Source organism: Prenolepis imparis, unplaced genomic scaffold (assembly GCF_030444845.1).
Source record: "Prenolepis imparis isolate NDT839.2.m4 unplaced genomic scaffold, iyPreImpa1.0 SCAF_11, whole genome shotgun sequence".
Lineage (NCBI taxonomy): Eukaryota > Metazoa > Arthropoda > Insecta > Hymenoptera > Formicidae > Prenolepis > Prenolepis imparis.
In genome coordinates this window covers 15,922,322-15,994,410 of record NW_028141169.1, presented here as the reverse complement: position 1 = coordinate 15,994,410, position 72,089 = coordinate 15,922,322, and the positions used below count along the sequence as shown (strand labels likewise).

Genomic DNA, 72,089 nt, shown 5'->3' with positions numbered 1-72,089 from the left:
TTGATAATATGAATTATTATTCGATGTTCCAAGTGATAATCCAAATTTATTAATCGACATTTCGATACCACTGATTTCGAGTATACGTACACGTTCTCGAAGCAAACACCGTGCGGGCTTTCAATCAAACTAACTAATCAACGCGTTAGTTTTACCACAATTCGAAGGACCGCAAATGATTCCGCGTATAGTATTCGGTAGTATGTTTCCATGTCTGCGTATTTCTTTATCCGACATCAACCGTGTTTTATCATCGAAATTTGTAACTTTGATTATCGTCGATTGCTGAACGAACCGCATGTTTTCTCTCGAATGAATGAATGAGTTATGGAGAGCCTATTTATAGCTGTGCGGAACCATGAATCACTCAGTATTGAAAAAATGTTTGTTCTGCTAACAAGTGCTTCCGATATTCACGGTTTAAGCGCCGAACAGCTGCAATTTGTACCAAAAGCATTTTTATTGCGATATGAAAATCACATCCACTACGTGTGGGACAAGCTTCCGGAACACATAAAGGCGGATCCAGAGATTCAGACCTGTCGTCGATGTTTCAAACATTACAATCGACCGTGGCAGCAAACGCACATCGACGGTCCAGCGCCGATGATAAAGGATTGCAGCGAATGTCAACGAAAATAGGTAGTGGTCTCTTTAATCGCGCGATAAACGCACTTCCGATCGAATTACATATCCCCGGCTATCAGTTTTGCGGTCCGGGGACTCATTTAGAAAAGCGATTGGCTAGAGGTGATCGAGGCATTAATCCATTGGATGCTGCGTGTCGCGAGCACGATATTGCATATTCTCAAAGCAACGCCCTCAGAGACCGACACGTTGCTGATAATATACTCGCTGCGAAAGCGCGAAAACGTATTACTGCGAGAGATTCGACTCTTGGTGAAAGAGCAGCCGCTACGACTGTTTGGGCAGCTATGAAAGCAAAGACAAAATTCGGTATGGGGATGAAGACGAAATAATCTTTGAAAAAGAAGAAGAAACGAATACTGTCTGTGGCGAAGCGTGGTGGTATCTTGCCAATTTTACCATTGTTGGGTGTTCTCGGTTCGTTGGCCGGTGGATCAGCGGGAGTCGCAAAGGCTGTGAATGATAGCAAGGCTGCGCAACGTCAGCTTGAAGAAATGCAACGTCATAATCGCGCTATGGAAGGTCGTGGAGTTTATCTCGCTCCATACAAGCGTGGACAGGGATTCTCAACTAAGAAAAAAAAAAACGTCAAAAAAAAAACGCTAAAAATGCCTGTGGGTGTAACAACTAATGTACAATTAGAACAACTGGCAAGACGTATGCGTATACCATTCTTTAGAGGTGTTTTCATGCGCAATAATTTACCAATAAACGGTGTGCGACAAAATGAGAGCGGTATTGTAAATTTGGATGACGTTGATGGTTCCGGTACCCATTGGGTAGCATATGTAAAGAGGGGAAATCGATCAATATATTTCGATAGTTTTGGTAATCTACGACCACCCAAAGAGTTGGTGCAATATTTAAATGTTACGAAAATAGAATACAATCACACATCCTATCAAAATTATAATCAGAATAATTGTGGACAATTGTGTTTACGATTTCTTCAAACGGTTGATATAAAACCTGTCAATCCATCATCACGATTCAGTTTGACAACATGCCGCTAACACTAACGTTGACTGGCAAAAGTAGCGTTCTCGCTGTAAGCTACTTTCCAGCTATAGATTTATCGAATGGTGATTATGAGCTCGGTTTAACAGATTTTGAAACTTATCATACGATTCCGAATGTAAATTCTAAGAATAATAAATTTTACTTTGATAACGATGACAAGGAAATTACAATACCCGAAGGATCATACGAAATACATGCTATAGATGAGTATCTGAGACGTGCAATTTCACAATATCCTTCCAATAAAGAGCAGAATGAAGATGCAATAGCGCTTCGCGCCAATCATAATACTCTAAAGAGCGAAATCAAATGCATCTATAGAATAAACTTTAATAAACCACACAATATAGGATCGTTGTTGGGATTCTCATCGAATCGTATATTGCAACCTCACAAATGGCATGATTCGGATTTACCTATAAATATTATTAGCGTGAATATTATCCGTATAGAATGTAGCGTCACCACTGGTGCGTACAGTAATGACAAGCGCGTACACACGATACATGAATTTTCACCGAGCGTGCCGCCAGGATATAAGATATCGGAAACGCCTGCACAGATCATTTATCTCCCGATCGTCGTACGGAGCATTACTGATCTAACGATACGCATTGTTGATCAAGAAGGACGATTGTTGGATTTTCGAGGAGAGGAAGTTACTGTAAGATTGCACGTACGGCGTCGACAAAATTAGCGTGTGATGCTCGTGCTAAATGATACGGAGCACGTGAGAGATAATAATTTTACGAGGAACATTACGAGGGACAATACTTTTGCGAGAGCAACTGCGGCAGTGAGCGACAATAATCAGAGATCTCGTTACACTAAAAAGAAACTCAGCGCATTGAATCGCGAATTTTTAAAATCATTGGGATTCATCGTACGAAAAGATGATTGATATTTTGAATATTGGTGGTGAACCAGTCTTTGATGATCGTATCGTCAAGGTTGAGACACATACATACAATCCATATGCTAACACATCGCTTGGACATAGCGACGAGATACGGATACCTATACACCACCAGGATTTGTACACGTTGCCGTGCGAAAGCTTTTTGTATGTCGAGGGAAAGTTGATAACATCTAAAATAGATGCAAATGAAACGATGATATTAACAAATAATTGTGTTGCGTTCATGTTTGATGAAATTCGATATGAACTCAATGGTGTGGAGATTGATCGCAACAGAAACGTTGGAATAACTTCAACGATGAAAAATTATGTTTCTTTAACAACCGAGAGAAGTAAAATCTTGAAGAATGCTGGATGGGATATGACACATAATGGGTCATGTAATGAAATTTGTATGTTCAACTTTTGCGTGCCGCTCAACGTGCTATTGGGATTTTGCGAAGATTATAAACGTGTTGTGATTAATGCTCGCCATGAATTAATTTTGATACGTTCGCGCAACGACAACAACTGTCTGTATGGACCTGCTGAAGCTGCTATTGAATTACTCAAGATACAATGGCGTATGCCTCATGTACTATTGAATGAGGTTAATAAACTGTCCTTGCTACGAGCATTGGAAAGCGGGCAATTCTTAAACATGAGTTTTCGCGCTTGGGATCTATACGAATTTCCTCTGCTACATAGTACAACCAAGCATTCATGGACTGTGAAAACTGCTTCTCAGCTGGAAAAGCCGCGATATGTGATCTTTGCACTGCAGACTGGTAGAAAAAATATTATGACAAAAGATGTTACTGTATTCGATCATTGTAAATTAGCCAACGTAAAGCTGTATCTAAACTCTGAATCTTATCCCTATGATGATTTAAATTTAGATTTTGAAAAAAATAGATTCGCACTCTTGTTTGATATGTACTCTCGTTTTCGCAAATCTTATTACGGGTGTGATATTGAGAATGTACTAACTATCGCGAAATTTCTACATTGCGGTCCTCTCGCAGTTATTGATTGTTCGCGACAAAATGATTCTGTCAAAAATTCTACCGTGGACGTGAGAATAGAGTTTGAATGTAAGGAAGATGTACCGGCAAATACTACAGCATATTGTCTCATCTTGCATGATCGTGTTGTCGAATATTGTCCTTTGTCCAACGTAGTTCGTAAAATTACATAATCAGCAATTATCCCCTCCTCCGATGTAATATAAATGATTGAGATTTTTAACAATCTGCATCAGTCGTCCAACATTCTTGCAACAAAATGGTTGTACCGACGTTTGTGGATCTGCAAGGATTTATTCTCAATAAACGATTTATCGTGAAGGAAGCGGCGATTCTGAGAAGAGGATTCGTTGTTTCACATTATTTTTTCGCATGCCCCGTACCATGGGGTGTGCTCATAAAATCGGAGAGGCGTCAAGCTTCATGGTTGACTCGAAATCATCATGGATTGCAATGGGAAGATGGAAGCGTTCCATACTGCATGGCTCAGCGTTTGATTACAACAGCTATCGCTGGTATGATACAAGAAGAAGAAGAGACATCCTCTCTTGTGTACGTAAAAGGCCATGAAAAGCGAGAATGGTTGACCAATATAATGGACGATGCGAGAAACGGTTTCATTATTGAGACCTTGGATGCAAACTATGAAGATATTCCTGCATTAAACAACTTAGATACTACCTATAGCCTACGTTGCGATAAACATGTAAAAAATTGTGCTTTAGAAAATGTATTTAAAATATTTAATTGGTGGTCAAATCATCACAATGATTCGCCACACCCTTTTTTGAATAAATTAATATTGAAATAATATTATCTTTGTTCGCTCATTTTCCTCATACGCATACAAGTATTATATGTCCACACGTGCTCGTATTAATTTCAGCATGTGACAGCATTCTTATGTTATAATTTTTAAATATAGTCGATTGAGGTTTGAATGTGGTTGATTGATGTTCGATCGAGGTATGAACATGGTTCGAAAGTGGTTCGAAGGTGGTTGATCGATGTATGTACGTGGTTCGATTGATGTTCGATCGAGGTTGATTGATGTTTGATCGAGGTTCGAAGGTGGTTCGATCGAGGTTGATTGATGTTTGATCGAGGTTCGAAGGTGGTTCGATCGATGTTCGAACGTGGTTGATTGACGTTCAATCGATGTTCGAACGTGGTTGATCGAGGTACGAACGTGGTTCGATTGATGTTCGATCGAGGTTGATTGATGATTGATCGAGGTTCGAAGGTGGTTCGATCGAGGTTGATTGATGTTTGATCGAGGTTCGAAGGTGGTTCGATCGATGTTCGAACGTGGTTGATTGACGTTCAATCGATGTTCGAACGTGGTTGATCGAGGTACGAACGTGGTTCGAAAGTGGTTGATTGACGTTCGATCGATGTTTGAACGTGGTTGATCGAGGTACGAACGTGGTTGATTGACGTTCGATCGATGTTTGAACATGGTTCGAAAGTGGTTCGAAGGTGGTTCGAACGTGGTTCTATTGACGTTCGAAGGTGGTTTCAATTTTAAATATTATTCATATGCTTATTCTCATCATGGAATCTTTGTCTCGGACCATCTGTTTTCTTATCTCATGTGCCGAGTAAGCGTTCAAGCTATTATGTCATACATCCCCTACTTTTCCTACCGAGAGCGGGTCTGTCTCCGCGATGTTCGTCATAAAGTTTCTAGCGTTTGACGTGTTAATATCGTAAAAGTTTTAAAATGAATTTTGAAGAAATAGTGGGCCATGACGATCGACCCAGGTGGGTCGATATGATATTTCGTGACGATCGACCCATGTATCATGACTTATGGTACGAGTCGGTGCGTGAGGTTGTGGCTGCGAGGTGGGTGCGGATAAGTCGGGAGTATGATCGATACTTTAACGATCTGCTGTGGGGTGACATAGAGGAAGAGGTCCCTAATGGCGAATGGGATGATGTGTGGTGCCTTCGACAGTTGTTCGGGGAGGAACCTTATCCTCCCGAACATGTTCTGGAGCCATTATGGGCCTAGTAAGTATTTCTTTTCATTTAAAATTATTAAAATAATAAATTGTTTAATAAATAAATATATTTAATAAAAATTTCTGTCATGTAGGAGTTCCGCCCTGCCGCCTCACAGCCACCGCCCCACCGCCACCTCGCAACCACCACCTCACGCACCGCCTCGTACCACAAGTGGTGATACATGGGTCGATCGTCATGGAATATCGACCCATGTGTTTCGATCATCATGGCGCTGCTTTATATATTTTATGTATAAGTATATGTATAAGTATATGTATATAATATTTTAAATTTTAAATTCACACATACACACACACACAAACATTTTTGTAAAATACACACACACACACACACACATACACATACACACAAACATTTTGTAAAATATACACACACACACACATAGTTATATAATAAAAATTATTTTAAATATTTAAAAAATTGTATTTATTTTAGAATAGGTCCTCTCCCCTTCCTCATCCTAAAAATATTAATTTAAAAAAAATATTTAAAAAATTCTCTCTCGCGTCCGCCTCTCGCGCTCTCCTTCGCTGCATCAGCTCTCGCGCTCTCCATCGCCGCATCGTCTCGCAACATCTCTCTCTCGCTCTTGTAATATCTCTCTCGCGTGCACCTCGCGCTCTCCTTCGCTGCATCAGCTCTCGCGCTCTCCTTCGCGTCATCTCGCTACCTCTCGTCATCTCGCGCTATCTCTCTCGCTCTTGCATATACGCCTCGCTGCAACACCTCGCGCTCTCAATCGCCGCATCATCTCGCTACCTAACCATCTCGCACTATCTCTCTCGCTCTTGCATATACGCCTCGCTTGCGTCATCTCTCTCGCGTGCGCCTCGCGCTCTCCTTCGCGTTCCTCTCTCCCCGCAGACCCCTCACCCAAAAAGTTTCATGCGGTCTTTCGCGGATTCCCCTCTCCCCGCAGACTCCTCGCGGACCCTGCACCTAAATCGCGGACGCTTCCCCCTCCCCGCGGACCCTTCGCGGACCCGGCACCAAAATCGCGGACGCTCCCCCCTCCCCGCGGACCCCTCGCGGACCCGGCACCTAAATCGCAGACGCTCCCCCCTCCCCGCGGACCCCTCGCGGACCCGGCACCTAAATCGCGGACGCTCCCCCCTCCCCGCGGACCCCTCGCGGACCCGGTACCAAAATCGCGGACGCCTTCCCCTCCCCGCGTGACGTCATTCCCCCTCCCCGCGTGACGTCATTCCTCCTCCCCACGTGACGTCATTCCCCCTCCCCGCGTGACGTCATTCCCCCGCGCCATGGGTTCCCCTCGCCCCTCACTCCCCCTCATTGCCCCTGAGTTAGAACTCTCATAGTATTACTACTACAAGATATTTACGCAATACGCAACAATTAACTATAGTTACTACCCAACCTTGCTATTGTTAAAAAATCAAATGAGAAAGTCTTCTACGCTCGTGTAATGTTCAAAACGAATTCATATATTTAAGAGGCCAACTTTTCGAGCCATTATTAGGGTGTTATATTAAACTCAAGTTTATTCAATTTATTATACAAAACATAATAAAATATAAATGGAAAGTATAAACGTTTCAACTGCACGCAGTCTTCTTCAGTATTATAAAAATTCTTACAAACAACTTAATCCTAAACATTGGCAGTAATAAAATTACTATGAAACGAGCAATTTAGTGAAAATTTATGCGTATTATAATGATCTCGCTCTTATTGAACTATAATTCGCATCTAACCATTGTTTAAAATAATCTGCGGTTATCTCACCAAATGCTCTATGAATATAATTAAAATTAAAGTGATAATCGTATTTAGTGTAAAGCCTAGTCTACAATGGCAGTAAGCAGTATAGAGTAAGCAGTAAGCAGTAAGCAGTATGAAATGGGAATTGCCCATTTCGTTACTCCCGGTCTTTACATCCACTAAAAACAGTATACTCTCTATTCCCAGCCTTGTTATTGCCATTGTATACTGTTTTTAGTGGATGTAAAGACCGGGAGTAACGAAATGGGCAATTCCCATTTCATACTGCTTACTCTATACTGCTTACTGCCATTGTAGACTAGGCTTTAGATTGACGCATTGTAAATATATGAATTCGTTTTGAACATTACACGAGCGTAGAAGACTTTCTCATTTGATTTTTTAATATACGCTGGCCTTACAATGCGTCAATCTAACACTAAATACGATTATCACTTTAATTTTAATTATATTCATAGAGCATTTGGTGAGATAACCGCAGATTATTTTAAACAATGGTTAGATGCGAATTATAGTTCAATAAGAGCGAGATCATTATAATACGCATAAATTTTCACTAAATTGCTCGTTTCATAGTAATTTTATTACTGCCAATGTTTAGGATTAAGTTGTTTGTAAGAATTTTTATAATACTGAAGAAGACTGCGTGCAGTTGAAACGTTTATACTTTCCATTTATATTTTATTATGTTTTGTATAATAAATTGAATAAACTTGAGTTTAATATAACACCCTAATAATGGCTCGAAAAGTTGGCCTCTTAAATATATGAATTCGTTTTGAACATTACACGAGCGTAGAAGACTTTCTCATTTGATTTTTTAATATACGCTGGCCTTACAATGCGTCAATCTAACACTAAATACGATAATCACTTTAATTTTAATTATATTCATAGAGCATTTGGTGAGATAACCGCAGATTATTTTAAACAATGGTTAGATGCGAATTATAGTTCAATAAGAGCGAGATCATTATAATCAGGGACCCGGACCGAACCGGAACCAAAACCGATAACCGTTCCATAACCGTTTTTTAGTAGAACCGAAACTGTAAACCGTATTGAAATTCTATTAAATTTATAACACCGCAACCATAACCGGACCGTTAAATTATTTTCGGTTTACGGTTCTTTTCGGTATTTTTTTCTGTTTTTGCGCAAATGACGGAAATGTCATGATAACTGTCTCCTCGAAGTGCAATTATAATTATTTTCTAAATATTCTGAAACGTGTATATATTATCGCAATAGTGATAGCAGTGAGGATATTATATTTTCCGTTTTATATATATATATATATATATATATATATACATATATAAAGTATATATAAATTATATTACTTTAAAAAATTATTAATTTTTATGACATGTGAAAATATATTTATATATGTACCTATCTATATTATATATACCTATATCTAAATATATTTTCATGTATAATATAAAGTGTTGTTTATTTATATGTCATAAAAATTAATAATAATTTTTTAAAGTAATATAATTTAAAAATTAATTAGAAAAACGAAAAGTAAAAATTTTTAAAAACCGGAACCGTAACCGAAAAAATCATAATTTAAACGGTTTCGGTTTTTTTATTTATCAAAACTGGAACCGGAACAGTTATTAAATATTTTATTAAACCGTAACCGAAACCGAACCCTAATTTTGTTTCGGTCCGGATCTCTGATTATAATACGCATAAATTTTCACTAAATTGCTCGTTTCATAGTAATTTTATTACTGCCAATGTTTAGGATTAAGTTGTTTGTAAGAATTTTTATAATACTGAAGAAGACTGCGTGCAGTTGAAACGTTTATACTTTCCATTTATATTTTATTATGTTTTGTATAATAAATTGAATAAACTTGAGTTTAATATAACACCCTAATAATGGCTCGAAAACTTGGCCTCTTAAATATATGAATTTGTCTTGCTATTGTTATTATTATTTGTCACTGTTCTTTTGACATCAAATGATTATTGCATATACAATGACCGGCAAAAATAAAGAATCACCTCATCTATAAGCCTGGTTGGTTTATAAAGGTGAAAAAAATATGTTATAGGTTTTTTATAACTAAAATTTTGAAAATTTATTAATTAATTTAGTGTTTTTAATTAAAAAGAAGTCATTTTTTATTACTATATTTTTTTCTAAACAATCGTATATTTAAGAGTGACAAAATAAAGAATCTGGATTCATAACATTTCAAAAATTTAATTGAAAGCATACTAAGAGGACTTGAAAAAGTTATTGAGGCTAAAGAAAATCATATTAACTATTAACTAAAATAATATTGTTATTTTTTTAAATTAAAATATGTTATATTTAAAATTATTATAATTATAATAAATTATAAATATAGATAGATAGATAGATATTTATTCAGAGGCCCCTAAGGGATTTCGGGGCGTTTTCAGGGGACCGCCAAACCCCTCACAGCCACCCTATCATCGTCCTCTATTTACAAAACTTCGTGTAGAACAACATAACATACATGTCAGATCTTCCATTTTCCCTTTTTGCCGTCATCCTCCTCTCCTTTCGTGTCATCCTTCCTTCCTTCCTTCCTGTCTCCCCGGCCTCTGTTTCCTCCTCCTTCTCCCATCCTCCTCTCCTCTCTCCCTCACCCTTTTACAACTAATTTCTCATCCCTCTAACCTGGCCATTTGGAGACCTCACAATAATCTAACCTAACCTCCCTCTCCCTTTCCCCTTCACCACTCCTTTTTTTTTTGCCTGGTGCGGGAGGAGAAAATCCATTTTCGGATACCCAGGGCCGGCCACTGGGTTATGTGGGACTCGGGGGTCACAAAGACCCCCACTACCGCACTAAAAATTCCCCCCGTGTACACAAGGTTGTTCCCCGTGTCTGTTTAGGTTGGGTCCACAAGAACTGTTTGCACATTACGTTTGTGAACCCAACTCAGTGCGCGCATAGTTCCGCGCTCATCCTTACGCCGTTCCTGCCTGTGTGTACTTGTCGTACCCCTCCTTTACATTAGGTGTTCACTTCTCTAATAAGCATGTACCCGCATATATCCCCGAGAAGAGGGTGTCACATCCCCCCCAAAGGTACCATGGGCCCACTCCCCTTTCTTTTTATACGTATACCCCGATATTAGCCCACTCACGAACCGGCTAGCGCCCGTTGGTTGGCTACCCGAGTATACCCCACCCCTTTTTTTTATGCGCTAGGGAAATCCTTTATGAATACCCACGCCTCCGGGATGAGGCCGTGGGTTATGTGGGAGTCCTTGTTCCCCTTGACCGAGCCTCGAAAGGTTCGGCCAGGGGGCCCAAGTGTATACCTCACTAAAACCCCAGCGGGTGTCCTGTCTCGGGCGATGCTCGCGAGGGATGCTGGTGTCCCATGCCGTCCTCGCGCCCCCTCGCCTAGCCTTCCCCGAGGAGTCACCTTGATCCTGAGATCAAGGCGAGTCCCCGGAGTATACCCCCCTTAAGCATTTAGCTTGGATCTCTGCTTATAGCTCCCTCGGGGAGAGAGGCTGTAGCCGTTCCCCGCAGAAGAGCTATCGGAGTTCCCCCCCCTACTTGTCAATCCCTTGGTTGGCTACTCCCTACTTTCTCTGTCCTTAGCTATCAGAGCTATGGCGAGGATCTTCTTCCTCCTCGCTGTCGAGGATTGGGTTTGCTTACGCCTCGCGCGCCTGCCTTTGCCTCTCCTTGTCCTCCTTGACACGCATGACGGTGTTTGAGAACCGCATGAGTGCCGTCCAGGCCTCCTCCGTAGCGGAGATGGCTCGCATCACTGTTCCCAGCGACAAGTCAGCGCCGATCGCTTCTGTCAGGGCTTCTCGTTCCTCCGACCAACTCGTGCATATTTGCAGTGTGTGATCGGCAGTGTCCTTTTCCCCGCTAGTGCAATGTTCGCAGCTTGGAGAATCTACCTTTCCAATTCGGTGTAGGTATGACCCAAAACAGCCATGGCCTGTTATAATCTGGATCATGTGAAACTCCAATCCTCCGTGCTGCCTGTCAAGCCAGCTTTTAAAAACTGGCGACAAAGCCTCCCTAACGCGCGTGCCCGACAGGTTGGGTCTATCGATGTGTATGGCCTGCGCATGATCAACTCCTCTGCCTCTCTGATCTCCTTCGTGCATTCCGACCATTGTCCCGCGTTTCTGAGATCCATAGTTCTCAGATAGGTCCTCTTTCTCAGTGCCGCTAGCAGGTGTAGCGGTGGTATCCTCACCAGCACCGAAGCCGCCTCCAGCGACACCGTGCGATATGCCGCCGCAACGCGTAGGTTGATTACTCTGACCAGTCTATTTAGTCTGGCCTGATTCTTACGAGTGGTCAGACAGTCGCACCAAATGGGCGCCGCATAAGTAATCACAGATAGTATGACGTTTGCGTACAGTCTGCGTTTCACCTCTCTTGGGCTCCTAAGGTTGGGCATGAGCCTTCTCAGGGCCCTCGTGACTTTTGCCACTTTGGTTTCGACATATTCCAGGTGTGGCTGGAATGTCATTCTATTGTCGAGTATGACTCCGAGGTATTTCATAGACGGCCGGGATTGGATCGTTTCCCCCCCGACCATCAATGTCGGCAGAGTCTTGGGTTTCTGACGTCCGTGAAACAGGATTACTTCAGTCTTGTTCGCCGAGACCGAGAGTCCTAGTCTCGTGATGTGGTTGATTATTAGGGCAGTTTGTGAACTAGCCCGTGTTTTAGCCAGTTGTACCGTGTCCGCAGTGGCCAGGACGAGGGTATCGTCGGCGTAGCACACGACCCGGCATCCAAACTCGCATCCCTCTTGCAGCACGCTATCATAGCCGATGTTCCACAGGGTGGGCCCGAGGATGGATCCCTGCGGAACACCGGCCAACATCGGTATGGATGTTATCCTCCCTCTGCTGTCCACATATTCGATAGACCTCTGGGATAGGTAGTGGTCTATCACCCTGCGCAAATAATCGGGAACCTTTTTGCGCACAAGTGCCTCTCTAATTGTGGACCATGGTAGCGAGTTGAACACATTCTTAATATCAATGCTGACTGCGACTGCCACCCCGCCCTGTTCAATTGATTCGTTCACTATCTGCTGTACCCTCATTAGCGCATCGCATGTTGACTAGCCCTCTCGGAAGCCGTATTGGCTCTCGGAGAGCTGGTAGAGCGGGTTTGCATTGAGCCAGCCGTCCAGCCTGTCGACGATGATCTTCTCGAAGATCTTTCCCACTTCATTAAGCAGACATATAGGTCTGACCTAGGGAATTTCATCCTCGGAAGGTCCTCCCTTGGGTATCAGGACCAGCATTGCCCTTTTCCACTGGACTGGGAACGTGCCCTTTTTCATGCACGCGCTGTAGCACCCGGCGATCATGGGGAGCATCTCCGGTGGTATTTTGCCCAGGATGTTCATTTTAATTCCATTCGGGCCTGGTGCGGTGTTGCTTCCCGCCTTTCTCTTAATTGTCTCAAATACTTCGCGGGAGGTTACCAGGTATCGGTCGTCATCTTTCTCCCAACGCCAGCCCTCCCATATGGTTGAGGGACTGTATGTCCTTCCCTCCGGGAAGAGTGAGTTGAGGAGTTGCTCCGTGATGTTTTCCTCCAACGTCTCCATCAGGCTCGCCGACGAGTGGCATAGTTTGCTGAGCATGATCTTATACGGCATGCCCCATGGGTCTCTGTCGATTGTCCCTATCAGCTCTTGCCACGCCGATGTTTTAGCTCGGCCTATGGCTTGTCGCAGTGTTCGCCTAGCTACTCTGTAAGAGTTTAGAAGTGACTCGATCCTATCACGCCGTCGACCAGGTGAGGTCGATAAAGGAGGATCCTTGTGGTCTCACGCAGGTCGGGTACAGTCCTGTATTAATAATTCTTAGGTCGTTCTCTGCAGCCCATTCCTTGGCAAGTTCTCCCTTGAGGTTCGTGTATGGGGAACCCCACAGCGTTGACTTACAATTGAAGTCTCCGCATATTATTGTACGTCCGCCCAGACCTCTGATGGATATTCCCAAGTCATCGAGGAAGTCTAAAAACTCCCCCCGAGTAGAGTTGGGCGATTTGTAGCACGATATGATATGTGTGCTTCCACATTTTACCACTACAAAGTCCCTTGCTCTGTGAACTAATGTACAGGACTGTGGGACACCCTCGACTCTCCAATGTATGGCCGCAAGTCCATTCGTGCTACAGCACCAGAATGGGCTGTCGAGGATGTATCGGGCACCGCGCACACTTCCGCGTTCAGCTCAATTATGTGTTGCTCGAACAGGTTTTGGGTTCGCCAGCTGTTGAATAGGTTGCACTAAAGTAGTTTAAACATCTTCGACAACCATTTCTTCGAGCCCCCGTCTCGGATCCGTCTCTATTCGCTTGAAGTCTGCCTTACATTGCGCAGAGCCCACTCGGTGCGTTGCGTCCTTCCCCTGCTCCGCGCACAGTGCGCAGCGAACAGGGTTGGTGCAAGATAGTGCCGGGTGACCGTCCTGTGCACATCTGAAGCATGTGTTGCTCCTATCTATGGCGGACGGGCACTTGCTACGCAGGTGTCCGCGGCTCCAGCACTTAAAGCATTGTGTTGGTCGCGCCTTGAGTAGTTCCACACGTACGACGAACCATCCAATCTTGATCTTACCAGTCTCGCTGGCTTTGATCGCTGCACCGAGCGGGCACTGAGCCCACACGGTGTACAGCCCATTGGTCATGGGACGGATGATACCGACCTTGACCTCCGCGGGTTTACATCCGCCAGTCGCCGCGATAACGTCCGCCACCTCTTCGGTTACCACGGAGTCGTCCATCCCGATCAACCTCACTTCGCCCTTGACCACGGGTCTGGAGACCTTGGCTGTCTCGCCGAGTACTTCAGCTGCCCTTTCTCTCAACGCGTCAGCCTTCTTTCCTCTATCCTTTCCGGGGATTTCAATTATGATTCCGCCGTTGGTGGAGTGTCTCACACTCGACTTGTCGATCTCCAATATCTTCGGGCGTATAGCCCTACCGCCCGTCACCTCCCGTTGGTGGACCCCGACCCCGGATTACGTCCGGGCGGCTCCACCAACTCGCGTCGGGACGCTGGGACGAGGGCAAGCCCTCCCACCAGCACCCGCGCGGGGAGACAGTCACGGGACGCTGGGACGAGGGTAACCCCTCCAACCAGCACCCGCGCTGCTTTCCCCAGAGATGGGACGCTGGGACGAGGGCAAGCCCTCCAACCAGTACCCACTCCGGGGTGCGGCAATGAGACGCTGGAACGAGGATAACTCCTCCCGCCAGGACTCATGCCGCCCACGCGGCCATGGGACACTGGGACGAGGGCAAGCCCTCCACCAGCACCCATGCCGCGTCACCGCCCTCCCGACCCCGCCTCGGAAACGTCCGAGCGGCTCGGGAAAGGCCCGGACCGGCAGTCCGGAGATTTCCGGATGCCCGTATATCTACGGGCATATCAACTGCCGATCCCTCTTCCTCCTTGTGGAACGCCGGACCGCAACCCCATGCCAGGCCGCGAGAGACGAAGCGGAAAATTCCGCTCCGCCTCACCGGCCCCAGACACGAGGGCGACCGGCACCCACGTCCCCCCCGCGGCAGAGCCGCAAGACACCCCGCCGAACTGCACACACTGAAGAATACCCCAGCTGCACAGACGAGTGACCGCCCGCAAACACCACCGAAGAAATAGGAACCCTCCCGTGCGAGCAAGCCCGCGAACCCCCAAGTCACGGGCAGGGAACAGACCTCCCCCTGTCGGTGCCGTGCCACCGAGCGTTTGTATTCAGGGTCGCCGTCCCCTACCACATACGAGCCGAGGCTCTACGGGAAAGTGGGCCCCGTTCCCCCGGACTGAGAAACTTCTCAGCCCAGCGAGAGCTCCCCATAGATTGAGGAGCGGCTGTACTCATTAAACATGGATACGGATCACTCTTAGCACCCATCCCTCCTGCGGGATGGGTGAGCCCTCCCACCACGACAAGGTGGTGATCCACGGGAGGGTCCCCTCCTCACCTGGCCCCCTTCCTCCTTATCTTCCCTCACCCCTCCTACCTAAATCTACCCCTCCATCCTCCTCTACCTCCCCCCCTATCAACTCCCTTCCTTTACCTTTTGACCCATTCTTCCCCCTCGTTGTCCCACCCCCATTCCTCCCCGTCTATCTCTATCCTCCTATTCCACATCCTTATCGCCTTTCCTTTCCTTTCCTCCTCTCTCGCCCATTCTAACATTTTCCACCTTATTTTCCTCTCCTCCATCGTCAAATCCTCATCTATGCCTACTCTCCACATTCTTCTAAAATCCCACTTTATTTCTAACAGCCTTTCCCTATCCTCCTCCTCTTCCAATTCCGCTATAAGCACTTTCTTCCCCCTTTCTCCCGTCCTTTCTCTAACTTCCCTCACCTTCACCTCTTTCCCTAGTGCCCATGTCATTAACCATTCCATCGTCGTTCTTCTTTCCTCCGCATCCTCCCCCTCTACCCTCTCCAAACTATATTCTTTCTCCTTAGTCTTCTCCTCTCCCTCTCCTCTCTCTTCTCTCTCTCCCCTCTTTCTTTCTCACCCCTCTAGCCTCTTCTTTCTTTCTGACGCCCTCTCCTCCCATTTTCCCCCTATCCATTCCTCCTTTCCACCCTCTTCCATCCTCCCTTTTCCTTCTTTCTTCCCTTTACCCTCCCTCTTTACCTCGTTCACCCTTTTCTCCCCCTCTCCCCTTCTCCTAACCTCCTCTTCTTCAGTCATCTTCCACCACCATTCCATCTTACTTCCCTCCGAATCCCCCTCCTCCCCTCTTTCTACACTTACTTCCCTCCCTTTCCCATCCCTGGCTCTTTCCACCTCACTACTTTCCCCTTCTGTCTCTCTCCTTTTATCCCCCTGCCCCCTTTCTCCTTTTCTCCATTTTTCCTTCTCTCTTCTCTTTCCTCCCTCTCTCAACCCTTCTCTCATTTTCGCCCGACGTCTTCTCTCCTCCTTCTTCCTTGTCCTCTTCTCTCTTCTTTTCTCTCTTCTCCCCGTCTACGCCTCCTTTCTTTTCTCTTCCTCCGCTCCCCCCTTTCTCCGTCTCTTCTCTTCCACTCCGCCTTTTGCTCTCTCTCCCCTCTTCTTCCACTCTCCTCTTCCCTCCGCTGCACTGGTTCATCCCGGTCATCTTCCGTCCGCTCTCTTCCAATTCTTCCTCTGTCTTCTTCTTCCCTCCCCCCTTCCGTCCTCTTCTCTCAGTTCTCTTCTTTTATCCGTTCTCCTCTTACCACCTCCCTCCACCTCCTGTCCTCTCCGCTCTCCGACTCAATCTTTTTACACTCCTTCCTCTCTTTCTTCCTTTCCTCTTCCATTCTCTCATCCCCTTCCACGTTCTTCCTCCATAACCTCTTCATCATCTCCAGTCTCTCTAGCCTTTTCTCCACTCTTCTTCTCCTCTCCTCCTCCACAGTCTCTCTCTCCGACTTCCTCTCCATCACCTTCAGCATCTTTTCCATTGTCACTCTCATCTCCTTTATCTCTCTCACTCCCTCTTTCATCCATTCCATCTTCCGACTTTCACTCTCTCCAACACCGAATCAGTAAAATAATACACCAAACTGAGCCACACTCTCTCTTGTGCGTACATTCCGCTCCTTCTACACGTGTGCAATCACTTCCGTAACCACCTGTTTCCGCTTTCTCTGCCGCTGCCACAGCGCCATCGATCCTGCATGTGTCGATCTTCGCTCATTCCAGCGCCCTCTCTATCACCGCCCTTTCTCCGTACTGCTGCTCTCTGCCTTATCCTCCTTTTACCGACGCTTCTTCTTTTTCTCCACGTCATCATTCTTTATCCCGTGCTTATCCTTCCTTCTCTTTCCATACTCCAATTTTCCATCCGCCAGTGCACCTCCACCATTCCATCCTCCTCTACCACTTCGCGGCCACTTAATTATCTGCTCCCAAGCCGTCTCCTCCTCTCATTTTTTCCACCGCACTCACTTTATTCCGCCTCCATTTCTCACTAAAACTCGGAGCACAGACCGTCTCCTCCTCTCATTTTTTCCACCGCACTCACTTTATTCCGCCTCCATTTCTCACTAAAACTCGGAGCACAGACCGTCACCTGTCACTACTCCGACGGCCATCGCCAATTACCTATAATAAATTATAAATATAATAATATAAATATTACAATTAAATTTAAAAAAATATATTACCTTAACTTTCTTTTTTATTTTGTCATTCTTAAATATACGATTGTTTAGAAATAAATATAGTATTAAATAAAAAATGATTCCTTTTTAATGAAAAACAATTAAATTATAAATTTTCAATTTCAATTATAAAAAACCCATAACATATTTTTTCTTACCTTTATAAAGCAAACCAGTCTTATAGACGAAGTGGTTTTTTATTTTTTTCCGGTCACTGTATTTTAGATCCTTCCAACAAACACAGATATATAACTGCTATGTAACATGTAACTAACATATATATGTTACATGTAACGTACACGTTAGTTGTAATTTTTCACTCATAAATGTAAAATTTGTAATATAATGTTATATTGTAGTTATATTGTAATTATATTCCAGATAGCACAGTGACTTATCGATATTATAGGATGCTGAGAAAATTTGGTTAGCTTCCTACCATATCAATGAGTTACTATGCTATCTAGGATATAATTACAATATAACTACAATATAACATATGTTATATTACAAATGTTACATCTATGAGTGGGAAGTTACAACTAATGTGTACGTTACATGTAATATATAGCAGTTATATATCTGTGTTTGCTGGGAAGATTAACAACATATTCTGTGTTATAGATGCATGCCGTACAACACAAGAAACATTGATAAGAAAATTGGATACAATAATAAATTTACTCACCAATGCAGAAACGCAGTCTCAAGTTGCCATTGTAGATAAAACGCATCTATTGCCAAGTTTGCCATTGTCGACTCTTGAAGATTTTCAGAAATTTGAAGCGGATCTGAAAATTGACAAGGAAATTAGAAAACAATTTGTAAGTATTTTATACATCTTTATAGTGACTTTTATTATATACATATATCTTTACATATCTTTTATATCAAACTTGTGAAGATATGTGGGGTGTACTTCCGAAAAGCCCATACCTCCGATTTTTTTGAAACTACGTATACTTACGTATTTTGACGTGCTGATTACAAATATGATAGTAAAAATTGGCGCAACTTTCATTTTCATGGTGAAAACTATAAAAAAATCGTTATAAAATGGACGTTTTTTGGATTTATTTTATCAAATACTGGAAAATTCAAAAAATGTTTCAAACAAAAGTTGTAGATTTCTTTGAAATATGCATTTTATGTCATATTCATTTTTGCCGTACGAGTGATAGTTTTCGAGAAAAACGATGGACTCTAAATCTTATATCTGTCCTCCCATCTAGCATGTACTTTGCAGACATATACGATTCCATATGGGTTTTTTGCAACTTTCCACGCAAAGCGAGGCCATATATTGGGACTTCTACGCAGTACTGCGGACATGGGTTGGGTCTTGTGTTTGTACATACTTTTGAATTTTCCAGTATTTGATAAAATAAATCCAAAAAACGTCAATTTTTGACGATTTTTTATGGTTTTCACCATGAAAATGAAAGTTGCGCCAATTTTCAGTATCATATTCGTAATCAGCACGTCAAAATACATAAGTATACGTAGTTTCAAAAAAATCGGAGATATGGGCTTTTCGGAAGTTTATCCATTGATTCTGAACAAGACGTCTCACGGCTATCGACAGGTGAACAAAAAATTTTGTTTATCTCTATCTAAAGCGGTATCTACAATAAGAATTTAAGATGTAAGGAATTAACCAATCATAGTTAAATGTGAGAAGAATAATCGAATATATTGACTAATTTCTTATGTCTTAAATTTTCTTATTATAGACACCGCTTAACATAATCTTCATAATTTCACACACTTATTAAACTTCACACACTTCGACTAAATTCCTTCTTCTTCTTCTTCCTACAATATTATAAATGAAATTATATTTCAATTTACTGTAAATTAATTTCAATTTTAAAAAACATGATGCGAAGCTTGAGAACTTAAGTTTATTAAGTAATTCGATTCGTACCTCGTCTCCGCGTTGTCTATTCGCGTTGTCTATTCGATGTCTCCAGCCACAGAATGTACTCGTTTCTCGCCATCAGCTTCCCCTCCGAACTCGCTCTTCCTCTTGTTAACTTCCTTCTCGATGTGCTTGTACTTCTTGCTGCGTACGAGTTAGTCGTGGCTGTCCGCGCTTGCTACTTCAAACTTGTTGCGTTGTTGCTTCGTCTTCGCTTGAACTCAGCCTGGTAAGCCTGGTAGGTCTTCATCATCGTGTGGAGCTCGTACAGCACTCGAAATATTTCACCGAAAAGAATAAAATATAAATCATACAAAATATAAATAATATAAAGATAAATATATGATACACTAAAATATTATTATTGTTTTATTTTTAAATTTTAGAAGTATTGCAAGAATAAAGAAAATAATAAAGGAATTTCCAGGAATAAAGTAGACTATAAAAATTACAAGAACATAAAACAGAAAAATTGCAAAAATTTAATAACGGATATAAAAACGCGAGGAGAAAAATGTTTACAAGGGAATGATAAACGCGTTGCGATATATCGAGACGTGTGTATGACACTCGTACGCTTGTAAATTCGCTATACATCTTCCATCACCTTTTTTTAGACCTCGGACAGGGCGGCGTGGTTTCTTCTAAGAGATTTGGTCTCATTGACGAGCTGCTGGCAGCATGCGTAGTTGAAGAACAGAGGTCATTGTTCCCGCTTTCATTCCTGCTCCTCATGCCTCAACTTTATGCTCCTAGCCATCTTATCGAGGGACTTGTGTTGTGTAGTCCAGCTCCAGCGTCGTTTTCCTGCGAAAGAAGTCTTGGAGCTCGGCCACGTCGAGGCATCTCGACGTGAGGATGGAGGCGCAAATCGCCCTCGTGGCCGAGCTCCAAGACTTCTTCTGTATATATGTATATATGTATGTATATTTCACAATCCTGTAATCCTATGTATTGCCCTTATCAATCACAGTCTCAGTTATCGCAGTTTTCCCTGTATTATGTCCTTTCTCCATTCGTTCTTTAGCATGGGCCAACCATATTTTAATTGGAGCAGATATTTGCTCGTCTGTTGCGTCAGCATGTGACTTTCGTATCACACCTGAAAAAGTAACATACTTTCTTTACTTCATTATTTCTACATAAATTAGAACAAATCTGTCTATGATGTAATTTAAATTAAGTAACAGATGATTATATGCTATGTTATTATATTATATGCTTTATTTCTAATATATATAAAAGATAGTTGAAAAATATTAATATTTTTAAAGATGTTTTTATTAATTAATAACTACTACAAATATTTACAAACATGTCTTTCAATTGGTAGAGGAATTATAGCATTTTTATTAATAAAAAAATAAAGATTGCTTTCAAATATTTTACTTACTCATAATTATTTTGCATAGGTGCAATTTTGAAAAATTTTGCTTCTTTTTCGCTCCGTATCAACTGTATTTGGTTGCAAGTTCATTAGACAGGATTAGTCTCATTAGTCGTAAACATGAAATTTTCATATTTTGACACGTTGCATGTGCCAATTGTTTAATCTAAAATTATTTTAAATTAACATTAATAGTTATTTTCGAAATACATATGTATGATCCAAATTACATATATAGTTTTATTTTTAAACAACTACTCTTTGTATAAATTGAGAGATCTCGAAATAAAAAGAGTATATAAACTTAAGATCTGCAATTCTAAATAAAAATATTCCAGTAAATGTTTGTAAATATTTATAGAGAGATTCGACTTACCATTTGGTTTCGATAAGATACATCATTTTGTAATTTTGTTTCCATATCGTCTAAATTTTGTTGCTCTTTCAACAGAAAATCTGGAAAAATATCAATTTCTTCTTCTCTTTCCTTTGTTTCGAAAGCACCTCGACAGTTTGATAATTTTTCTAAAATGAGCTTTTGGTTCTCATAAATCATTTTAAGCTTTCGAATATTGCTGTTCATTTTTAATTCCAAATCGATAAATTTTCGTACAACAAATCGTTGAAAATTTTCTGATCCTATAAAACATTCAAAAAAGTTTATTTACATATATGTGAAAAAACAAAAGATAAAATTCTTGAAAAATTCGACAGATTAAAAATATAAAAAGAATAAAAAATAAAGATAATAAAAAAATATAACGTACAAATAAATAAAACAAATGTGTTCTAGAATAAATAACATTATGAAATTATAGTGTAATCGTCTGTAAAATAAAAACTACTCGCATACTAACTTATTGGATTATTATTTCGACTTGGTACTGCCGTATTGTTTACTGACATTGGAACGCTAACATCATCAATCTTATTATCGCATTGTTCAACGTTCAGTAAAATTGTTTTAAATTGTGGATCTAAAAAAAACTCTCATTATAAAAAACATATTTAAGTGTATACAGAATATATATAATTTTAAAAAAATTCTAGAAGTTAAAAATATGATAAAAGATGTAAGAGATATATCACATAAAATTGTTTCAGACTAAATAACATATATATTAACTCTAAACAATATCATACATAATCATAAGTAAACTAGAAATTATTTGCATACTAACTTTGTTTATAATTCAAGTTCGAACCTGACGTGTTTGATAATGAAGTTGAGTTAACATCAGCCTCATCATTATGGCACTCTTCTGAATTGGACAAATTTTCAGTACATTGGGCATCTAAAAGTAATAAAATAAATGTTACCATTATATATATATTTTTACAATTTTTACAGATTTATCTAAATATACAATATTTATTTCAATTGTCATAAACACAAGATTATAAAAAATAAAATATAATGGAATCAAATATTTGTTACTAATTGTTCTGCATATATACATACGGAGTGTAACATAATGCGCGTCCACGAATTACGTAGTATTATTTCTTAATGAAAAATGAATCGAAAAGTTCTGAACCATTTCTTCTGCGATACTTAACGATAAAAGAATTATTAATTAAATGTCATCCAATCAGTGCCGTTTTTTAGGCGGGCCGCACATCGAGTAGTGTGCATGGCTACATTTTACTCGACGCGCGGTTCACAGACGTATGTCTGTCTAAAAAACGACGCAAATAAGGTGACATTTATTTAATAATACTTCTACATATATATAGTATATATACATATATATACATATATATACATATATATAGTTATACTTATTTATATATATATACCTGGTAGTATATTATCACAGTCATTTAACACAGTTATTAAATTAAAATCCTCATCTAAGATTTCAATATTTTTATCATTTTGTAATTCTGAAACAAAAAAAGAGTTCAATATTTTTATACTTCATTTACTCGTCATTCATGAATTTTTGATGCATTAAGTCTGTTCTTTATAGCTTAACTGGCTGCACTAGTTCAGGGTTTATCTTTTTTACTCCACATTGGAAGGAAAAAGATAAACTCTGAACTAGTGCAGCCAGTTGAGCTATAAAGAATAAACCTTTTATTCCAATATTTTTCCTTGTAGGTGTGTAATTTTTTTATCTTTTTTTAATATTACATATCTTCATTACTCTGCTTTACATTCAAATTCCATGAAAGTATTAAATAGAAATTAAAGAATATGATTTTATTATGTATTTATACTATATAGTAAAGCTTATTTAATAAAACAGCCTATTTTTAACTGTTAATAACACTACAATTATTTACTCTGTACAGAAAAAATCGAATCAAAAAAATGTATCAAGAATGTATACCAAAAATTAATTATTCGTGCAATAATACCGGGAAGCTCTGTGTACATAATTGCGTGCGTGCGTGCAAATTTGTGTGTGTGTGCGCGCGCGCATGTGTGTGTGTGTGTGTGTGTGTGTGTGTGTGTGTGTGTGTGTGTGTGTGTGTGTGATATCAGAAGCATATATAATATATTTTACAGTATATAAATCTCTTGTACAAATTTATTTCAACACAAATTATACTTACAAGAATCAGCTTTTTCCCCTTTTTGTACAATGCAGCGACTGTACGGTGACACTCTTTTTTCAACCTTATTCTGTTTCTTTGTCATTTTCCACTCACATTTCTGTTATTAAAATCTGAAATTCATACAATAATGTTATTGAAACATTTTATTCTTTTTTAATCTATTAATGCTTTTTAGTGCTCTTACCATTTTGTGCATTTTTTACTATTTTTGGTTTATCGATATGAGTAATGTTAGGAATTTTTGGAAGCTCGAGTAAAATTTCTTCAGATAATTCATCTGATGATTCATCGTTGCTGCTCATTGTATCCATGAGTTTAGCGGCTCTAATTTTTCTTGATTTTTTAAGATATTCCTCTTTTCCCGTGTTCGAGGTAAGATCTGACTCTTCTTCGGCCAGTTTCAATTTCTGTCTTGCCACTTCATAATTTACTGCAACAAAATAATATAATCGTAATTAAAACCTATCATTTTCCTACAATTATTAAAAAACATCAATATTATATGCGCAAAACTAATAATAATACATTCCAGAAAAGAATATTACTTACAATATTTTCCATATACTTTTCGGATAGCATACACTTTTCGGATAGCATGTGTACACCATGTAGGTTCCGGTTCCTCCATTAATTTCACCGCTTTGTCGTACCTTTTATTATTGGTAAAATTAGGCCAAACGGCTTGCTGTAAACTTTCATTCAACCAATTGTTTGGAATAATTTGAAGGCCATCCTCAAACTCCACAATTGCATAAAACTTTGCGTCAGTCATTCTGTTATTGGCAAAAATATAATTTTGTATTACATTTTACTATGTATCAATGGAAAGACTGCATATTTGTCATCTCCATATGGCAACTTTACATATTTTCTAGTTACATTTTTTAATGGTCACGATTTCAAATCTGAGTACGAGTGTACAATATAAATTCCAAGTAATGAAGATGGACAAGGCGTATTAAATAAATCTTCTTTTTCCAAAAATTCGTGGCCTATAATTACAGGAATATTTCGTTTTGTGCAGTATGCTATATTTTTTATAAATACAATGCCACCACAATTTAAGCCACAACAACTATCCGCAAGTGTGTCAGCTTTCAATGTAATTCCGTTGTATTTAACAATTTTATATTGTGGATTGTTGCAATTGGATATAAGTGGACCATCATAATGCAATAATATTAAATTTGGATGTACCAGAACAGAATGTGATAAAATAGTTGATGAATCTGAGTTAATTTCTTTTTCAATATATCTCCGTATAACTTGTTGTAAAGGTCTCTCCGCTTTTCTAATGTATTTCTTCATTATTTGCATATAATTTTCAAATTTGAATGCACTGAAATTATCAAGCAGCCCAAATTTTTTTACGTCATCAATAAGATGAATAAGATTGTGAATATTATGTGACATATTCTTAACTCCATAAATTTTCATAAATATTTTGATAAAGAAAAGTATCAAATCTTGCGCATAAGTTATATATTCGTTTAAATCTTGTGAAGACAGAATTCTGATAATCACATGTAATGTTAGAAAGTGTATATACACATTCTTGTTTAATATAGATTTAAAAGCCACTGGACCTGTGTATAATAAGATTAATCTATATTCCGTAGCTTTCCATAACTTTACACAATTCATTGATCGTGAGTAGTGATACAAGGAGAGTTCTAAACCAGGTCCTCAGAGGGGGGTGCGGGGCGCGGGAGGTTTTCCGGGGCGAGGGGTATGACGTCACGCGGGGCGGGGGTATCTCCGGGTGCGGGTGCTGACGTCACGCGGGGTGGAGGGGATGTTTCGGCAAAGGAGGGGGAGTTTTCTGAGTTCAATATTTGTAGATGGTATCTTTACGACTTTTTTATGAGGGATCTTAGACATTTTCCCAAAAAGGTATAGAACAAGCGCCGATGTCCGGCTGCTCAAACTTGTCAACGGAGCGTTCTAGAGTCCATTAAAACTATGTTTTTTTTTCAATTTATGTCCATAAAATTATTAGGATATTATGGAAAGGAATGAGGATTTTAGGGTCAACGCTGCGATGAACATGTCGAAACGTTATTTATAGGTGCAAATGTAAAAGCGTTGATATTCGGCAGCTTTGTACCCTCGCAGAAAATCTCCCATAAACGAGAGCGAAACATCTTCCTTAATATTTTTTAAGAAAGAATGCACCGTATCAGCGCCAACGTTCGGCTGCTTGTAACCGGAGCACTCTAGAAACCATAAAACTATGTTTCTCATTTTATGGACATTTTATTATTAAGATATTCTTTTGTGGAAATTTGGGAAATTTTGAGTGGGATGAGGCTGCGACGAACATGTCGAAACGTTATTTATATAGGTGCAAATGTAAAAGCGTTGACGTTCGGCAGCTTTGTATCCTCGCGGAAAATCGGTCGTAAACGAGAGCGAAACATCTTCCTTAATATTTTTAAGGAAGAATTGCGATAATTTTGAGAGGGATGGGGGTTGAAACTTATGGAGAGAGAGTCTCCGCGTCAAAAAGTCTTTAGCAGTCGCCGAGCTAAGTGTCCTATGCGAAGTGTCAGTGGCATAGTGTAGTGAGTTAAAAAGAAATGGAAAATAATAATTTCGAGAGAATATTAGACGAGTCATCTGATGAAGATGTGATTATAGTTGAAGACAGTGATGAAGACATTGAAATAAATGTTGAAGACATGGATATAAATATGTTTTTTATTTTTATATCGCTAGTAAATTAATCAACAGGGTAGTTAAATTAATCGACCACACTAGCCAATGAATTTTGTCTAAGTTATGACTTTATCGACCATATGGTTGTGGTCTTTATAAAGTATAACTTGAAATTATTAATTACAAATTTTTCTTAAGTGAGAAAAATATTGGTCCGAAAGTCGCTGAATCGGGAATCGAACCCGAGTCTTTCGCTTGCCGGGCGACTGCTCTTACCTCTAAGCTATTCAGACCCTTCGAAACAATTCTCTTTTGCTTTTATATAGTTATTTGTAAATAACGCCTTGTATATCCGCCGGTATACACTAAACAGTTGGAAAATCATCTATACGGGTGGGCTCCATGATTAGGTCCAGGAGCAAATTTAAATATGTTTTTTATTTTTATATCGCTAGTAAATTAATCAACAGGGTAGTTATACCGGCGGATATACAAGGCGTTATTTACAAATAACTATATAAAAGCAAAAGAGAAAAGTATTGTTTCGAAGGGTCTGAATAGCTTAGAGGTAAGAGCAGTCGCCCGGCAAGCGAAAGACTCGGGTTCGATTCCCGATTCAGCGACTTTCGGACCAATATTTTTCTCACTTAAGAAAAATTTGTAATTAATAATATCAAGTTATACTTTATAAAGACCACAACCATATGGTCGATAAAGTCATAACTTAGACAAAATTCATTGGCTAGTGTGGTCGATTAATTTAACTAACATGGATATAAATATCGAAGTTAATAATGAAGAGGAAGAATTATCCGATGACGATGAAATACGTGTTTTACAAGACTCAGATTATGATAGTGAGTGTAGTGAGGGCAATATTGAGAAAAAAGTGCAGAATTTAAAACTGGCCGACGTTAGAGACATTGATGAATTGCAAAAAAATGTGTGGTATCTATTTTTATTATGAAACTGATTATAGTACCAAATTTTGCACAGCGTGTTTCCTGCGAGTAAACGACTTGTTCACACATGCTTGTGCTGTGCGTAAACACGAGAGTAAAAGATACGTTTATCTTTTGGGGGAAACTTGCAGTGAGTGTAGAAGTTCAGTGTACCAAATAGTATCGTGCAATCTGTGCCCTATTTGCAAACAATAAACTGTTTAAAAATTGGAACACTTAAAGTGAAAATTCTAATAGACAATGAACATGTGGGACTGCGATGCAATGTTACCAATAAACGACCTTGGGGAATGGTATCCACATCTCAGAGACAATGATGATGATGATGTGAATGCGGAGCCAGTTTTTATTCCTTGTGAAAAATCGAAGAACATTCCAATGTCTTCGGTGGTGCAATTTTTAAGAGATCGAGAACTAGGTATACAAAAACGTGCGGATAATGTGCGAAATTTTCTACGAGATCGTAAATGTTGGCTGAGAGAAATACACATGTGTGGTGGAAATAATTGCAAGCGTTCAGATTGGCCTGGACATAATCGAGCGACATGTTTTGAGAATCGATTGCACACCGATCTTGATTTAATGTATTCCATTTATAAAAGTTATGGTGAAAGGTGTTATAGATATAAATCTACGAGATCAATAGAATGTAATACACCATCATCATCCGAATCGGAGGAGTCGCATGGAGGACACGCAGGAGAACATAATATTCCGGATTCGGACCTCGAAAACGATGAGTCGGATGTGAAGGGACCGAGATTATATTGTAAGTACTCATTTTAAATAAATTAAAAATATAAATAAAAATATATAATTATTAATTAAAAATATAAAAAAAATTTTTTGTTATGCAGAAACCGCATCCACCTCGCCATGCCGCAGCCGTCGCACCTCCGCTTGCCACCCCACCGCCCGGCCTCAACACCGCCGTTATCGCATCCATTGCCGGGGGGTCTATTTCTTATTATTAATTTTATCATTTATAATATTAATTCATTTTATTATCTATTATCTTTTTATATTTTATATCATATTATTAATAATTATATTTTTTTTTATTATATTTGAAATTCTATATTCTATACTCTTTTTTTTTAATTTTATATTCTTATATTATTCCCCTTTTATATTATATTTACATATTATTAATTTTAATATCAATTATTTTTATATATATTATTTTTATATATTCAATTTTTCTTTCTTATATTATCTTATATTCAGACACACATGTATTACACACATATATGATTAAAAATTATTAATATTAAAAGAAAAAAAGATATTTATTCTAGAATAAGATATCCTTTTCCTCTCCCCCATCGCGACATTATTTAAATTATTAAAAATTATTATTAAATATTATTAATAGAAAACATTCTCTCTTGCGAACACCTCACGCTCTCCTAAGCGCTACCTCTTTCGCAGTCCCTAACCTCGCGCTATCTTATTCTTTCCTAAGCGTTTGCTCTCTCACAGTCCCTAGCGTCGCGCTATCTCTCTCCCTTTCGCGTGCGCCTCGCGCTATCTCTTTCTTCTCTCGCGCTACCTCTCTCGCGGTCCCTAGCATCATGTTCCCCTTCTCCGCATGACGTTATCCCCCGCAAGGACCGCTACAAGCTTCGTATGAGAGCTGGGACTGCTTACGGGTGGGAGAAAAATGGAGAATGGAAATGCGTGTGAAGAAATTATGTCATGATTAACTTAAAATCTCTTTATTCTTCTCTCTTTTACATTTTTTTTTTCATGCATATTATGGAGTAAAAACTAAAGCTACCAGCTCGCAATCGATGAGCTGATGCTTAGTGAAGGCGTCGCTAGCGCGTATTATATTTGATACTTTTTTATTATCCGTTACATTAGACGCGATATTTGAAAATTGTGTAAATTTAACATCGACTGTCTCGGTAATTTTAACCAATCGATCAAAAGATACATCAATGCATGGATCGAGATCGAACATACGGTGTAACGTCGATTCGATCATCATCATGCATACATTTGAAGATTCGAGACTTATGAGTTTGACGTTGTTAATCGTATGAACTCGCATTGTTAGCGGTCCAACGCTTATAAAACTGTGGACATCATTAGAGTCATTCCGAAGAAAATTTTAAAGTATCATCGAATATGAAATTCTTATGCTTTTATTCTATATATTCCTACAATTTTTGAAGATCTTACATTCAAAATTATTGTACGGAATTCACAAATTTGACATAATAACTTTATAAAAGCGTATTTATTTCGTTCTTAAATCGGATTTTTTTTTATGCAAAGAATAATATTATAAAATCGTAAATCCCCTTACTAATCTTGATCATTGAATAAATCGCACCATTTATCTACATTTCCCTTCAATCAGAAATTTATATAAATTTAAAATCATACTATATTATCGTATGCAATTAATTACAACTGCGATTTAGTGCGATTATATATATTTATAATAAAAATGGAAAAATGTTTATATTTGTTTTATTTGAATATAAATGCACATCGAGAAGACTAGAGGAGACCGGGGCTAGTAGGCTCAGTTCAAAGATATTATAAAATACCTCTTTTGTTATAAAATATATATTTTTTTGTTTTGAACACGCGTTTTAGATTGGTCATCACTAACACTGGTCAACAAAATATGATCAATTTCAATTTGTTTTTAAGGAATGAGTATTTTTTACTAAATTTGGTTGCGCTGAACAAGAATCTGGCCTTAAAAATACAAAATTGGCTCTAGTTTTTAAGCAAAACGGGTTTAAAGGTGCAAAAAAACGTGTTTTTGGTCATTTTTGAACACTTGTAGAAAAACAACGGGAGCTCGTAGAACCTTCTGCTTGGGATGAAATAAAAGCTTAAATCTTGCCCTTTTAGGCTACGGATCGAAATATTAAGTGCCATTAACTTGAACTACGCACTACTCATATTTATACAAATTAAATTAAATCGTATTTCAGAAACGGCTTTGAACGGGTCAAAAACGACTACGAACGGCTCAAGAACGGCAACGAACGGGTCAAGAACGGCTCATGAACGGCTCAAGAACGGCTTTGAACGGGTCAGAAACGACTACGAACGGGTCAGAAACGGCTTTGAACGGGTCAGAAACGACTATGAACGGCTTTGAACGGGTCAGAAACAACTACGAACGGGTCAGAAATGGCTTTGAACGGATCAGAAACGACTACGAACGGCTCAGAAACGGCTTTGAACCTGCATTCTTGAGCCGTTCATGAGCCGTTCTTGAGCCGTTCGTAGTCGTTTCTGACCCGTTCAAAGCCGTTTCTGAGCCTTCAAAGCCGTTTCTGAGTTAGCGTTACAGACTGCGATAAACGAGCGATAAACGTTAAAAATATTAAAGATACTTTTATTAATGATAATGATATAATGATATCTTTAGATGTTAGTTCATTATTCACAAATATTCCTAAAGAGTTGGTTTTAAATGCCATTAAAAAACGTTGAACTGACATTGCTAAGAACACAAATTTCAATTTAGCTCAATTTTTACATGCAATAGAATTGATTTTAGATTCAACTAGTTTCAGCTTCAATGGTCAGTTTTATGAACAAATATTTGGCAGCCCGATGGGTTCTCTTTTATCACCTATCCTAGCAGATATTGTGATGGATGATTTGGAGACACAATGTTTAAGTTCGTTAAGTTTCACTGTCCCCATATATTATAGATATGTAGACGACGTTTTTGCTATATTGCCACGTACAAAAATAGATGAGATAATAATGACTTTTAATAATTACCACTAACGCTTGAATTTCAAATATAAAATTGAAGTCAGTTCTTCCAATATAAAATCTTCAAATATAAAATTGAAGTCAGTTCTTCCATTAATTTCCTAAATACAACGATCATTCGTTCTGACAATAGACTCATTACTAATTGGTACAGGAAACCTACATGTTCTGGAAGATATATAAACTTTTTTTTTCTAACCACCCTTTAAAATATAAAATTAATTTATAATCTGGTTGATGATGTCATTCTACTATGCAATGACATTTTCCATCATAAAAACATTGAGATGGTGAATGATATCTTACTTAATAATTGTTTCCCTAAACACATCATCAAATGACATATACAAAAAAAGAATTAATGTATTAAAAAATTGTAATCACAATAATGATTGTGATATGAATCGTGGACAATCTGACAGAACATCTTTTATTTCATTGCCACATGCTAAAGATGTGAGTTATGATCTATGTCGTGTTATGCGTGGCATGGGCTTCAACGTCTATAAAATAACAAAAAAAAACTAATTACATTGATTAAACGTGGTAAAGATAGTTTACATAATGAGAACTAATGTGGTATATAAATTAGATTGCAAAAACTGTAATGCGTCATATATCGGCCAAACAAAAAGGCGCTTACGTACTCGAGTGAAAGAGCATTTTAACAATATAAAATTGCATGAAACCAATCATTCCGTTATAAGTAAACATAAGTTGGAATTCGGACATGAATTTGATTTGGACAAAACCTAATATATTACATAATGAGAAATATGTGAAAAAGAGAGAAATCGCGGAAATGTATATTAAAAAATTCAATAATACAATCAACCTACAAAGGACACAGATAGCTTAAATAAAATCTATGACAAAATAATAAAGGTCGTTTAGCTTGGTTTCCTATTTTTATATTTCACTCACTGACAAAGTTTCATACTGATACAATGTTTCTCTCTCTTTAAAATTCAACAAGATGTTAATGATTTGTTTTAACTCAAATTTGTGAAGTGTTTCAATAAGAACATATGTACTCAAAATTTTATAGCAAATCCATTTATGTATATTACTGCTTTTTGAATTCAAACCGTTTTTTTTTTTAATTAATTATTATTTCAGTTTATACTTGAAAAGGACCACAACCATATGATCGAAGCGTTGTAACTTCTATTAAATAAACAAATTTTGGCTAGTTTGGTCGATTAATTTACAACTACCCCTTTGATTATTGTACTAGCGATATAAAAACAACTTAAAAAATTTAAAATTTTTATTAATTATTTTATTATTTTAATAATATTTAAAATTAAAAAGAGATACTCACTAGACCCATAATTCCTCCCTGACAGGTTCGGGAGGATATGATTCCTCGCCGAACAATTTTCTGAGGCAGAAGACGTCATGTCATCTCACTAGTAATCCTGTGCCCATTCCACGATCCCCTCCGCGTCGTCCCATAGCTCGGCCAATTCCCGCCGATCGCACCACCGATAATTTCGTACTTGTTCTATATGCCGATGATTAAGGTATCCACCGATTTGGATGGATTCCTCGGTTATTTTCTGAAAATCGACAAATTTGATAGATAATATTAATAAACAAATTTATTATATAATAATAAAAACTTACTGGCATTGTGAATATAAGGAACAGAGTCCTCAATAAATTTTCTAGCAGGTGGGTCTTCCAAGATATTATGTCTATTATTTCATGAAGTTCTAAGGACATTCTTGTTAAAAAAAATTGGGCCCAAAATGTCTCCCGATCCAAAAGGCATTTTGCACTGCACTTAATAACTTAGCTCGATGACACTTAGCGATACTTAGCTCGGCGACTGCTTTAAACTTTGTGATGAACATCGCAGAGACAGACCCTCTCTCCATAAGCTTCAGCCCTATCCCCTCAGATAAATCGTAGTAATAAATATCTGTTTATAAATTCGAGCGGTTGGGCATCAGCGCTCACCGTAATGCTATACGCCATACGCTGTTTTGTTTATACCTGCGGAAAGGACCATGAGAACGCTTAGAAGAGAGCGTGAGGCGTTTACGAGAGATAGCGCGAGAGAGATGTCGCACAGTGGTGCCATATACGTGAATCACGGAAAAAATTATATAATTTATTAACTTTTAGAGACCGGGCTTTTTTGATGATTTTAATAGTTTTCAATTGCACACATATCAATATTGAAAGAAATGAATTTGAATTCGGCGCTTTTCGCCATCTGAGAGAGAACCAAGGAGAGAACCATCCCCACCACGGCTCCGTTTGCCGCGTGGAGGATCGTCGCGCTCGTGTGCTCCGATTTGCGATTTTGGGGGCACTCTCTCGCAGAGTTTGGAAAAAGGCAGTCGCGCTTTTTGAGGTCCTAGACCATTAGTTCAACGTAGATTTGATAATCTACTTGCGCCTCCGGGCTTGTCTTAGAAGTTACAGTTCGATCGTATTATTCTGATGGTAATAGCATCAGTGCGCGAATGCGTTAAACATTATAAGAACTGTGAAATAGTATCGCGAACTTTAAATAAGCGTGAGCACTAATATTGAACTGTATGAAAATCTTTATCATACTCGAAATATATTGTAAGGTTATTCTCGGTCTGATTCCTTGGTTTGAACTAGAACGTTGTCGCCGATATTTGTATTGCTCTATTAATACTCCTTTTGTTTAATTAAATATTTCTTTAATTCTAATTGATCCGCTATTTCTTTGATTCAAATATTAATCTGATTTTCCTGACATCCTCGTGTTAATTCGAATAAGAATATAAATTCACACGAACTGTTGGTGATTGTTGATTGGAACATTTAAACAATCTAACTAAAGAAAAAATTAAATCCTACAATATTGTTATATTAGAAGAAATAAAACATCAATATAGATCTGATAAAAATTAGTTATATAATATATTTTTATTTAATTAGTGATGACCAATCTAAAACGCGTGTTCAAAACAAAAAAGTATATATTTTATAACAAAAGAGGTATTTTATAATATCTTTGAACTGAGCCTACTAGCCCCGGTCTCCTCTAGTCTTCTCGATGTGCATTTATATTCAAATAAAACAAATATAAATATTTTTCCATTATTATTATAAATATATATAATCGCACTAAATCATAGTTGTAATTAATTGCATACGATAATATAGTATGATTTTAAATATATATAAATTTCTGATTGAAGGGAAATGTAGATAAATGGTGAGATTTATTCATTGATCAAGATTAGTAAGGGGATTTACGATTTTATAATATTATTCTTTGCATAAAAAAAAATCCGATTTAAGAACGAAATAAATACGCTTTTATAAAGTTATTATGTCAAATTTGTGAATTCCGTACAATTATTTTCAATGTAAGATCTTCAAAAATTGTAGGAATATATAGAATAAAAGCATAAGAATTTCATATTCGATGATACTTTAAAATTTTCTTCGGAATGACTCTGATGATATCCACAGTTTTATAAGCGTTCGACCGCTAACAATGCGAGTTCATGCGATTAACAACGTCAAACTCCTAAGTCTCGAATCTTCAAATGTATGCATGATGATGATCGAATCGACGTTACACCGTATGTTCGATCTCGATCCATGCATTGATGTATCTTTTGATCGATTGGTTAAAATTACCGAGACAGTCGATGTTAAATTTACACAATTTTCAAATATCGCGTCTAATGTAACGGATAATAAAAATGTATCAAATATAATACGCGCTAGCGACGCCTTCACTAAGCATCAGCTCATCGATTGCGAGCTGGTAGCTTTTGTTTTTACTCCATAAAATGCATGAAAAAAAAAATGTAAAAGAGAGAAGAATAAAGAGATTTTAAGTTTAAATCATGACATAATTTCTTCACATGCATTTCCATTCTCCATTTTTCTCCCACCCGTAAGCAGTCCCAGCTCTCATACGAAGCTTGTAGCGGTCCTTGCGGGGGATAACGTCATGCGGGGAAGGGGAACATGATGCTAGGGACCGCGAGAGAGGTAGCGCGAGAGAAGAAAGAGATAGCGCGAGGCGCACGCGAAAGGGAGAGAGATAGCGCGACGCTAGGGACTGTGAGAGAGCAAACGCTTAGGAAAGAATGAGATGGCGCGAGGTTAGGGACTGCGAAAGAGGTAGCGCTTAGGAGAGCGTGAGGTGTTCGCAAGAGAGAATGTTTTCTATTAATAATATTTAATAATAATTTTTAATAATTTAAATAATGTCGCGATTGGAGAGAGGAAAAGGACATCTTATTCTAGAATAAATATATTTTTTTCTTTTAATATTAATAATTTTTAATCATATATGCGTGTAATACATATGTGTCTGAATATAAGATAATATAAGAAAAAAAAATTGAATATATAAAAATAATATATATAAAAATAATTGATATTAAGATGAATAATATGTAAATATAATATAAAAGAGGAATAATATAAGAATATAAAATAGTAGTAAGTAATGCACTATGGTACGTCAAAACAAACCCCCACCACTCACCCTCTGGCGCCGGTGACGTCACTAAACCAGCGGGGGGCCGTCTCGTCACAGGTCATTAACTCAGCGGGGGGTGACGTCTCGTCACAGGTCATTAACCCAGCGGGGGTCCCGACCGCGGTCCCACCAAAGGTTAAAGTTTAGGGAGACGGGCCCCGCTCGCGTGCCAGGTAACAATATTAATGTTAGTGACAATGAGAGAAAAGTCGAACATTAGGACGACTGAGACGAATAAAGAAAAGACATTATCGCACTGATCATGATGTAACTTTAATTTTTAGAGAAAACGTGAGTGTTTCGCAGTAAAAAGGAAAAAGGGAAATGAATGGAAGAAAATACTAAATAATTTTAATGAGAAAAAGTTCACATTTATTCAAATTGGTTTTTTTTACATAAGTCGATTATTACAAATAATTTGGCTAAAAGAAAGAAATTCTTTTAAAGCGAAATCTGTGAACGTTGAATAGTAAGAGAGGAAAGTAGTAGTAGTAGTAGTAGTGGTTTTATTGACTTCCCCTTAGGGTTACAATCTCTTTACATAAACAAAGAAACAACAAAAACATAACAAACCTATACATCTCCTCCTTTCTCAATTCATAACATTTATTTCCTTATATCTACTTATCCTATTACTTAATCTAACTTAACCTAACTTGACCTCGCCCGCTGAGGATGTTGGGCATCCGCCTCTGGATTGCCCGTTATCCCGGCCGTCTCCCCATAGCATCCGCCCAACCTCCACACACACACACGCCTTCCGCAAGGACTTTCGTTTCCTGTACTTTCTTTCCTTCTTTCTCCTTACTTTCCCTTCGCGATCTTTACCTTCCCTTCCTTCATTCATTCATTCATTCTCTCTCTCTCTCTCTTTCTCTCTCTCTCTCTCTCTCCCCTTCTCTCTCCCTTTCCACCTTCCTCATCCACCATTCCCCTTCCCCTTTCTCTCCTAACATCTCCCTTACCACCTCCTGTCAACTCTCTCCCCCCTCCCTCCATTCCCTACACCTCTCCCAAACATGCTCCCATGATTCCTCCTCCCTCCCACATATTCTACATATCTTCCTTTCTTCCTCTTCCCAATATCTGCTTCCCCTTATCTCACTTCCTAACCTAAACCTTGCCATCCTTTTCCATCTATTTTCTCCCCATTCCTTTCTTAAATACTCCGGCACTCCTTCCCCTTTTATCTCCTTGTACCATCTATTATACCCCGATCCTTCTATTCTCTCCCACCTTTCCCTCCTTTGCTCTTCCAAGTCATGCCTTATCACCCTTCCATACCAACCCTCTCCCTCCCCTCTTCTCTCCTCCACCTCCACTATCCCCCACCCTCTTTTCTTGAAGAACTCCCTCCTTTCCCTTTCCCATTCCGACCCTGCTCTTCCCTCCCTTGCCCTTCCTCTCAATTCCTCCCAGCACCTCCTCGCCAGTTCCCCTCCCCTTCCTTCCTCCATCTTTTTCTCAAACCCCCACGCCCTTTTCCCCGCTCTCGTTCTCAATTTTTCCCTCTGTACCTCCTCTCTTACCATGTACCCCGGTGTCCTTCCTTCTACTCCTAACATCCACCTTAGGAATCTTTCCTCTAACCTTTCCATTCCCTCTCTCTCCTTCCATCCCCATATCTCCACCCCATAACTCAATACCGTCCATACCAACCTATCAAATAACCATAATCTTCTCCCCCAATCCTTCCCAAATCTTCTCTTCTCTATTCCCCACACCTGCCCCATGACTACTGCCGCCCTTCTTATTCTTTCTTTCACTTGCCCTTCCTGCCTTCCGTTCCTCTGCATCCTATACCCCAGATATGTGAACTCCTTCACCTCTTCCATCTTTTCTCCTTTCCACCTCCATTCTCTTTTCTTCCATCTTGCCCCTCCTCTTCTAAACCTCATTATCTTCGTTTTCTTCGCATTAAGCTCCAACTTCTTGTGTTCCAAATATCCCTCCAGTCTTTCTATCATCCCTCTCAATTCCTCTTCATCTTCCGCCATCAACACCATATCATCCGCGTACGCCAACGTGTATATCCTCTCTCCTCCTATCTTTATCCCTCCCCTTTTAACTTTCCCCATTTTCTCCTCCAAATCTACCAATACAATATTAAATAACAGTGGGCTCAATGGGCATCCCTGCCTCACACCTTTACCCGTCCAAAATTCCTCCCCTAATTCCCCATCCACCTTTACCCTGCACCTCGTCTCCCTCATTATCTCCTCTACTCTTCTTCTTAACCCTTTCCTTATCCTCTCTCCCTCATTGCCTCCCCTAACTTCCCTCTATCCACCGAATCAAATGCCGCCTTTAAATCCACGAACATTACCGCCATTTTCCCCCCCTTCTTTTCCAATTGCCTGTTTATCACATAATTCAACACATATATATTATCTATCGTCCCCATTCCCTTTCTAAATCCTGTTTGGTTCTTCGGCACTATTCCTTTCTCCTCCACCTCCTTTCTTATCCTTTCCGCCAACACCATCGTATATATTTTGTATATCGTCGGCATCAGCGTCACCCCTCTATAATCCTCCACCTCCCTCCCTTCTCCTTTCTTTATTATCGGCACTATTACTCCCTCTCTCTATCTCTTCGGCCATCCCTCTCCCCTCCATATCCTGTTACCAAATTCTAATGCCCATTCCTCCAAATTCCCTCCTCCATATTTCCACAACTCATTCGGAATCTCATCTATCCCTGCCGCCTTTCCCTCCTTCAGCCTCTTAATTGCCTCCCTCCACTCATTTTTCCCAATCTCTTCTTCTTCCTCCTCCTCTTCCCCCTCTATCCTTCCCTCTTCCACCTCTCTTACCACTCTCTCCTCTACCCCTCCCAATAACTTCATAAAGTATCCTCTCCATTCCTCCATCCCAATCTCCTCACTTATACCCTCCCTCCTTCTCCTTTCTCTATTCACTATCTCCCATACCTCTGCCTCCCTTTTCACCTCTGCTGCCTTTCTTTCCCATTTCTCATTCTCCTCCTTCTTCTTCATCTCACATAACTTCTTGTATTCCATCCTCCTCTTCTTGTATTCCTCCCCTTCTCCCCCTTCTCTCCGCCACTTCCTCAGCTCCTTTCTTACCTTCTTTTTCTCCCCCTCACATCCCACCATCCCTTCCTCTCTTTCTTTTTCTTTCTCCTCATCTCCCTCTCTGTTTCTCTCATCGCCTCCCTTAGTTTCCCCTCCACTCTTACCCATTCTCTTTCTATTTCCTCCTCTCTATTTCCCATTTCTCCCACTTTCTCTCTCAATATTCCGCATCCTTCTTCATTCCACATCCTTCTCCCCGCTCCTCCTTGTTGCCTTCCCCTCTCTCTCACCTTCTTCCCTTCCACTTCTATCTCTATTGGATGATGATCCGAGTCTACCTTGTCCCTCACTCTTAGTCTCCTCACTCTTTCCCTGTTATCTTCATTCCCTATCACGTAATCTATTACCGTATTCCCTCATCCCCCGTAAATGTCCATTCCCCTTCCTCATCCCCTCTTATATTACCGTTTAGGATGCTCCATCCCCTTTCTTCTATAAACTCACACAATTTCCTTCCCTCTGCATTCGTCACCCTATCTTTTGATCTTCTCTTACCTTCCCCCTCTTCCTCCTCTTCTGTCCTCTCCTCTCCTCTCACTCTTCCCCCTTCCCTTCCTGTCCTCGCATTAAAATCCCCCCCCTATAATTGTGTGCACTCCTTCTTCCTTATCCTCCATCCACTGCTCCATTTCCTTTATCGCTTTTTCCATTCCCTCTCTTACATATACCCCCACTATCTTCCATCTCTCCCCCCCCGCTTTGACTCTCCCCACCATAAATCCCTCCCTTTCCTTTTCTATCTTTACTCCCTTCTCTGTTATCTCTTTTCTGACTCCCATCATCATTCCTCCTATCGCTCTTCCTTTCTTACTCTTTCTACTCGCCCATTGTGCCTCCCATATATACTCTTTCGGTAAGTTCCTTTTGGCTTTCTTCCAATCCTTTTCCTCTAGCCATGTTTCTGCTAGCACTATTACCTCCCATTCTTCTAGCCCCTTCCAAAAATCCTTATCCTTATTCCCTATTCCCGCTATATTCCAAAACACCATCTTCCATCCTCCTCTTCCCCCCTCACTCTTCCTCTCCTTGCTTCACCCTACTTCCCCCTCTCCCTTTCTGTCCCCCCTCTTCCCCCGCTTCCTCTCTTCTTATATTCCCTCTCTCATCCTTCAATACTTCCTCCTCCTCATCCCATCTCCACCATTTATCCCCTATTCTTATCCTCCCGTTTCCTACACATGCCCTTTCCCCCTTCCTCTCTTCCATCCTTGCAATCTCTCCCAGCTTCCCTCTTATCTTTCTTTCCCACCAAGTTAAATCCGCTCCAATCCTTTCTTTTCTGCCCCTTAACCTTCTTTTCTTCTCCATTACCTCCCACTTTTGCTCCTCCCTCTCTAGCTCCGCCACCACCATCTCCCTCCCCTTCTCTCTATCCTCTCCTATCTTCCTAATCTTCACTATCTTCACTTTTGCTTCTATCTCCTCCATCAGCTTTTCTGCCCCCTCTCTCTTCTTTCCTTCCTTTACCTCCAGCCCTCTTATCACAATATTCCTCCTCTTTTCCTCTTTTTCCATTACCTCCCATTTCCTCTCTATTTCCCCTACCCTCTTTTCCATTCCCTTTCCTACGCCTACCCCCTCTTCTGTCCCTCCTCTTCCTATTTTCCACCCCTCCATCGTCTTTTCCAGCCCCTCCATTCTCTTCCTCATGCTTTCCATATCCCTCCTCAATTCTCTCTTCTCTCTTCCCCATTCCTCCATCTGCTCCTTGCAATCTCTCCTTAATTCTTCCATCTCCGCTTTTATTCTATCTCCCTGCCCCTTTATCTCTTCCCTTATTTCCTCCATCCTCTCCTTTATTTCCTCCCTCATTTCTTTTATCATCCTCCCTATCTCCCCCCCTCCCCTTTCTCCGGCGATCTGACCACCCTGTTGCTCCTCTTGAACGCCTCCTCCTCCTCTTCCACGCTTTTTTCCATTATCTCCCTTTTTCTTTTCCAAATCTCCTCTATATTCCCTAAACTTCCGCTCCTTTCTTTTTCTTTTCTCCCTCTCATCCCTCCACCTTCACCTCCCTTGTTTCCCTCTTTCTTTCCGCTACTCATTTCCCTCTAATTCTATTCTCTAATCTTTGTATCTTCTCCCCTATGCTATCCTTTTCCTCCTAGCCTGTTTCCTTTCTATCTCCTTACCTACTCTCTGCTCTCCCCTAGTTCCACTCTAGTAACTTTCTCCCACTGCCGCGCGCCCTTCTCTATATACTTCCTACTCCCTGCCTAACTATCACTATTCTCTCCCGACTTTAACCTCCTCACTCTGCTTTCTCTCTCTCTATTTTCGCACCCTCCACTCTCTCCTCACTCTCTAGCACCTCCACTCTTACCTCACACCACTTTCGCTCTTCCCTTCCCTCTTTAACCTCTTCAAAAACTCCTCTCAGCACACACACCTATTCCCCACGTGTCTCCGCCAACGCACCGGAAACGGAAGTCGAGAGGAAAGTAAAATAGTTATATATTTAAAATTCTTATATTTTACAAAATATTTTACATTTATTATTCACGATGTTACACACATTTTGCTAATAACAATTAATTATTACTATAATATTGTATTATACATTTAATATTACAAAATTTTTTTACAAGGTTTTGTTTTCTTAAGCAAATTTTATTTACATTTATATTAAGAATGTTTTACAAAAAACTATTTTCTATCGTGTCGGAGAATACGCGAATTCGTTTTAATTGAGATGATCGAGAGACCAGAAAAAAAGAAAAATTAATTCCGCGACATATAACCGTATGGTAGTGAACAACGATTATTGATAAACCTACGTTTTAACAATACGGGGCTACAAACTTTCGTTTCGCATCGTGTTATAACTTCGTGAAACGCAGTGCGACGAATTGCATTAAAACGTAGGTTTATCGAAGTTTCAGCTGTTTCTTCTTCATTTTCTTTGTCTTCGTTTGGTTGCAATCTCTCTGACGCTAATAATAAATTTTTAATACTAATAAAATTTATACACTTTGTAGTTTCGTGATTAAGGGTTATACCCTTAACTTTACATACTTCATGAGTACGGTCTTCTGATGTACGAACAACGTAAGAGTAAAATTTTGGTCCACCTGACACGAATGCTTCGATATAACTTCCCTGTCCATAAGATTCGAGTTCGTCCGTCATGTCACCAAGAAAATTTCCCGTACGCGGTTCGTACTCATTTGGATCACCGCTGCTAATATAAATGCAAGAATCTGTATCATAATAAAGAACCCGTCTATCTAATTTTTCTAAATAACTATATAATTTTAAACGCGCTTGTGCCGTTGTGTATGCTGCAATCACAACATTAGTTAACGGAGAAGGTACGATTGCTTCTTGTCGCATTTGCCACGAAACATATATTATATCATCGTTTACAGGCAATATATCGGTTATTTCGTGTTCAGCACTAGTCAACAATGTCACAAGACGTTGTTGTGTTCTGACAACTTCGGTAGTAGGTAAATTAGACCGCTGCCCAAATTTACCCCAAAAAGAATTTAAACACAATTTCGCAACCGAACGCAACCCTGGATTCCGCGCGATGTTTCGCTCATCAAGAACGATACCTTCGATCTTTTCATACTCACGTAAGTATCGTTCTTTAGCGTCGTCGCTTTCTTCACATTCGCGTGGCCATCCAGTGGCTTCTTGTTTGAGTTGTAGGAAAGTATTAATATACTCTGTGAATAATCCACCCTGTCGTGTTGTGGGGTCAAATTGATTAACTTTATATTGCCAGATTTCGCTTACTGCTGACACAAGATAACCTTTTTCGATTGCCTTACGTAATTCACGTGACACCCACGTTCCTTCAAATTCACGTTCGCTAGTCAGTTTGTGAGTGCAATCTGTTTGTATAAATGTTTCGCAGCAACTTCCACATTATGCGAACAATAATTTTCCGCGCACACGATATGGGAGTACTGGATGAAACAAATTACGTGGTGGGAGTACTCTACAACGTACGAGACCTTCGACCTTGTCAAAATTATAATTCGGTGGTTTCCCGATTAAAACAGAACATTCTTCGCCTACATAAATGTCTGGATGCCCGATCGGAAAAGCACCTGTCTTTAATACATAAGGGTACAAAGAACATACGTCTACGTAACGTATTTTCTCTGTACCCGTAACCTCCCGTAAAACTCCGTACCGAGTCGCGATATTGCCCGTTCGACCTCCGAAGAAGGATTCACGAGGATCGAGTGGCGAAGCTTCTATTAGTGGATGATTCTCGAGATGTTCATACATTTCACGATTGTCGCGCATTTCCCTATCGAACGTGCACTCCCATTTTTCCACCACAGTGTAGCCGCGTTGTCTAAGTCGCCATGAGATAGCGAGAGTTCGTTCATATCGTGAAACTAATGTATCTCCACGTTCTATTACCGACGAGAGTTTTCTATCACAATTCAGCGGAAAGCAAGAGGGACATCCGTGCTAAAAACAGCCGTGAAATTGTAACACGTGACGCTGTGTCTTCCCTGCAACATGCGTTTCGTAATATCCATCGACGGGCGTGCCATCGAGCGTGCAATATTCGCGTGCACGTCCCGCGTGAATTATATGACGTCCGAGTTCGCGTTCCATCCAAACCAGCCATTGCAGCGCTTTACGTGAATAATTACTCGCTTTTCTATAGCCTCCGTGAGGAATAACGCCTATTTCCTTTTTGCGCAAGAAGTTTTTTCGAAAAACTGTCATGCACGTCGAGGCAATAGTCGTGCATTCCTCAAACGGACACACATTACCGCGATCTAAGAAAATTTTCCGAAATGCTAAGCACGCCCGTCGAAGAATATCGACATCTGTACGACAATAACGTATAATTTCTCGTTGAAAATCGAACACGAAATTTTTTTCTTTTATCTCGTTATACCATGAGAAAAAACGCTCACGCTCTTCCGTTTTCATTATCTCCGGCGAATAATAACTTGTGTCAGGTAACGGTCCGATGTACGATTGATTTTCAATAGTGTTAAATAAATGCGGAAAAATCCCTTTATCAGCTGTATCCTTCAGCCCGAAAGCCTTTGGTAACTCGGATAATCGCATTGGCATATAATTAACACTATCGATAAATTTCGTATGTCCTACAGTTAAAACTACTATTTTTGTCCCGTTTAAAATTACTTTAGGTTCTAATCCGTTACGCTTTACTACAATGTGTTCTAAAATAAATTGCGCATCAAATGCTTTCGCATTATGAGCAATACAAATGATCCGCTTGAAACATTTTGTCGGTCGTGTTGCAAAATCGACAAATTGTTTCACCGGATCATGTTGAAAAACGAACTCTCGCATACCGCACCAACGACACCGCGTGGACATATTATTTTCTCCCGCACATGATTCGCAAATTTGTTGAGCGACGCATAATGTCGGAACGTGTTTCTTTACACTTGTCGTGCCTTCGAGTGTTTCGTCTTGTCTCGTCTCGAAATCGTAAAACACGAACGCAACGCGTCCCTTTTCGCGTTCGTTTACACGTACATTCTCAAATTCCTCGCTATCTAATTCGTTCGCTGCTTCTTCCTCCGTGTTAATTATTTCCTCTGTTGTCTCCTTCCCCATTGTCGACGTCGACTGCAACGATGACGTTGACGAGGAAGGAACAGAAGAGGTAATATTGACTCGGCGAAGAAGTAACATATAACATAAATGATTTCGAGGGTGTTGGGTACGACATAATTTACAATAAGAAGTACCACATTCGTGTTTCGAATTTAATTTAACAACACATCCACACTCAACGCAAAATCGTATAACACTACAAATACTCGATTTAGTATCATACGATTTTTCGTTACGATGACGTTCAAAGCACGTCTCTCCGAAAAACGTTCGATTACATGCGTCGCACTTTTTAATTTCTACGTCGGACTGAGTACACGCGGGCATAGCGAAACATTGCGGACATTTATGTGAACAGCGGTGATTGTTTCTATTCCAATATTTTATATTACATGCTACACAATAATTATTGCAACCAGAGGCGGCTTTTAAATTTAAAATAGGATTATAATGTCTCAAACGCTCATAATACATAATATTTAATCGGAAGGAAGATTCGCGTCCGAGAGAAGCGAGTATTTCGGTTCCGTCGTACATCGGTTTTTCTCCGCGTCCGAAAGTAGCAAAATTATATACGACGATCGCTATATTATCATTAATCAGATATCGTTGAAAACGCTCAATTTCTCGAATTCCGCATCCCTCTTCCGGTATCTCGACACCAGCATTCTTCGTTAATTCTTTCGCTAGTTCTCTTTGTAACGAGGAATGTGGATATCTTACCGCATTCCATTTTTCATGAAATTTACCAGTGCGTAAATTACCACGTTCGCAGTAAATACGCGCTGTCACGAACGAGGGAAACACAAATTATCGGAATTTTTTATTGTTAATATTGAGCGCTTCGCGACATCTTCGTGCGTTAATTTTACACGTCCGCGACCCGAAGGAACCGTAACATTAAAAACGCTTATATTGAATTGTTGCGCGATATCGAGTCCCCCTGCACTCTGCGCTACCGAACGTACGAGTCGCCAAATATCCTCGCTCGTCAAGTCACGCACCGGACGAAACGATAAACCCGCAGGACCATGCGTCAAATTCGGTGAATCGAACGATATTCCTACGTAATGGGCAGGTTCGCACGTTCGTATAGCGTACGCGTGAATTTCGCGGAACGCGATTTCTAGCGCTCGATATGTATCATCGTCTTCAGATAACGGACGTATCGCAAAACTCGCTTCTCTTCCGATTACGCCAAAATTTCTAAAACGTCGCGTATTCTCCGACAATAAATTTATATAATGGAAATCTCCGACCTGTTGTTGTTGTTGATTCTCCAGCTGCTCTTCTTCGCCTTCTTGAGCCTCCGATGTGTTGACGAGTCGATTCTCCATCTCTTCTTCAGCTTCTTCAGTCTCCGATGTGGTGTTAAGACGATTTTCCACGTCAGTTTCCTCCTCGTTCTCCTCTCTCTCATCATTTTCCTCGTTATCAGGAAGCTGCGACACTTGTGCATGAGATGTTCGACTGCCACCACCACTCTGCACTGATGAAACGAAAAAAAAACAAAAAAAAAACAAAAAAAAAATTAAATTAAGAATGAAATTTATATTTTATATTATTCTTATTTTTATGCTCAAATTTAATAAGTCAACTGCTACGTCTAGTATTACTCGTGAGTATTCCTCACCTTTTAATTTTCAACTCGTTTCTAGCCTTCCGGAGAAAAGTAAGGTGTGTAACGGATTTCAAATAAAAACAATTTACATTTATTTAAAAATTAAAAATTAAAAATTTTAAAATATTAAATTCGCACATAAAATAACGAGAAATAAGATAATATTGTTACCTTCATTCACTACATACACCCTGTAGTCGTCATCATTATCCAACGTAACATGATGTTGTTCTTCTTCTTCCTGCTCTTCTTCTTGCTCTTCTTCTTCTTCCTGCACTTCTTCTTCCCACACTTCTTCTTCCTGCACTTCTTCTTCTGGCACTTCTTCTTCCTGCACTTCTTCTTCCTGATCTTCTTCTTCCTGTTCTTCTTCTTCCTGCTCTTCTTCTTCCTGCTCTTCTTCTTCTTCTTGTATTCTATTTATAAGCCCACCAATCATTGGAAAAGCTAATAAAACCATAAAGAAGATATTAATATTTTTATAAATTTTTACATTTTACTTCATGTGAAATGTTTAAATTTATTTTAAAATATTAACTTACTGGGTGAAAATATTTCAGGATCGGCTGTGCTCACGGTGACTATACTTGCGTTATCATCGTCATCATCAATATCGCTATCTAAAAATGATATAATTATATATATTTCGTAAAATTTTTACATTTTCACTTTTTGCGTTATTTTCTTAAAATTGAAGCTTACCTGATGATAGCGTAATAACCGGAATCGACTCACGTGTATTTTCGTTTAATCGTACTCTCCCTAAAATTTATCATGTTATCTTGGTAATGAAATTGTAAAATTTTTTTAAAATTAATATTGTATTTATACAAACTTACGTGCAGGTGGTGCCTCGAGCTCTTCTTCTGCCCGACGTCTTCGGCCCATTGCAGGGACTATACGCGCAACATTCGCGGGGATATTGTTATCTACAAATTATTGATTTAAAAATTTAGAAAAATTAACAAGTTCTGAGAGTAGTTTTATTGTATTTTTTTAAAAACACATTTCAATTACCTGCTAAACATCTTCGATAATTCAATAGCAAGAAGCTAATATGTCCTCCTACATCTTCTTCCTCGTGATCAAATGCTTCGCGCATTCCCATCACTTCACCCGCGAAACGTAATAATCTTTCATCTCCGTTAAAATGTCCCAATCTATATAAAATTGCTAGTACAGTATTTGTACTAGTACACGCGAAACGTTGAAAAATCGCGTAATTTGTCTCCGTTGACTCATCCGACAATTCGGATAAATATTGCTCGCTGTTAAACCCCGGTATCAAATTTGCTGTTAAATTCACAAACTTTGCCACTGTAGCTTTAATCCCCGACATTTTTACACTTTGAGCAAAAATTAACTTTGATTTTTGCCAAAATTGAAACGAGTCACAACGTGTCAAAAACAAGTTGCTCAACGCGACGACGAACTCAGAAAAACATTTTCTTTTTCGCTTCGTAGAATTTAGATTAGATTAGATTAGATAATTTTATTGCTGCCCCAATTGGGGATTACAAGGCGCTTTTTTCCTTAAGGAGCAGTCCCAAACCTTTATACTTTATACATAAATTTATAATCTATCCTTAACCTATAACTTAACCTATATACAATAACTCCACGCAATTCCGCCTTACCCTTGCCCTATCTCGCCGCACCATTTACACTCTCGCTCTTTCCCTCCTATCTTACTCAATCTTACAACTAGCTTACAACTAGCTTAATCTAATGTGGGACCTCTGCTTCCGGTTACTTCTGCCTTTCCTCCTCCACTCTCTCTCTCTCTCTCTCTCTCACTCTCTCTCTCACTCTCTCTCTCACTCTCCCCCTACCCCTCACCACCATCCCCTCTTGCTTCCTCCAACAATTTTACCCACAATTCCCCTTCTCCTTCCTCTCCCAGTACCTCCCTCACCATTTCCTGCCAGCTCTCTCCCCTTCCCCATTCCATACATTCCTCCCATACATGTTCCCACGTCTCCACCCCCCCCCACACATCCTACACCTCCTTTCCTCCTCCTTCTCCCAATATCTATTTCCCCTCATCTCATTCCCCAATCTGTACTTCGCCATCCTCTGCCACCTTCCTTCCGTCCACCCTTTCCTCAGATACCTCGGTACTCCCCCCCCCTTTACCTGCTTGTACCATTTATTATATTCTGAATTCTCAATCTTTTCCCATCTCTCCTCCCTCTGTCCTTTCTTTTCCCATTCATCAACCTCCTCCCACCTAAACTGCCCTCTTTCCCTTCTTTCCACCACCTCCCTTAAATTCATCCCTTTACCCTCAAAAAACTCTTCTTTCTTTCTCCCACTCCGATATTTCCCCTCCCTTTTTAGCCCTCTCCTTAATTTCCTCTAAACATACTCTTGCCAACCCCCCCTTACCCTCCTCCAACCTCCTCTCATATCCCCACGCCCTTCTTCCCATCCTTGATCTTATCTTTTCCCTTTGGAGCTTCTCCCTTATCATATACCCCGGCGTTCCCCAATCCACTCCTAACATCCATCTCATATACCTTTCCTGTACTCTTTCCAATCCCTCTCTCTCCTCCCACCCCCATATCTCAACCCCATACCCTAAAACCGTCCACACTAACGCATCAAAAAGCCATACTCTCCTCCCCCAATTACCCCCAAATCTCCTCTTTCCTATCCCCCATACTTGCCCCATTACTACTGCCCCCCTCCTCATCCTCTCCCTCACCTGTCCGTCCTGCCTCCCATTCCTTTGTACTACATAGCCTAAATATTTGTAGTCCTTTACCTCCTCCAACTTCTTTCTCTTCCAATACCAACTAGCTTTCTTCAGCCTCCCTCCCCCCTTCCTGCACCTCATCACCTTCGACTTGCTCTCATTCAACTCCAATCCCTTCTCCTCCAAATATCTTCCTAATCTTTCCATTATACACCTCATTCCCCCCTCATCCTCTCCCATCATCACCACATCATCCGCGTACGCTAGCGTGTATATCCTATCCTCTCCCAACCTCACTCCTCTCCATCTCCCTTTCCTCATCTCCTCCACCAAGTCCGCCATCATCATATTAAAAAGCAGCGGACTCAGAGGACACCCCTGCCTCACTCCCCTCCCTGTCCAGAACTTTTCTCCCCTCTCCTCCCCTATTCTAACCCTGAATCCTATCTCCCCTACTATCTCCTCACATCTCATTACCATCCCTTCCTTCACCCCCCCCTCCCTCACAACGCCGCTATTAATTTCACCCTGTCCACCGAATCAAACGCCGCCCTCAGGTCCACAAAAAATAGCACCATTTGTCTTCCTTTCCTGCTTATCTGTCTATTTATCAGGTAGTTTAAAACGTAAATATTATCTACTGTCCCCATCCCTCTCCTGAACCCCGTTTGATTCGGTGGCACCATCCCTCCTTCCTCCACTTCACCCCTCAGCCACTCTGCTAACACCGTCGCATACACTTTGTATAACGACGGTGCCAGCGTTATTCCCCTGTAATCTGAGACCTCTCTTCCCTCTCCTCTTTTCAAAATTGGTATCACCAACCCCTCACACCATTCCCTAATCCACCCTTCCCCCTTCCATATCCTATTACATAATTCCCACACCCACTCTTCTAGCCCCTCTCCGCCATATTTCCACACTTCTCCTGGGATTCCATCCACCCCCACCGCCTTCCTATCTTTTACTCTTCCTATCGCCCACCTAATTTCTCCCCTTTCTATCTGATCTTCCTCCTTCTCCCTTACCCTCCTGCTTCCTCCCAACACCACTCTCGACTCCACCCCCCCTAATAAATCCCTAAAATAACTGTTCCATTCTTCCATCTCAATCCCTTCTCCCCCCCCTCCTTTCCCTCTTCTCCTCTCTTTCCTAATTATCTCCCATACCTGCCCCTCCGTCCTCGCTTCCATTGCCCTCCTAATCCATTCTTCATTCTCCTCCTCTTTCTTCTTCCTACATAATCCCTTATACTCCTTCTTTCTTCTCTTATATTCCTTTCCCTCCCCCCTCCCCCCTTCCATCTTTTCAACTCCTTTGCCACCTCCCCCTTATCTTCTCTGCACTCCTCGTCAAACCACCCTCCCCTTTTTCTTCTCTCCTCCCTACTTCCCCCCCCATTTCCCTTACTTAGAACTTCCTGTATTTTTTTTCATCCTCTCCCACTCCTCCTCTACCCCTCTCTCTTCTTGTTCGTCTCCCTGCCTCTCCCCTATCACTCCTAACCTCTCCCTGAATTCCTTCTTCCCCTCGCCCGACCAGTTCCACCTCCTTTCCCTCTTTTTTCCCTTCTTCTCCAATCCTCCTCTAACCCCTCTGATCCATACCACTACCGGCATGTGGTCCGAGTCAATCCTATTTCCTATCTCTACCCTCATAATTTCCTCCCTCACCTCCTCCTTCCCTATCACATAATCAATGACTGATCTTCCATTCGGCCCCATGTACGTCCAGCTCCCCTCCTCATCTCCTGCTACCCCTCCATTCACTATTGCCCACCCTATTTCCTCTAATCTTCTCACTAACAATTTCCCTTCCCCATTTACCATTGCATCCTTCGACCTTCTTTCCTTTCCCTCCTCTTCTCCCTCCTCCCCTATCCTTACCATTCCCCCCAATTCTCCTGTTCTAGCATTAAAATCCCCCCCTATTATCGTTCTAATCCCACCTCCCTCCTCCTCCATCCACTCCCTCATCTCTCCTAATTTTTCTTCTAAAACCCCATTTATGTACACACCCACCAATCTCCATCCCTCCCCCTTTTTCTTTATTATCACCTCCATCATTCCTTCCTTATCCGCCCCGCACTTTCCTTCTATTCCTAACCCTTTTCTTACCCCTACTATTATTCCCCCCATTGCCCTTCCTTTCCTATTTTTCTTCCTCGCATATTGCACCTCCCACTTAAATCCCAAAGGCAACCTCCCTCTTATCTTCTCCCACCCTTTTTCATCTACCCATGTTTCTAACAAGAACATTACATCCCATTCCCTTATCGCTTCCCAGAATTCCGCATCCTTATTCTTTAGCCCCGCCACATTCCAAAATGCCACTTTCCATCCTTCCTCCCTTCCCTCTTCTTCGCTCTTTCTTTCTTCCCCTCCTCTCCCCAACTCTCCATCTCTCCCTCCCCCTCTCTCTCTCCCTTTTTCCTTTTTCACCTTCCTTCTCCTACTCGTTCTCTCCCTTCCTTTTTTGCCTCCTGCAATATGTCTACCTCCATTTCCCCCTCGTCCCCTCCTCTCCTCTCTTCCCCCTTCCCTTCTTCTCCCCCTTCCTCCTTCAGCTCCTCTCTCACCTCATCCCACCTTCATCATTTACCCCTCATCCAAATTCTTCCATATCGTACCCACCCTCCTTCCCTCTCTTTCTTCCCCCCTAGCGATCTCTCCTAATCTCCACATCATCCTTCTTTCTTTCCACGTAAGATCTTCCTCAATCCTCTCCTCTCTCCCCCTCAATCTTCTTTTCTTTTCCATTATTTCCCTCTTAACCTCCATATTTCCTACCCTTACTAATCCCATACTAGTCCCATCTCTCCTCCTCTCCCCTATTTTCCTCACCTCCCCCACCGGCCCCTCTACCCCTTTCTCTTTTAATATTCTCTCCACTTCCCCTTTTACTCCTCCTTCCCCACCCTTTATACCTTTTACTATAATGTTCCCTCTCTTTCCTTCCTCTCCCATCTCCATTCCATCATATTAATCCTACCTTTCATCTCAACCATCTCCTCTCCCTTTCCCTCCCCCCTCCTCTCCCCACTCTTCCTCAGCTCCAATTCTTCCACTTTCTTCCCTAATTCTATAATCCTCCCCTCCAACCCCTCCTTCTCCCTCCCCCACCTTCTCTCCTTCTCCTCCACTTCTTTCTTCAGCTCCCTTATCTCTTCTCTTATTTCTTCCTGTCCTCTTATTCCCTCCTTAATCTCCTCTTTAATTTCTCTTCTTATCTCTCTCATCTCTCTGATTATTTCCTCCTTCCCTCCCCATCTCTCTTATGCTCTCTCTCCCATCCCTCCTGCCTCCTCTTTCCTTTCTGTCTCTGGCGATCTTGTCACCTTTTTACTTCTCCTAAATATCCACTGTAAATCCCCTTTCTCCTCCATCTCTTTTCTCAATCCTATATCTTCTAATTCATCCCTTTTCCTTTTCAAAACCTCTTCCGGCGTCCCCGTGCTACCCCTTCTCTCCCTCTTCTCAACATTCTTTATTCTCTGCACCTCATCCATTTCCCTTCTATACTTCCCTTACTCTATGTCTAGTGACTTTTCTCGCGCCACCTACCTCTTTCTCTTTCCCTATACCTACTACACTTGCTCCAATCCCTCTACACCTGTTCTCACCTTTCCTAGTTCCCCTCCTCTTCCCCTGCGCCCCTGACCTATCTCCCTAACTGCTGGCTCACTCCACCTGCACCACTTTACTCCCTTCTCACCGCTCTTTTCCCTTCTCACCCAACTCGCCTGCACTCCCCCTGCATGCACTCACTCCAGACTCTCACTGACTCACTCTCTCTCACCTTTTCTCTTCCTCCTACCTCTAATATCCACTCAAAACACACTCTCTGATAGCACTTCAACCTTCTATCACGCAACCGGAAACGGAAGTCGCTTCGTAGAATTTATAATATACTTTCCCTACTCCACGAAATAGGGAGAAATTTTCGTTAACAAATTATTTTTCCATCTGTATAACATATATTTTAGAGGAAAAAGGTCAATGTTCCTCAATATTTTTTCATTCCTGCGTATCTCATTTCTTTTAGAAACTTTTTATTTGTTGTACTATTGAAAATATTTTCTAGTTGAAGATTTATCACAGGATAAATTGTTCAATATTATCTACTTTTATCCTTTAAAATTTATTACTGTTCAATATTATTTTGAAATTGAAAATTAGAAACACACAATTTCACACTTTCCCTCTTACACTATCACTGCGTCGACATTTCACGTTATTTTTTGTAAATTGTTTAATTTTTTATATATTGGTTTATTTCTTTTAAAATAATTGTTATTTGATAAACTTTGTTAGTTTCACTATTAAAAATATTTCCTAAAACCGAGACAACGTAAATAACTGCCCAATATTATATTTCTTTTTTTTTTTTTTTTTGCTACAGGGATTTCTTTTATTTACAAAGAAAAATTTTTAAAGTCACAAAAAAAAGCAAACATTTATCAAGAAAATTCTCATATACAAAAATTACTTTTACTTTTTACATTTCAATATTGTTGTAACGTCAGCTTTAACGTTGTCTTATTTCTTTGTACAAATATTTATTACCCTTGACTAAATTTTTATAAATTTTTTGCTCCAGGGGTTTCTTTTATTTTCAAAGAAAAATTTTAAAAGTCATAAAAAAGTAAACATTTATCAAATAATTCACACTTATACAAAAATTACTTTTATATTTTTACAATTCAATATTGTCGTAACTATAGCTTTAAACTTATCTTATTTCTTTGTACAAATATTTATTACCCTTGACAAATTTTTATAAATTATTACTTTCGATGCATTGTTTGAAAAATTTCTTTTCATGCAACAAATTTAATTGCTTGAAGATTCTAGAACCTTTCCCGCTCTCTTTCATGCATACACACTCTCACTCACACTTACACTCCTTAACGTACAAATTTAAACATAAAAAATTATAATTTTTCTGTTATTTAGTTTTGTAAATAAATTTTTCTCCCTCCTTTCTGAAATCCGCAGCAATATAAGAGCGCACGGAGCTTAGGATTTCATTCTGTCGTCGACGTTCTCTCAAAGTCCTAGCTTCGGCTGTGTTAAAAAACTTCTCGAAAATTCCCTATTTCGACGTGCTGTTGTGACTATTCTCCGCTGAATTTTACACGAAAAGTGATAACAATGGCAGCTTCGAAGAAAGTAATTGATTCCACGGAAACTGTGTCCAATATTAACAAGAATATTAACAACGACAACGGCGTCATTGGCAACAACGATGGGAGAAACGAACATCAATATTTATTGCTATCAACAACGTATGGACTTAATTCTTCCTACACTAAGAAGATTCATGTGGGATTACAATCGGTGAGCGAGGGATGTTTTGTTCCGATTGTTAAATTAACCGGAAATTGTGCTGACGGAATTTGCTTCGATACCGATACTTGGCGACAATTTCAAGACAATATGGAGGAAATGAGACTGTACTTGTGTGAAAATCAAAAAACAAGACCAAGTTCCATTACTATCAACAATATTTCTATCAACTTTACCAGAGCTTATGGAGCAAGGGCAATACTGCTAACGTACAAGGAAAACGCCAAACATTCTGCGGAGAATGACGGAATAGAAGAGTCGCAGCCTGTGTTGAAGAAACGAAAAATGTACAGTGTAGCAATTGTGATGCAGAAAGCTACTTTTCTCGGACTGGAAAAAATTTTAAAATGTGTAGATGCGCATTTATCGCAGTTAGTTTCTATAGTCGACACTGTTAATGAAACTGTGAAATATTTAATCACCGAAATAGAATTAAAACTTTCCACGTCTTACATAGATTACGAAATTATAAAACTTACCGTCAAAGGTAATTATCAGGAAATTAAACGTAGTGTACAATTGCAAATAAATAACTTAACGTTTTTAGATGTATACTTTAACATTGTATTTGTAGAAATACTTTCGCTTCGATTTAATGAAATTGTCCGTATAATTTTGCTAAACCGCAAATCTTAATTTTGTAAAACAGACAAAAATTATATTAACAATATTACATAAAATTGTTTCTTTCCTAAATCTGAGTATTTACTTTTACCCTCCCTTTACTCTTTCCTCCCGGATTTACTGAAAATGTAAAACATTGTGACGTAAATTATACTTTTATTCACGAACGGTACAGGAACTTATCATTTTTGATACAAATTGAGTAGCTCAGCGAACACCGCGAACGTAAGCTTATCAGCAGCGGTGTTCGGGAAAACGCTAGTGTCAACTTACCTCCGCAGAAACGCTTACTAGCATCCGCGTCAACCAGCTGAACGCGACGCGGTACTCTTTGCTCGTACGCGTGTAGAAAAACGCTAGCGCGAGCATGCGGTCGCCGCAGGTGTGCCTCCCTCCGGAACGCGGAATAAGCTTATGACCAAGTCCAGTCAGCACTTTATATTTTTAAAAAAGATATGCAACACGCGTATATACATATATATATATATATATATATATATATATATATATACATATATACGTTTTTACTCACATTCACTCACACATACGCACGCGTACATAATTGTTACTAAACATGTTATGCGATGACTTTTTCATTCATCAACTTGTGAGTAGCATCTAAATTAATCATTACGTGAAATGGACGTACGCTGGAAACATCCGTGGACGTCGATCGTCTGCGGACCTACGGGTTGCGAGAAAACAATTTTCGTGAAAACTTTTCTTAGACATTTATCCGACATGTCCGATGTTCGATTCGAAAGAATTTTATTTTATTACGCCGAATGGCAAGATGCGTATCATCGGCTGCAATGTGACACTAGTGAAAATAAAGAAGTAGAAAAAAATGAAGCACGTAAGATTGAATATAATATTTTGCTAAAAACCAAGAAAAATATAATCGAATTTCACGAAGGATTACCACGTCTGGAAGATTATTCAAACGATCCGCTATCTCCAAAATTGGTGATAATTGACGATCTTATGAGGGAATCGTCTTCGTGCGATGCTATCGTAGATCTGTTTACCAAAGGAAGTCATCATAAGAATCTCAGTGTTGTACTTATTTCGCAAAATCTTTTCCATCAGGGTCGCGGACAACGTGACATATCTCTCAACGCAAATTACATAGTAGTTTTCAAAAATCCACGTGATAGGGCTCAAATTCGACATCTCTCACGTCAAGTATATCCCGACGATCCGAAATTTCTAGAAGAAGCATACTACGATGCTACTATGCGACCTCACGGCTATTTATTGCTTGATCTAAAACAATCAACTCCTGACGAATATCGATTTCGCACGTGCATCTTTCCCGTTGACGAATTGCATTACGTCTACATACCACGTAGATCGAGTAGTAGAGGAGGGGGAATATAAAAGTGGTATTTGTGCTCGCATTTCGTCAGTCTCTCAATTTTGTCATAATGGTGACACGTGGTAAGAATATCAAAGCGACTTCGACGACGTCGAAGAATTTTTCCGACAGCGCAATAAAGATCGCTAGACGTTCCATTGGTGAGAGAAACGCTTGTCTTTTAAAAGCTTTGTGTTATTTGAATAAAAATCAGAGAGCAACGTTCTTACGTCGAGTAACGCCGACAATAAACTCATAAAGTGTATTCAAGAGTGCGTTTTTAACACGCTCAAAGGTAACGTTCCACTTGCTAGTAGCGAAAAGAAACGTTTAGCCAAACATAAAGTAATCCTACGGCGTATCGCAGTAAAACGCGATAATTTGAAGGCTAAAAGAAAGTTGTTGATACAACGGGGTGGATTTTTACCCTATCTTATCGGACCTATACTCGGTGCTGTATTATCACGGATTATCGGAGAGTGAAAAAGAAAAATACAACTTTATATATTTTTTCTAAAAAATACTAATTATAAAAGAAATAACAAATGTGAGAAACAACTATTACACATCAAATAATGGAGAAGGCAAAAAAAATTTTGATTTCTACGGAAAATCTCGAAAAAATGCAACGAATGCAGCATCACCAGCAACCGGAAATAACATCTCGAATCGAAGGAAAAAAATATGGAGATATCAGATGGAAATAATAATAACTCTGTACGGACTCCGGGAACTCCTTTATCGCGTCTCGACGCGGAGATGTGGCGTATTCTCAATCTCGCGACTCCTACCGACGAAGGCGAAAAATGGAAATTGTATAAGGAAACACTTCGACGTTATCTTCACTTTGTTCGGGAAGCGAAACGATCTCGCAACGATTCGCGCAATGATATGCGAGGCAACGTCGATGTCGGAGATGGCGAGCAGAACGAAGACCTCGATATGACGTTATTAAACGAAGATCTCCCGGAAATGGGAACTTCAATTAGCAGTGAAGGAAACATTAACGAAAGTAGTTTTGGAAAGAAACGTGCTCAAACAGCGGAAATGCTTAAAGAAATACTCAACAATGTACCTAAAACTTATCGCGTCAAAGCACACGCACTATTAAAATATTTGCTTAAAATTCCGCCATCTAAGATTAGCTGGGATAAACGCGGACTCGTCACTATAGACAATGAAGTTGTAACGCGGACGAATATTACCGAACTTATAAACGACGCTGTACGCGAGAGAAAAACGGTGAAAGCAACCGGGAGAATTCAGTTTGCGAGATTACTTCGCGACATAAATACGCCTTCCAATCTCATAGGAAATCGCGATTTATTGACTACGTTTGCACGTAAATCTCAGCGTATTAAAAATACGCTACCATACGGGAGCTCAACTCCGAAAACTCCGCTCTCACATTCAAAGTCATACAGACGAAAGTTAGACGAAACTGAAGAAGACACGGTGTTTTTATCCGTCACTGACAATAGCGATGACGGTAAAACATTAATAAGTAACGAGGATTCACGGACAAAAAGGAACAAAGGTTTATTTCATTGGAGCAAACTCGAATAATGGAACTCGAAAAATTGTATTACGATCCCTCGCACTACGCAAGCTATTCCGCGACGGAGAATTTATCTAGAGCTGCTAAACCACATTTTACGCGTAACGACGTCATTGAATGACTTAAATCGCAAGATACGTACACGCTACATCGTCCAGTACGACGAAAATTTCCGCGTTTACATTATAACGTGATAAATATCGACGATTTATGGGAGGCTGATTTAATCGATATTCGTAATCTCAAGAGTTATAATGACGGTTATTCCTATCTGCTAACAATTATTGACGTGCTTAGTAAATTTGTTTGGGTAGAACCCTTACGTGACAAAACAGCTATCTGCGTGACAAAAGCCTTTCAACGTGTGCTTTTGAGAAACAATAAACGAATTCCTGTATACCTGCAGACGGATAAAGGTAAAGAATTTATAGCTAGTTCTGTACAAAAATTTAAAGAAAAAGGCATACGTTTTCGTGTAGCCCGCAATCCCGATATTAAAGCAGCTGTTGTAGAACGATTTAATAGAACACTCAAGGAGCGGATGTGGCGTTATTTTACACATAAAAATACGAGACGTTACATTGATATTTTACAAGATATCGTTCACGGTTACAATCATACTCGTCATTCTTCTATTAAAATGCAACCTGCAGTCGTTACGCGGAAAAATGCTCGTATCACGCGTGAAAATATTAATTGTCGTTGGAGCGGTGATGACATCGACGACGACGTCAACAAGAAGAAAAAGTATCGCGGACGCAAACAAAAAGTTAAATATAACGCTGGTGATCTCGTACGCGTCAGTAGAGCAAAAGTAGCCTTTGAGAAAGGATACGAGGCAAAGTGGAGCGAAGAAATATTTCGAATTCACCGTGTTCTCGAATGGAGGAAACCCTGCGTATACGAATTAAGTGATTTAGAGGGCGAAATTATAGACGGAATTTTTTACGAACAAGAATTAACACCGGTCAATAAAGATTTACAAGGAGAAGAATTTATCATCGACCACGTGATAAAAAGCAAGGGACGCGGAAACAATAAACAATTGAAGGAATAATCAGGTTTATTGATATTAGTGAGAAGGAAGCAGTAATTAAGGCTGAGAAATCACAACTACCGACGGGAGTTTACTCGAATATGCAAGATATTATAGATGCCTTAAATTTCGCAGCCAAATCTGTTGAATCGCATATAATTTGGCAATTCGATGCTAGCAAAGGTGGTAAAACTTTCATGAAACTTTCCTGTGAAAAAAAGAAATGTTCTATGGTTCATTATGTAAATTTTTCCGAAAAAATTCACAGCATCCTCGGATTTGATATACCAGTTAAACGTAGGGAACTTGATCAACAGAAAAGTGATTCTGCTATAGCAACTTCTTTGCCGGCAAGATTTTATAATGAAATCAGTAAAGGTATACACAGTAAAGAGAATCTCGATAAACTCATAAGTGGTTCAGTTATCATAGACCTTATGCTGCCTTCATGGGTTTATGATGAAGAAATTTATTCGTTACAATTTTACAAGCTCTCGCGCAATTATCCGATCATATCCAATAAACCAGCTAGTTTGTTGTGTGTCATTCCCGACAAGCTCTTTGTCTATTGTGACATTTGCGAACCTTATATTATAGGCGATGTACAAACTCCACTTCTTCGCGTAGTCGTACTCGATGCACGAAATAATTACGCGTTTGCATCCAGTCAAGTAAGGCATTTCTCGCACATGTATTACATTGCATTGCGACAAACGTGTTTTCGCACGATCGAAATAGATATAAGAGATCAACTTGGAAAGAGTATACCATTTGAATTTGGAACGTTGATGGTGACATTACACTTTAGGCGAGTCGATTAAATATTATAAGAATACTCAACAGCTACGATAGAAAAAAAATAAAAAGAGAAAAAAGCAAATTCATTCCTATTAATGGAGCACTATTCGGAATATTACGAGCAATTACAGAACGGGGGTAGTCGCGGCGGCGGAATTCCGCGAATTTTTGTCGGATCAGCCTATCAACGTGGTCATGGTATCGGAAGTTTTCTCGGAGGATTATTCAGACGCGTACTGCCTTATCTAAGTAAGGGTGTACGAGCGGTAGGAAAAGAAGCTTTACGTGCCGGTGTTAATATAATCGAAGATGTTGAAAATAATACTCCGTTTAAAGTAGCGGTAAAACATCGTTTTGAAGAATCACGCGACAATCTCAAAAGAAAAGTTAAAGAAAAAATAGGTAGTCTGATGAAAGGTTCAGGATATAAATCTGATGCAAAAATGCATGTAGCTCAGTTTCCATTTGGGGGGCTTGACGCACACATCGTTAAATCAGCGACAACAACAGGACGTAAACGACGACGTACGAGTACGAAAAGTTCGTCGAAAATCAAGACGCGCGGTAAAAAAAGAACAAAATTAACGAAGAACAAGAAAAAGAAGAAAAAACACACGGCAGTGAAAAGACTCAAACGTCAGCGAAACGACAGAAAATTGGCAAGAAACGCACCGTCTCCGATATATTTTCTTAAACATTATTATTCTAAACTCAGCAACAACAAAAAATTCTAGAAAATAAGTATGTCTTTTCTTCACACACACTCGAGCGAGTGTTTAAAGAGTGAACTCGATCTCTTTTCTTTACCGCCTACGCAAACTAGTATCGAAAGTTCGCAATGGATTTATTACAAGCCCGTGACCTCTCTCTCGGACGACTCACCGATAGAATTCGTCATCCCCGGTCACGGAGAAGAATATCTAGATCTCACACACACAATGCTGAGTCTTCGTATACGCGTAGACCCGTTCGACGTTTCAACGAGAGGAACTGCAGGAACAAGCAGCAGCAGCACCAGCAGCGAAAGCCACGTAGGCCCCGTAAATTATTTACTTCATTCGATTTTCAATCAGATCGACGTATACTTCAATCAAAAGCTCGTGTCACCTCCAAACAACGCTTACGCGTACCGCGCGTACATCGAGGCATTGTTAAATTATTCTTCACCCGCAAAAACTTCCCATCTAACTTCATGCTTATGGGACGCGGATACACCCGATCGTATGAACGAATTGTTGGAATCGAAAACAGGCAATCCCGCTCTCGTGAGACGCGCACAATACATCCGTGGCGGTCGAACGCTAGATCTTATGGGACATCTTCATTGCGATGTTTTCAATCAAGACAAATTCTTGATTAATGGTGTGGAAGTACGATTGAGACTCGTTCGCTCGAAAGATTCGTTTTGTCTTATGGAAAGTAATGGCTCCTCAAAAATTCATATTCTCGATGCCAGTTTGCTCATAAGAAGGACAAAAATTAGCGCCGGAGTATTACTAGCACACGCTAGAATGCTGAGTGAAGTTACAGTCAAGTATCCGCTCACGAGAGTCGAAGTCAAATCATTCACGATTCACAGTGGTGTTGCGGGTGAATCTTTAGATAACGTAATACTCGGGCAACGACCGAAACGTATAATTGTCGGTTTCGTAAATAATAGAGCGTTTAATGGTGATAGAAAATTAAATCCGTTTAACTTTAAAAATTACGGAATAAATTTCTTCTCGCTGTACGTCGACGGCACTCAAATTCCTAGTAGGCCGTTACAGCCAATTTTCACGTCGGAAGAATCTCTTTACGTCGAAGCTTATCAAACTCTCTTTTCGGGAACGGGTATCCATTTTTTAAACGAAGGAAATTCCATAAGTAGAGATGATTATTCCAAGGGATATACACTTTTCGCTTTTGATCTTACGCCTGATTTGTCAGCTAATTGCGCCGGACATTGGAATCTCGTGAGACACGGAAGTTTACGCTTAGAAGTACGATTCGAAAAAGCTCTCACCGAAACCATTAATTGTATTGTCTACGCAGAATTTGATAACGTGATAGAAATTGACTCGTCACGTCAAGTTATCGTTGATTTTTCCGGCTAGATTTTACGTCACTCAAAATAATACTCTGTTAAAAATTTTTTACGTATTTTCCTCATCATTCAAAATATTATCATCATCACTGACGTATGTACATTGTAAAAACATGTAATGAAAAAGAAACATGTAATGAAAAAGAATTCAGTTATATTCGAGACACGAACGTCGTCGGTTCGCAAAAAAAGCACCTCCGCATTATGGATATAGTCGTCGACATACAAGGCTTCCGTGATATTAACGGTGAGGTCATTCCTAAGGAAGTAGCCGTTGTTGCGATTAACGCTGCAATCGTTAGTCATTGGCTAATATTGCCACCGCATCCGTTTGGTGAATTACCCGAAAGAGTAAGACGAGAAAATAATTGGCTCACAAGAAATTATCATGGCATCGAATGGTTCAATGGCGACGTTGATCTAAAATATTTTGCATCACATATGCGCGAAATTACAAGACACGTACGTTGCATTTATGTCAGAGGAAACGAAAAAGCACGATATCTACAGAATCTACTTTCTAGAAATATAAATAATTTGGAAGGTGAATCGCCGGCATTCAAAAATCTATTGCTAGAGGCAGAATACGGACGACATTGTAATCATCACGGATTTCGAAATTTCGTCAACTTTCATTGTGCATTACGCAACGCGTACAAATTAAAATCTTGGTTAGTCGAGCAAAATAATCTTGATACTGACGTCACGTACTACAAATGTCATCCTATTTGTAGTACTCCTGAAAATTGGGAAATAATCACCGACAACAACACCAAGGATTATACTTTCAACATTGAACCTTTCGAAGTAAACCCGAATATTAAAGTACAATCTGATATTGAAAAAGGAGAAGAACAATTCAATTCTGTCAAAAACGCAACAAAACAGTCGAAATCAAAGCTTTTCAAAAATATTTGCCTGTTCTTTTTATCAAAAAGAAACAAATGAACTCACGCGAAATACTACATGCATTGCGTCAACTCAATGTCAACCATGTGGGTGTCTATCCTGCGGACAGAGTTCCAAGAGTATGGACAAGATCAACTGCCATCATTGCTAATACAGACGATCATAATCAACCTGGAGAACATTGGATTGCTTTCTTCCTCGACAAAGACGGTACAGCTACATACTTTGACAGTTACGGATTGCCACCTTTGGATCCCAGATTTCTGCTACGGCTTCGTCGAAACTCTATCGTCCATCGATGGAATAATCAACATTTACAAGGAACTTTCTCTCTAACTTGCGGACAATACAGCTGTGTATTTTTATATTACATGAGTAATGGTTACGATCTCAATCAGTTTCTTACTCTTTTTACCGAAAATTATGAACAAAATGATCGAATAATCTTACAATTATTTCGTAAAATTTTTCATCGCGGAAGACGTGCTTAGAGAATATCTTGAACTTTATATACATATAATAAAGTAATATTGTCTTATGTAAAAAAACCAATTTGAATAAATGTGAACTTTTTCTCATTAAAATTATTTAGTATTTTCTTCCCATTATTTCCCTTTTTCCTTTTTACTGCGAAACACTCACGTTTTCTCTAAAAATTAAAGTTACATCATAATCAGTGCGATAATGTCTTTTCTTTATTCGTCTCAGTCGTCCTAATGTTCGACTTTTCTCTCATTGTCACTAACATTAATATTGTTACCTGGCACGCGAGCGGGGCCCGTCTCCCTAAACTTTAACCTGTGGTGGGACCGTGATCGGGACCCCTGCTGGGTTAATGACCTGTGACGAGACGGCACCCCCCGCTGAGTTAATGACCTGTGACGAGACGGCCCCCCGCTGGTTTAGTGACGTCACCGGCGCCAGAGAGTGAGTGGTGGGGGTTTCTTTTGACGCACCATAGTGCATTACTTACTACTTAAAATAAAAAAAAAAGAGTATAGAATATAGAATTTCAAATATAATTTTAAAAAAATATGATTATTAATAATATGATATAAAATATAAAAAGATAATAGATAATAAAATGAATTAATATTATAAATGATAAAATTAATAATAAGAAATAGACCCCCCGGCAGTGGATGTGATAACGGCGGTGTGGTGGCCGGGCGGTTGGGCGGCAAGCGGAGGTGCGACGGCTGCGGCATGGCGAGGTGGATGCGGTTTCTGCATAACAAAAAATTTTTTTTATATTTTTAATTAATAATTATATATTTTTATTTATATATTTAATTTATTTAAAATGAGTAATTACAATATAATCTCGGTCCCTTCACATCCGACTCATCGTTTTCTAGGTCCGAATCCGGAATATTATGTTCTGGCGACTCCTCCGATTCGGATGATGATGGTGTATTACATTCTATTGATCTCGTAGATTTATATCTATAACACCTTTCATCATAACTTTTATAAATGGAATACATTAAATCAAGATCGGTGTGCAATCGATTCTCAAAACATGTCGCTCGACTATGTCCAGGCCAATCTGAACGCTTGCAATTATTTCCACCACACATGTGTATTTCTCTCAGCCAACGTTTACGACCTCGTAGAAAATTTCGCACATTATCCGCACGTTTTTGTATACCTAGTTCTCGATCTCTTAAAAATTGCACCACCGAAGACATTGGAATGTTCTTCGATTTTTCACAAGGAATAAAAACTGGCTCCGCATTCACATCATCATCATCATTGTCTCTGAGTTGTGGATATCATTCCCCAAGGTCGTTTATTGGTAGCATTGCATCGCAGGCCCACATGTTCATTGTCTATTAGAATTTTCACTTTAAGTGTTCCAATTTTTAAACAGTTTATTGTTTGCAAATAGGGCACAGATTGCACGATACTATTTGGTACACTGAACTTCTACACTCACTGCAAATTTCCCCCAAAAGATAAACGTATCTTTTACTCTCGTGTTTACGCACAGCACAAGCATGTGTGAACAAGTCGTTTACTCGCAGGAAACACGCTGTGCAAAATTTGGTACCATAATCAGTTTCATAATAAAAATAGATACCACACTTTTTTTGCAATTCATCGATGTCTCTAACGTCGGCCAGTTTTAAATTCTGCACTTTTTTCTCAATATTGCCCTCACTACACTCACTATCATAATCTGAGTCTTGTAAAACACGTATTTCATCGTCATCAGATAATTCTTCCTCTTCATTATTAACTTCGATATTTATATCCATGTCTTCAACATTTATTTCAATGTCTTCATCACTGTCTTCAACTATAATCACATCTTCATCAGATGACTCGTCTAATATTCTCTCGAAATTATTATTTTCCATTTCTCTTTAACTCACTACACTATGCCACTGACACTTCGCATAGGACACTTAGCTCGGCGACTGCTAAAGACTTTTTGACGCGGAGACTCTCTCTCCATAAGTTTCAACCCCCATCCCTCTCAAAATTATCGCAATTCTTCCTTAAAAATATTAAGGAAGATGTTTCGCTCTCGTTTACGACCGATTTTCCGCGAGGATACAAAACTGCCGAACGTCAACGCTTTTACATTTGCACCTATATAAATAACGTTTCGACATGTTCGTCGCAGCGATCCTCATTCCTTTCCATAATATCCTAATAATTTTATGGACATAAATTGAAAAAAAAACATAGTTTTAATAGACTCTAGAACGCTCCGTTGACAAGTTTGAGCAGCCGGACATCGGCGTTTGTTCCATACCTTTTTGGGAAAATGTCTAAGATCCCTCATAAAAAAGTCGTAAAGATACCATCTACAAATATTGCACTCAGAAAACTCCCCCTCCTTTGCTGAAACATCCCCTCCACCCGCGTGACGTCAGCACCCGCACCACGGAGATACCCCCGCCCCGCGTGACGTCATACCCCTCGCCCCGGAGAACCCCCCGCGCCCCGCACCCCCCTCAGAGGACCTGGGTTAGAACTCTCCTTGTATCACTACTATCGTGGCTTTCTTACAAATTCTACAGGTATTGCAGGTTTTAACTGTGTTTCTAAACGTCTAGAAATTTCTTCGACAGCTCTATGCCGTAGTCGATAATGCAAATCTCCATCAAGCCATAAGTATATTAATTTGCGCATAATTCCCAAACATACCAAGTGCATATAATCTAATGGAACATTTAAAACAGGCTTAAAATGAGGTATTTCGAGCAAACTACAGGTGATATCTGGCTTGTGATAATTATCATCAATCTTTCGGACGAAATCGTCATCTGTTCGAAGTGGTGCATCGATTTGGGGGAAACATATTCGGTTTTCTACATATTCTCCTTCTATTTGACATTTAGTACAACTGGAATATCTAGTATGTCCCTTTACACACAGAACGAATGCTTTCGCTGGTGCATCACAAATTAAAGCCTCAAACCTGAAGTGTATGTTACAACCATTAACATTAATGCCATTTTCGCACATATCTTTGGCCTCGTCAACAAATTCCTTCAAAAAATCATTTGCATTTGCCGGTTTTTCATTTCCATGATAAAGTCCAATTATAAAGACATTATTATATGGAAGAACTGAACCTAATATGGGCCAGAATTGTTGTGATGAAGATTTCGACAGTGGTAATCCATCAACACCGACAGTTATTTTCACGCAGTCAATATTATTTTTCACGGATGTCAATATATTTAATACAGAATTAAGTAGTCCAAAATGGTAATATGTTCCGGGTGTTACTATGCGTATCTCTTGTTTTCTTGGTGTTTTTAGAAATGATCGTGGATCTGACAACAATTTTGAAAAACAAGAATGTTGTTTCAATCTTTGAAGCAATGCTTTGAAAGCAGTATGTGAAATTTGATGCTCTATAGCCACACAGTAAGACTGTTTCTAAAATCGTTATCTGTACTTGTATTTTCAAATGCCACACAAGGTATTGATTCATGAGAAGTGCTCACAGAAGATTGTTCTGAATCCGATTTGTTTAGTTGTAGATATTCATTTTCATGTTCGTCAATAGTGCCATTTTCATTTGCATGTGTCTCATCATTATATTGATCTATTATATGTGAATTAATTGTACAATTATTTTCCACCAAATATTGTGAATCTCTATTACTATGTGATACAATCGTATTTAACAATAAACTGTCACATACAAGTTCTGATTCTTGAGCAGCTAATCGATTTAAGTGTCTTTTCGATATACAGGAAATGTGTTTCTTCGGACGCTTTCTATTCATTGTTATATTTCTGTTCAAATATATATATATATATATATATTTAATATAAATTATGATATTAATTAGTATTATTTTTAGAAAGAGATAGAGAGTATATATTATTATTTTTAGAGAGAGATAGAGTATATATTATTATTTTTAGAGAAAGATAGAGTATATATTATTATTTTTAGAGAGTATTATATTATTTTTAGTTCATATATATTATAATGTTAAAGTTTTTTATAGTTATTATATGGATTGCACTATAGTAAAATTAATCAGACGTATCGAAAAATGTTTTCTAAGATGACAGAGTGTAACACTATGTCCAACACAAAGTATTCCAACAGTTAAGCTTATTACACAGTACGAAAGTACAGGCAATAGGAAAAAAAGTGCGATAGGCTTAACACACTGTTACACTGCTCGACACAATAAAAACCTAAGTACAAGCGTGTAAATCTGCTATTATCAAACATTGCAATGATATTTACTATAAATATATTTGAGATAAGCTTAGTTTTACAAGTTTAGATTATTAGAAGTCATAATTTTTATATTTTTAAATTTTTGTAATGATCATCTGTTATACAACTTTTAAAATATCTTTTCTTTCTTTGTTTTATTGAAAAAAATATACATAAATATTCGAGGCTACAACAGCAATACTTGTAATACTGATTGTATTAACAGTAAACATGAAGAACTGTAATGCATTTTGACAATATTCTCAAAAATTAATTCAACCGTTCCAGTAAGAACCGCACCAATAAGAATGTTACACAGCATGTAATGTAGCGTGTCCTTGCTGTAAAACTACCTTTAATAGTTTTATGTATACATATATATGTGTGTGTATATGTATATACATATTAAGAGACACAATGTCTCGCGCCAAGTCACGCGCAGCTGAAAAGTCGCGCGCAGCAGCAGCGAGGCATTTTAATAAAAAAATTGTACAAAATAGTTGTTTTAATTTCCTACAAATATTAAAAAATTAAAATAAAAAATTATAAATTATAATATAAAAAATTAAAACTATAAATTAAAAAATTAAAAAATTTTAATTTAAAAACTTGGCGCTGCTAAACTAAACAATATATAAAAATATATATACATATAATAATTAACATATTTAATATATTTCCATTGCAGTAACTATTGATGATGTGACTATATAGATTATAGTTCTAAATTTAATTTATTTGTTGGTTTAACATATACTTTGTAGGAAATTGAAACAATTATTTTATACAATTTTTATGATTAAAATATTTTTAAAAGTTTTTATTTTTAGTCCGCGCCATTTTTTTAATATTATTTTTGTAGTTAGTTACATATGTCTTCGATACATTATCGATGTAATATAAATACAGAATGCTCCATACATGTATAAAATGATATGTTAACTAGGGTTGTAAAATTACGATAAACTTATATGTTACCATCACATTTCTGAACTAATTTAAAAATATTATATTATATTTTTATACATATTTTTAAATCAATTGAATGATGCGATTGTAAACATTTAGATGTCATGTAATTTTAAAAGTCTAGTTAGCATGAATAATTTCACAATTGTATACAGCACATTCTGTATTAAATACTGTATACAGTTATGAAATCATTCATGCTAACGACTTTTAAAATTACATATATATTATATTACATCTAAATATTTACAATCACATTATTCAAATTGATTTAACAATATATATATAGAAATATTATTTATAATGAATCGAAAACGTACAAATATAACAGACAATCAAATTGTAAGAGATGCATGCAAAGCACGTAGTAAGAAGCAAGAAAAAAAGTAAAATGTAAATTTTTTACAGTTTATTGTACTCACTCCATGTTTTGTGTATCCCAGCTTTGTACAGAGGGAAACCTCTTATCCCGCAGAAATACGTCACTCTTTCAATACTCTTGATCGAATAATTTTTCTCTCTAATAATTCACTCTCTTGTGGTAACGCTGCAACATATGGAGAATTTCACATAAGAATATATGTTTGCGTTCATTTATTCCCATTGAGAGAATAAAATCTATAATACACATGTAACACGCTCATGTAGATAAAAAATATTTCTCTCTTTTTAAATAATTATTATAAAACTCTTTGTTATGTTGTGGCATTGTCACAAAAAAGCGCAACCTAAAATATCTATGCTACAGTTTATTGTACTCACTCCTTGTTTTGTGTATCCCAGCTTTGTGCAGAGGGAAACCTCTTATCTCGCAGAAATACGTCACTCTTTTAAAACTCTTGAATAATTCTTCTCTCTAATAATAATTCACTCTCTCGTGGTAACGCTGCAACATATGGAGAATTTCACATAAGAATATATGTTTGCGTTCATTATTTATTCCCATTGAGAGAATAAAATATATAATACACGTGTAACATGCACATGTAGATACAAAATATTTCTCTTTTTTAAAATAATTATTATAAAACTCTTTGTTATGTTGTGGCATTGCCACAAAAAAGCGCAACCTAAAATATCTATGCTTTCTGCACATAAAAATCTGCATACATATATAGAACACATAACCTGCGTTCGTTTTTATTTCCATTATATTGGGAGCTATTCGGAAAATAAAATCTATAATACACGTTTTATCTGTATGGCAATAAACGAACGCAGGTGCTATGTGTGCCTCTATTTATACGTATATGCAAATTTTTATCTACAGAAAGCGTTAATATTTCAAGTTGTGATTTTTTATGGTAATGCCGCAACATTTATTATAATAATTATATAAGAATAATAAGTATTTTTAATCTAATATATCAAATATAAAAACTCACAATAAAATTAAAAGTTTTAATATCCCCGATTTTGAGGTTAATTTATTACAATACAATATAGGAAAGTATTTTATCGTAAACTATAATATCAAATATATATGAATAAAAAATATGACAAATATCTTTAAGACGGAAATATCTTTTATATTTCATATATCTTAAAAGAAATAAAAAGGATTACCTACCTGCGATTAATCTGTGAAAAAATCACACGTGCTCACTGCTCACTCACCAGTAAGAAAGGGAGACCAGCGCCGGCAATACGGAAATTACGTATTCAAAATGGCGTCGCTATACTCATCCGTTAATAAATAAATTCGCGTAATTCTAAAGTATATTCTGAGAATATACGAGAAATAAGATACTATAAGAGATAGTAAAAGTATATCCTGAGAATATACGAGAAATGATATACTAATAAGAGATAGTAAAAGTATATGCTGAGAATATACGAGAAATGATATACTAATAAGAGATATTCAAAGTATATCCTGAGAATATACGAAAAATGATATACTACTAAGAGATATTCAAAGTATATCATGAGAATATACGAGAAATAATATACCACAAGAGATGTTATAGGAATGTTCTCAGTATATTACATCTATAACGTATATTTACAGTATGAGTATAGAATATTCGAATAATATCATGTGCTGTTAGGGACAGGTATCACTAAAAATCGCTATACAAATATTACTTGTTTATAAGTACTAAACTGCGATCTACAATTAATAAAAACATTAGACATTCGAGTCGATAGATGATTAATCCAGAAGAAACTTTGAAAATGCGAATATATCAATTAAACTAGTAAATATTTCAAAAAATTATAAAAAGAAAGAGACAAGCTTATAATTAATTAAAATCTTTATAGCAAGAAATACACAAAATCAATTTTATATAGACAAGAATTTTGCAAAAGAAACAATTATAAACAACAAAAAGGTAAGCAATATTATTGTTGGAGCATTTCTCCCTCGGGCACTCATATCGGAGTACTAGAATCGGCCACCACACAGCGCTATACACCAAAGACATTATTTCGCGAGTAGTTATGCCTTATCACTTACTTATACTAATAGATACTCTCAATATATATAAGGAGACACGTGCTAAGAATGTGCAGATTCATGTAAAAGAAAGTTACATTAAAATCACATTAAATCATTCACTCGGAATCTTGTAATACACAAAATCATTATCCATACAAGGAGAACTGAACTGTGACAGGTCAGTAATATATCGATCATTACTCACAACAGGTTATGGGCCCAGTCAATTGACGCGGCAAAGTAAATAAGGTTATATTAATAAAGTTATTCATAAAGGCTGACAATACGCGTGTAATAATAACAAAGTTCAATAACGATAATTATCAAGTTTGGAAGTATAAAGTCGAGCTCTTGTTAATTAAAGAAGATTTATGGAGCGTTGTAGATAAAGAACCACCTACGGAAATAAATGCGGCGTGGATACGGAAAGATGGACAAGCACGTGCAACAATCGGATTGCTCGTTGAGGATAATCAATTCGTACACATTCGGGATAAAACCACTGCACGACACACATGGAATGCACTTAAAACATATCATCAGAAAGCTACATTGACAAGTAAGGTATATCTTCTTAAAAGAATCTGTAACTTAAAATTAGCCGATGATGGAAACATGGAAGATCATATTAATATTATGCTTGATCTCGTAAATAAATTAACTGCATTGGGCGAGAAATTGATGGATCATCTAATTGTTGCAATAATGTTGAGTAGTTTGCCAGATTCATATAACACACTTATTACGGCGCTTGAAAGCAGAGCGGAAGCGGACCTCACACTAGATCTCGTAAAGGGCAAGCTAATTGATGAGTACAAGAGACGAAAAGCGACAGAAATATTAAACGGAACAAACGAATCGGCATTGAAAACAATAAAGGACAACAAGGAGAAAAGTCGCGGAAATCAAGATTGTTTCTTCTGTAAAAAGCCAGGACATCAGAAAAAGGAATGTTTCAAATATAAAAAATGGAAGCAAAATAAAGAAAAGGTAAATAAAGCAGCAGAAGGTCGTCGTAAAACTAATAGCGGATCAGGTGAGTTCTGCTTTCATATTAAAACAAATGGAAAAACATTAAACGCTTGGTTCATCGATTCCGGAGCAACAAGTCATTTGACAAGTAATAAAGATTTTTTCGAGGAGCTCGATTCAACTAAGAAAACAGACATTCGATTAGCTGATGGTGAATTACGAGAAGCTTGTGGAATAGGTGCAGGCAGAATTAAATGCATTGATAATAAAAATCAAATCACAAAAATAAAAATTACGGATGTTTTATATGTACCCAATTTGGAAGGCAGTTTACTATCTGTAAAGAAATTAACAGAAAAAAGTTTTCAGGTTAAATTTAAAGGCGACAAATGTTACATTACTAAAGACAGAAAAGTTGTAGCCATAGCAGATGAATCATCTAACCTGTATAAATTGCGCACATCACAACAGGCTTGTATGGCAATTCAGAAACACAATAAACATTGTCAACATATCTGGCACAAACGTTTCGGTCACCGGGATCCTGAAGCGATTCAGCAACTGGCGAATAAAGGACTAGCACTGGAATTAAAGATCAGTGACTGCGAGATAAGGATTACATGTAAAACCTGCATTGGAGGAAAAATGGCAAGAAAGCCCTTTCCAAAGACATCTGAAAGTAGAACTTTATCGACGTTGGATCTCATTCATACAGATTTATGTGGACCGATGCAAACTCATACACCTAGTAAGAAACGATATATTTTCACTATCATTGATGATTACAGTCGATACACAGAGCTATTCCTTTTGGAAAATAAAGACGAGACGACTGAACACATTAAGGATTACATTAAAAGGATGAAGACACAATTCAACAAAAGGCCAAAAATTATTAGATCGGATCGAGGAAGAGAATATGTAAACACAGGACTAAGGACGTTTTTAAAGCAAGAAGGCATTCAAGTACAATACACAGCAGCTTATTCACCGCAGCAGAACGGCGTCGCAGAAAAAAAAATCGCTCCTTAATGGAAATGGCAAGG

General features: G+C 38.9%; 1 protein-coding gene and 2 pseudogenes across 1 annotated transcript; all 3 read right to left on the bottom strand.

Annotated features, from left to right (window-relative positions):
- Positions 1–13,636: 13,636 nt before the first annotated feature.
- LOC145942549 (uncharacterized) lies at positions 13,637–14,532 on the bottom strand. The gene has a single exon (XM_083049380.1). The coding sequence runs from the start codon at positions 14,143–14,145 to the stop codon at positions 13,660–13,662; it is 486 nt and encodes a 161-aa protein (XP_082905506.1). The 5' UTR covers positions 14,146–14,532; the 3' UTR covers positions 13,637–13,659.
- Positions 14,533–20,387: 5,855 nt separating this feature from the next.
- On the bottom strand, positions 20,388–24,164 carry LOC145943243 (uncharacterized; annotated as a pseudogene).
- Positions 24,165–24,852: 688 nt separating this feature from the next.
- Positions 24,853–66,210, bottom strand: LOC145943241 (uncharacterized; annotated as a pseudogene).
- Between the last annotated feature and the right edge of the window lie 5,879 nt (positions 66,211–72,089).

What these genes read in the sequence shown, in the direction of transcription:
- LOC145942549 (XM_083049380.1), bottom strand. Translation starts at nt 14,145, where the DNA reads ATGGACGACTCCGTGGTAACCGAAGAGGTGGCGGACGTTATCGCGGCG.